The sequence below is a fragment of the Pantherophis guttatus genome, chromosome 3 (genome assembly GCF_059756535.1).
Source record: "Pantherophis guttatus breed Tessera chromosome 3, ASM5975653v1, whole genome shotgun sequence".
In the NCBI taxonomy this organism is placed as follows: domain Eukaryota; kingdom Metazoa; phylum Chordata; class Lepidosauria; order Squamata; family Colubridae; genus Pantherophis; species Pantherophis guttatus.
Window position 1 is genome coordinate 201,461,665 of NC_142065.1, and position 72,089 is coordinate 201,533,753.

At 42.3% G+C, this 72,089-nt stretch overlaps 1 protein-coding gene across 1 annotated transcript; it reads right to left on the reverse strand.

The window, feature by feature from the left end:
* Positions 1 to 29,437: 29,437 nt before the first annotated feature.
* Positions 29,438 to 46,433, reverse strand: LOC117668413 (kelch-like protein 26). The gene is made up of 5 exons (XM_034422294.3): positions 46,303 to 46,433; positions 42,919 to 43,056; positions 40,100 to 40,178; positions 36,382 to 36,609; positions 29,438 to 31,199 (listed from the first exon to the last, which is right to left on the reverse strand). The coding sequence occupies exons 2-5, from the start codon at positions 42,995 to 42,997 to the stop codon at positions 29,702 to 29,704; spliced, it is 1,884 nt and encodes a 627-aa protein (XP_034278185.2). The 5' UTR covers positions 42,998 to 43,056; positions 46,303 to 46,433; the 3' UTR covers positions 29,438 to 29,701.
* Positions 46,434 to 72,089: the final 25,656 nt, after the last annotated feature.

Sequence of the window (72,089 nt, forward strand, 5' to 3'; positions counted from 1 at the left end):
GGCTTCACTCTTTCTAATTTACTTTCAGTGGTTAATTACATCCAATTATTACACTGAGTAATAAATTACTACTTCCAATTATATTGCGGGTAGAGTCGAAACAGTTAGAAATGCAATTTGCACCATTGTTTATATCCTGGGCTTAAGTAATTTTACTTCCGAAATTATGTATGGTGTAGCTGGCGTTAAACAATGTTCAATGTCTTTAGAACACCCAAGTGTGACATTTTGGTTGAGGTTTTTTTTTCCCCCTTTTGCTTATGTTTTGAGGTATTGCGAGAGGAAATGAATGTAGCTTTATTTAAAGCAATGTTTTTCCAATTTGCTGTACCCAGGAATCCATTTGCCACTTTCTTTCCAAGGGAACTCTGTGGGATCTATTTAACTCTAAGTAATTTACTTTCAGAGTGGGAGGTCCTAAATTCATTACAGATACAGTTGTAGGAGGAGATAATTTTATGGGAAGGGGTCAGAGGTGGGATTCAGCCGGTTCACTCAGGTTCGGGTAAACTGGTAGCGGCGATCGCAGGTGAACCTGCCCACCCGTCCCGGCTCCAAATTGTGCAATTTCGGCAGGTTTTCAAGACCGGGCGCATGCACAGAAGGTGCGCGAGTGAGCAAAGCATGCATGGAAGGCCGGGCGCATATGTGAACAGCGCGCGCGGCAGTGGTGGGTTGCCCCCAATTCAGATCGGTAGTAAAACCTGCCAGAGGCCTTGCCCACCATCCCGGATGTTGTCATCAGCGATCTGCGCATGCGCAGAAGCAAGGCGCGCTCGTGAGCAAAGCGAGTGGTTGCAAACCGGTAGTAAAGGTAAGTAGAGCCCACCCTTGGCACACGGACAGGGCGAACTGGTAGTAAAGGTAAGTGAAACCCACCCCTGGGAGGGGTAATGGTAGAAAGGAGATTATTGTGAATGAAAACTAATCTGTCTTGCATATAAATATGGTATTTACAGGTAATGCTTGACTTACAAATAGTTCATTTAGTGACTGTTTGTAGTTATAATGGCACTGAAAAAAGTGACTTATGACCGTTTTTCAGACTCACAACCATTGCAGCATCCCCATGGTCACGAGATCAAAATTTGGATGCTTGGCAACTGGATCATATTTATGACGGTCGCAGTATCCCGAGGTCATGTGATCACCTCTTGCAACCTTCTGACAAGCCAAGTCAATGAGGAAGCCAGATTCACTTAACAACCGGGTTACTAACTTAACGACTGCAGTGATTCACTTAACAAGTGTGGCAAGATAGGTCGTAAAGTGGGGCAAAATTCACTTAGCAACTATCTCACTTAGCAACAGAAATTTTGGGCCCAATCAAGTTGAGGATGATGTTGAATTCAGGAGGATTAGAGTTGAAAAGTAGAGTACGTGTTTCCCAAATTCAATTTCCCAGGGGTGAAATCCAGCAGGTTCTGACAGGTTCTGGAGAACCAGTAGCAGAAATTTTCAGCAGTTCGGAGAACCTGGATAGCTCTGCAGACTAAGCACTGTACTCCAGCTGTCTGCAATTAAAGTAAGTTCGAATCTTGCCAGGCTCAAGGTTGACTCAGCCTTCCATCCTTTCTAAGATAGGTAAATTGAGGACCCAGTTTGTGGGGGCAATAAGCTGACTTTGTATAAAATATACAAAAGTATGAAGGCTATTGCTTAACACACTGTAAGCCGCCCTGAGTCTCCGGAGAAGGGCGGCATATAAATCAAATTAAAAAAACAAAAAACAAAACCAGCAAATACCACCTCTGGCTGGCCCCAGAGTGGGGTGGGAATGGAGATTTTGCAATATCCTTCCCCCAAGAGTGGGGAGGGAATGGGGATTTTGCAGTATCCTTCCCCCAGGAATGGGGAGGGAATGGGGATTTTGCAGTATCCCTCCCCTGGAGTGGGGTGGGAATGGAGATTTTGCAGTATCCTTCCCCTGCCATGCCCACCAAGCCACCCACCAAGCCACACCATGCCCACAAAGCCACACGCACAGAACCGGTAGCAAAAAAAATTGGATTTCACCACTGCAATTTCCCATCATTATCAAGTTGGATAAGAAGACAACATGCCTGAACCTTTGGAACTCCAATTAGCATAGACCAGTGTTTCTCAATCTTGCCAACTTTCATAAGCATGGACTTCACTTCAGTGCTGGCCGGGTAATTCTGACAGCTGAAGTCCACACATCTGTAGAGGTAGTCCTTGATTTACCACCATTCATTTAGTGACCAAAGTTACAATGGCTCTGAAAAAAAAGTGACTTACACCTGGTCCTTAGACTTACAACTATTGTATTGTCTCTGTGGTCACATGATCAGAATACAGGGGCTTGGTAACTGGCATGTATTTTCAATGGTTGTAGCATGCGGGGATCATATGATCACCATTTAATACCTTCCTAGCTGGTTTCCACCAGCTGGATTCGCTTAGCAACTGGACGAGTCACTTATCAATTGCAGTGATTTGCGTAACATCCATGGAAAAATGGTTGTAGAATTGGGGATTGCTCACTTAACAACTATCTTGATTAGCAACAGAACTTCGGGTCCCAATTATGGTCATATGTCAAGGTCATATGTAAACGGCTGCGGTTTAAGCAACAGGCAATTTAGGACAGTGGTGAAATCCAATTTTTTTTTACTACTGGTTCTGTGGGCGTGGCTTGGTGGGAGTGGTGTGGCTTGGTGGATGTGGCAGGGAAAAAATACTGCAAAATCTCCATTCCCACCCCACTCCAGGAAAAGGATATTGCAAGATCTCCATTCCCACCCCATTCCTGGGGGAAGGATATTGCAAAACCTCCACTCCCACCCCACTCTGGGGCCAGCCAGAGGTGGTATTTGCTGGTTCTCCGAACTACTCAAAATTTCCGCTACCGGTTCTCTGATCTGCTCAAAATTTCCACTACCGGTTCTCCAGAACCTGTCAGAACCTGCTGGATTTCATCTGATTTAGGATTAGATGTTGAATTGAGTTATGGCTCTATTGGGTGGCTAGCTTTACTTCTGGTCAGACAAGACTTCTTAATTAGAGGGCCTGCCTCAATTCCACAGCTCTTGACCGCCATAAAGACAAGATATACGACATTTCATTGGAGATTCTCTTAGAGAGATAATGCATTTTTCTGGTTTGGAGTGGTGCTGGCAAATTGGACTGCTTTTGTATCAGTGCTTTTGTGGCCAATAAATAAATAAATAAATAAATCTGCCCATAAGTGCAATTTTTTCTCTCACTCTCTGATGCTTCTTCTACATTTATTACCACTTCTGCAAAACAGGAGGTCACCAAGGATTGCTGGATAGGAGAGATTAGGGGGAGACTGGGAAAGTAATCAGAAGAATATTAGTCATAAAGAACCAGGAGATAAATGAGAGAAGATTCTTTTTGTAACTTACCTCATAAACAGCAGCTCATTCTAGGCTGCAAAATGCACGGGAAGAAGAAATCCTGATTGTTTTAAAATACTTTGCCTTAAACAAATTCATTAATAAATGAGGTCTGGAACTTCTTATCATAGTTTCAAAGATTATACATCATCCTCTAATCTTTGCATTAAAAAAACCCTCTCAGAAGTCGGTGCAATTCTTGATTTCTGGAGTCTGCCTCAACTTTGAGTAGCGTGATTCTGAGATGCTCCATATTGGGGTATCACTAACGTGATGCTCATAGCACCACTAGATGGCACCCCTGATTTCCACATGCTACGACTCACAAGATGCTAACTATTAAAGTTGAGACCTCATGAAATGGTTCAGTTCTCACATCCCTGTGTTTTCACATCATGGGAAGCTCCTGAAAGTTTGGAGATTTTAATTTATTTTTAAATTCTTGCAACATGACACAAAAATCGTACAATGCTGCCCACTCCAGCTCAAAATTCAGAGTCAGCACTGATTACCGGTTCCTCGGGGCTCCAATAACTTGTCTGAGCTAATTCCATTTTAGCAGTTCAAATCAATTGGACACACCAGAGGGAGAGAATATATTTTTTCTGAAGAGGGGTGTTGCATTTTTCTTCTCAGGCGCCATGTCAAATGTCAAGGATGAGTGCGGTCAAAATATTTCGTAGGCAGAAATAGTAGATTGGAATATTCAGGTTTTTGTTTTTTTTCCCTTCTCTTTTAGACTCTTTTCTTTATTTAGATTTGTTTCCCCTGGTTTTATTTATTAGATTTTTATCCCGTCTTTATTATGTTTGTTTGAACACACTTTATTCATTCATTCATTCATTCATTCATTCATTCATTCATTCATTCATTCATTCATTCATTCATTCAATTTATATGCCGCCCCTCTCCAAAGACCCAGGGCGGCTCACAATACACTCAAAAAATCACTATAAAAATACTTAAAAATTAAAAACATTAAAAATATTAAAACCCATTCATACCATTCATGGCCAGATCTCACAAGATCGCAACAGCGAGATTAACGGCCCCAGGCCTGCCGGAAAAGCCAGGTCTTCACCGCTTTTCGGAAGGCCAATAGGGTGGGGATGGTCCGGACCTCAGGAGGTAACTGGTTCCAGAGAGCTGGGGCAGCCACAGAGAAGGCCCTCCCCCGCGGGCCCACCAACCGGCATTGTTTAGCTGACAGGACCCGGAGAAGACCAACTCTGTGGGATCTTACCGGTTGCTGGGAGCTATGCGGTAGAAGGCGGTCTCGAAGATACCTTGGCCCTCAGCCATGTAGGGCTTTTTAATGTTTTTTTTCTTTCTAAAAGAGTGTTTTGGTGGTGCAGTGGCTGGAATACAGCATTGCAGCTAATTCTGCTGACTGCTAGCAATTCGATTCTGACCGGCTTAAGGTTGACTCAGCCTTCCATCCTTCCGAAGTGGATAAAATGAGGACCCAGATTTTTGGGGGCAATAGGCTGACTCTGTAAATCGCTTTAGAGAGGACTGTAAAAGCACTGTGAAGTCTAAGCGTTATTGCTATTGCTATTTCTGCCCCCCACCCAAAAAAAGAGATAGAGAGAGAGGGAGAGAGAGGGGGGGGGACAGAGACAGAGAGAGACAGAGACAGAGACAGAGAGGTTCTGGAGAACCGGTAGTGGAAATTTTTGAGTAGTTTAGAGACCTGGCAAATACCACCTCTGGCTGGCCCCAGAGTGGGGTGGGAATGGAGATTTTGCAGTATCCTTCCCCTGCCACACCCACCAAGCCACACCCACCAAGCCATGCCCACAGAACCGGTAGGGAAAAATTTTGGATTTCACCCCTGAGTAATTTCTTCCTAAGAACTTTTGAAATTATATTGAGGACACCATGAGAATAGAACAAGGCCATATATGGTGATGACGAGCGAAGCTTGCTTTCTTAACAGAATCTAGTAGAAAATAGGGTGTTAAAAACTTGTGGTTGTAATGTTGTTATCTTCTACTGTGCTAAAGAGAGTCGGAAGTTGATGCCTTTTTCTTTTCTTTTCCCTCGTTACACCATATTTTTTTCCCATTTCCCTCCCCCTCCTCCTAGCTTACTATTACTTTTTTGAATTTCTCTTTGTATTTTATATTTTGATAAACCAATAAAAAATTGCAAAAAGAAAAGAAAAGAAAAGACGGTGTTAAGCAATCAAATTACATCACACAAATCTACTTTCCCAGGGAAAATAAATAGCTGGCACAACCATAGAAAAATTTAGGCATAAAAGATGAAGACTCAAATACTTGGAGACAGTGTTGGGAAAGCAAGGCCACTAATGCCTAGTAAAGTAACACACCAACAGTAACATGTTCAAGTAACACAGCCGTTGTAGTAGCTCAATAAACTATACTCTTTGTAGGGATGACCTCATTAAACTCAAAATGCTGTATCCCAGGGGTATCAAACTCAATTTCATTGAGGGCCACATCAGGGTTGTGTTTGACCTTGGGGGGCTGGGGTGGGCACGGCCAGGGTGGGCATGGCCAACTTGACATCACTCATGTTGGGGGCACCTGTGGTGGCCCGAGTGCTTTGACAGCAAAAACAGGCTCCCAAGCTCCATTTTCAGCTGCGACCGCCATCTACAACCCTCTGCCAGTCAAAACGGATCTCGGGAGGATCGCATGCAGCAATCCTGAGCTCTGTTTTTACTGGCAGAGGCACTGAAGGCTGGTCCTTTGCTGTTTCCAGCACAGCCCCATGGTCAGATCTAAGCACCATTGTAGGCTGGATCTGGCCTCCGGGCCTTGAGTTCAACACCCCTGCTGTATCCTAATGAGGTGCACCGTCTAATTTGCACAGCGATGGCAACTCTTCCCTTTTAGATTTTTGCTTCAGCTGCCTCTGGTACCGAATCTAAATAATTTGTGCTTCAATGAAAGAGTGTGTCTGATCCCCATTACGAAGGAGCTTTAGGGAGAAATCTGTCTTACAAGAGCAATATATGCAGAGAACATGACCATAGAGTGAATATGGATCATACAATCCTTCCCTTCAGTGACAATAGTTGTTTTTGGGTGCCTAAATCCTGCTTTTGTTTTAAAACTTACAATGCATCCTTCTGCGTGTTTCTTCAAGCGCCAGGACTTCAGAGCACGGTTATCAAATGACAACAGTAAGAATTCCATGTCTTCTGGAGGCCTCAGAAGCCAGTTAAGAAACTCAAATAAAAGGGTGTCAGCCAAACTCCTAATGGTATTGCGTTAATCTTTGGTTGCTGTTTAGCAGTGATAGAAGGCAGCTATAGGGCAACAGTTGTGAGCTTCAGATGTCGTATCCAGGCACCCTGAACCTTCCAGCAAGATCCCATCTTAATCCAGAGCAGTGCTCAATTCTTCGCCTAAGCTATCTGTTTACCACCAGGTTGATAATATCCTGAGGACTGCTGAAAGATCAAACAGAAGATCCAATCAGGAACATTTCTGGATGTTTGCTCTCATTGGATAAACACTTTGGAACAAGAACCCAACATCTGGGGATTTCTCACTATTCAGCTGCAAGGCAGATCTCCTCGTAGAATAGGAGGGCATTTCAAAAATCAACCTTATCCAAACGGTCTGCCTATTATTGCAAATCAGTGTAAAATTCAAATGAATCCACGCTTATTCAGACTATTGAGAAGGCCTCCTGAGATTTGGTATTCTTGCTGGGGGAAACATGTTCTCAGAGCCATCCTTTATTTATAAAGCAGTACTGAATATTGTACTCACCAGGATGAAAAAATATTTAATTTAGCTTTTGGGTTGAGAGGGAAATAAGTGTGAGAACTTGTAAAAATGTTAGTTGATTATTAACCAGGTTTGAGATGAAAATGGTTTTTAGAAATATATGAGCAGGCCTTACGTCTAGTAAGTTTTCTAAGAATAAGAAGACTTATCGTGGACAATATCGCAAACATAGAAATATTTATTTTTATTTATTTTATTTATTTAGTTTGTCAAACATGTACGAGATAACAGGAATAAATATCAACATGAATATTATTATTATTATTATTATTATTATTATTATTATTATTATTATTATTATTATTATTTAAACTTTAGTGAGATTCACAGCCTTTGAGGTTGGTTAATAGCTCAGCAGCTCCAGTCCTAACCAAGGACCTAGGAACTGTTAAGGTATCGTCGGAGGATGTAAGCTGTTCCGAGTAAGGTGGTTTTTTGTAGAGTCAAAATGTTCAAGTCCGGTGAATTTAGAATTTCTAAATAGCGGGGTAGCCCTTTGGGTATTGCCCCAAGGGCTCCAGTTACAATTGGGACAACACACAATTTCTTTTTCCACAGTCGCTCAACTTCAATTTGCAAATCCCGGTACTTTGTGATTTTTTCTTGCTGCTTATCTTCAATCCGTGCATCGCCAGGTATTGCAATGTCAATGAACCATACTTTTTTCTTTTCAACTATTGTTATGTCAGGTGTGTTGTGGACCAAGTGCTTGTCAGTCTGAATCCTGAAGTCCCACAAGATCTTGAGTTTCTCATTCTCTAAAACTTTCTCAACCTGATGTTCCCAGTGGTTTTTGCTATACTCAAATTCAAACTTCTGGTACAATTTCCAGTGAATGATCTTAGCAACGTGGTCATGGCGTTGTAGGTAGTCAGTTTGTGAAATTTTGCTGCACCCACTGATCAGATGGTTGACTGTCTCATCTTTCTCATTACAGAGGCGGCATTTGCTTTTGGTGGTAACATGTTGAATTTTTGCCTTCATGCAGTTTGTGGCTAGGGCTTGTTCTTGAGCTGCCAAAATAAAACTTTCTGTTTCTTTTTTCAGTACGCCTGATCTTAACCAGTTCCAAGTTAGTTTCTGGTCAGCTTTGCCTTCAATACTTTTCAGGTATTGGCCATGCAGAGCTTTGCTTTTCCAATTTTCAGCTCGCTGCTCAATTACTTCTTTCTTATATTCTGCTTTTGTTTTAGTTGTCTTTAAAAGGCCTCCTTTATTTACTTCCTTAATCATTGGTTCTTCACTTTTCTGGATGTAATCATTCAAGCTGCGTTTTTCTTCTTCCACAGTCTGCTTTAGTTGTAGGAGTCCTCGACCACCCTCTGCTCTTGGTAAATATAATCGGTCAACATCACTTTTGGGGTGCAAGGCATGATTCATTGTCATAAGCTTCCTTGTTTTTCTGTCCAAGCTGTCTAACTCCATCTGGGTCCAGTTATTATTATCATTATCATCATCATTATTATTATTATTAACAAGAACAAGAACAACAACAACTTTATTGTCATTGTATGTGTATACACAGTATACCCATACAATGAAATTCACTTAACACCCAAAGACCAGGTCCAACACATATAACAATCCCCAAACACTCCCACCCACCACAATTCCCCATCCCTAACCACCCAAACATCCATACAACAGATCAAGTAATACAGGAAATGGGTACGAATAAATGGGGACAGTAGGACAGGGATGGTAGGCACATTGGTGCACTTATGCATGCCCCTTATAGACCTCTTAGGAATGGTCAACAGTAGACAGTTTAAGGTTAAAGTTATGGGAGGTTGAGGATGTAACAACAGAGTCAGATAGAGTATTCCAGGCATTGACCACTCTGTTGCTGAAGTCATATTTTCTGCAATCAAGTTTGGAGCAACACTTGGAAACTTTTTTTTTTTAAAAAAACCCAACATTTATTGTGGCAGATGCTCCTTTCAAACCTCTAAAATTTTCACCAAGTTAAAAGGACTTGAATGATCTAGGGATAGTAAACTCGCGGCCCGCGGGCTGGATGTGTCACACGCTGGCCACGCCCATGCCCGGTTTAGCGAAGGGGGAAAAAGTCGCGATACGTCACGTGAAGGCTCTATGACGATGGGAGTTTGACACCCCTGATCTAGGGTAGAAGATCTCTATGGTTTGAAGTTGAAGCAGATGCCTTAATCCATAAGTACCAATTTATTGACTTTTTTTTTAAATCAAATAATCAATCACCATTTTTCAATGTGTGTTTCTAAACAAATTCTAAACAATTTGTTTATTGCTGAAAAAGGTTTAGTACAAAAACATATGAGAATGTGTGGGAAATACCCAGATTGTAACAGGGGTTCAGGATAGAGAATGTATAACTTATATGTGTAGGTGTATAGAAAATGTGTCACCACCTATAGCATGGTTCATGCTAAAGGAAGGTAAATATATATATTTATATACCAAATATATTTTACTGATAAAGAAATAATAAATGCTCTCTCCCACATGTTGGAGTAGACCAGGTGTCTTGGTAAAACACTTAATATATTTATATATATATTTATATATTTTATATATATAAAGTATATATTTGAAGGTTAATTTAAATTGTGCTACATTTGTATATTATATTATATTCAAAATACTGAATACAGGAACTCCTAATTAAGCTATCACAATTAGGACTGACAACTCAGTTGTTCAGCGAAGCAGTTGCTAAGTGAAACCTCACAATTTTACAATTGTACTTCAGCTTTCCTTTGCTTTATAGACTTGTGATGGTGTAGGACAGGGGTATCAAACTTGTGTCATCATGGCGTCATTTTTCCCTTCGGTAAATGGGGTGGGCATGGCCAGCGCATGATGCATCTGGCCTGAGGCTGCGAGTTTGACACCTCTGGTGTAGGAGAAGGACTGGCAGAGTCAGGGTGAGGAATTAAAAGAGGGATCAGTTTAGAATCCATACCAGAGGTGAGTTGCAGCAGGTTCTGACCAGTTCTGGAGAACCGGTAGTGGAAATTTTGAATAGTTCGGAGAACCAGTAGTAAAAATTCTGACTGGCTCCAACCCCATCTATTCTCTGCTTCCCAAGTCCCAGCTGATCAGGAGGAAATGGGGATTTTGCAGTAACCTTCCGCTGGATTGGGGAGGGAATGGAGATTTTACAGTATCGTTCCCCTGCCACGTCCACCAAGCCACGCCCACCAAGCTATGCCATGCCATGCCATGCCCACCAAGCCACACCCACAGAACCGGTAGTAAATTTTTTTGAAACCCACCACTGATACATACATACATACCCACAAGATAGCCAAGTCCAAACGCCCTTGAATTCCGTTCACCCTTATCTAACTCTAGCCAGATGCTGACTGTTGGCTGAGAAGATTCCTATGCTAATGTCAGGCATGAAAGGTCAAAATGCATTCAAAATTCTTTCTCTGTCAAAATGCATTCAAAAGTTTATGGACAGCTGCCTATGGGTCAGTGGTGGGTTTCAAATTTTTTTACTACCGGTTCTGTGGGTGTGGCTTAGTGGGCGTAGCATGGCTTGGTGGGCGTGGCTTGGTGGGCATGGCAGGGGAAGGATACTGTAAAATCTCCATTCCCACCCCACTCCAGGGGAAGGATACTGTAAAATCCCCATTTCCTCCCGATCAGCTGGGACTTGGGAGGCAGAGAATAGATGGGGGTGGGGCCAGTCAGAATTTTTACTACCGGTTCTCTGAACTACTCAAAATTTCTGCTTCTGGTTCTCCAGAACTGGTCAGAACCTGCTGAAACCCACCTCTGCTATGGATCGATAGGTTTAACTCCAAATTTATACTAGAATGCTGAAAGCTATATTGTAGGAAGCAGTAATAACAGCTGCTGGCTATGCTATATCTATTATGCAATAACTAGCTGGCTATATTTTTCATGCAGGGAACTTAATAACAAATGAATGGGTTTCTATTTTTAATAAGGCTCACATTCATTTTAAAAATTAAAAGATTGTTCTGCACTTGCCATGCTAGTTACTATTTCATTAGCATGAAGAACTCTGAACATTTCCCCCCCTTAAAAATGGATGAAGAATCAGTCCCCAAGGCACCACTGATTTTCAGCAATTTTAATAAACTGTATTGCTTTTAACTTTCTGCACTGTCTGGAGTTTGTTTAAGGAAGAGTTGCTTCCAAATGGGGCCAGTATATAAACATCAGGATCAAGGAACCAGTATTCTCTGAATAGTTTGAACTACTGATCCCAGAATCCTTTGCTACTTGCCCTAGACCAGGGGTGTCAAACTCGATTTCATTGAGGGCCGCATCAGGGCTGTAGTTGACCTTAGGGGGGCCCGGGGGCATGGCCCACTGGGTGGGTGTGGCCAGCTTGAAGCCACTCCCCAAACTGCTGGCATGTTTCCTCTTTGCATTGGGTAGACCAGACCGATTCACATGGTCATTAGGCAAATCTGGCCTCCTGGAAAAGTCGCAAAATGGCGATCACATGACCCTGGGATGCTACAGCTCTTGTAAATTGTCTTGTCACTCTGTCAAGGATCTAGGAGTACTCACTTCAAAAGATCTAAGTCCCAAAGCTCACTGTAACATCATTATAAAGGCATTAAGAGTTGTCAATCTTATTTTACAAAGTTTTCTCTCTGGTAATGCTATACTTCAAACAAGGATATATAAAACCTTTGCCAGACCTATACTTGAATACTGTTCACCTGCCTGTAACCCTCATTGTATTTCAGACATCAATCCATTAGAGAGGGTCCAGAGATATTTTACTAGAAGAGTACTCAAATCTTCTGCTCGAAATAAAATTCCCTTTACCACCAGGCTTGAAATTTTAGATCTGGATAGCCTCGAACTACGCCGTCTACGTTCCGACCTATGCTTAGTTCATAAGATTATTTACCAAAACGTCCTACCTGTATATGTCTATTTTAATTTCAACCGTAATAACACAAGGGCTATCAATAGATTCAAACTCAATGTAATTCGATCAGGCAACTCAGCTTGGCTCGTCAGAGGCATTTAAAAGAAAAAAAGCCTCTGTTGATCAGGCAACTCAGCTTGGCTCATCAGAGGCATTTAAAAGAAAAAAAGCCTCTGTTGATCAGGCAACTCAGCTTGGCTCGTCAGAGGCATTTAAAAGAAAAAAAGCCTCTGTTGATCAGGCAACTCAGCTTGGATCGTCAGAGGCATTTAAAAGAAAAAAAAAGCCTCTGCCGATCAGGCAACTCAGCTTGGCTCGTCAGAGGCATTTAAAAGAAAAAAAGCCTCTGTTGATCAGGCAACTCAGCTTGGCTCGTCAGAGGCATTTAAAAGAAAAAAAGCCTCTGTTGATCAGGCAACTCAGCTTGGCTCGTCAGAGGCATTTAAAAGAAAAAAAGCCTCTGTTGATCAGGCAACTCAGCTTGGCTCGTCAGAGGCATTTAAAAGAAAAAAAGCCTCTGTTGATCAGGCAACTCAGCTTGGCTCGTCAGAGGCATTTAAAAGAAAAAAAGCCTCTGTTGATCAGGCAACTCAGCTTGGATCGTCAGAGGCATTTAAAAGAAAAAAAGCCTCTGTTGATCAGGCAACTCAGCTTGGATCGTCAGAGGCATTTAAAAGAAAAAAAAAGCCTCTGCCGATCAGGCAACTCAGCTGGGAGTGTCAGAGCCTTTTGAAAGCATTTTTTTACAACCTCTTTGCTGAAGAGGCTGTAGAAAAAATGGTTTTAAAAGTAAAAAAAAAAAAATTGGCCACGCCCACCCAATCACATTACCCCCCCTCCCCACCAAGCCATGCCCACAGAACCGGTAGTAACAAATTTTAGATTTCACCACTGCCTCATACCTTTTACCTTAAACGATCTACCATGGACCTTTCATGTTTCTTAAGAGGTCATAAGTGCATAAGCGTGCAAAGCACACCAGCGTGCCTCCCGTCCCTGTCCTACTGTCCCCATTTATATGTAATCATTCTATGTGTTTATGGCTATGTTTTGCCGATTTATGTCCTTTTATTTGTGCCAATTTTTTTCTCATGTGTCCGTGTTTATGTCTAAACTGTTACTTGTTTCCTTGTACGTGTTGACAAATAAATAAATAAATAAATAAATAAATAAATAAATAAATAAATAAATAAATACATACATACATACATACATACATACATACATACATACATACATACATACATACATACAGTAGATGCTGGTTGTCCAGAGCACAAATTCTGATCACGCAACTGCAGAGATGCTCCGATGGCTGTAAGTGATGTAACTATATTTTGAGGAAGGAAGAATTCTCCTTCAGAAAAGGCTTCAAATTTCTGGCAGCTTGACAGCCGATGACAACTGCTTCTAGGAGTCAAGTGCGGACTTTGGCAATGTCCTTGGCTTGGGGAAAGCTTTAAAGCCTGCGTGTAAAAGTAAAAACCTAGTTTTCTCTAAGCCAAATACTTTGCCTAGGACAAAGAACTGGTTGAGAATGAGAAATGATTTAAACAGAATTGCTTCAAGATAAACTGCTGTTACATAAAAGATAGTGAGCCAGAGAGTCTCTTGCTATCCTTATCACGCATCAGGGAACCTTGCAATAGCAGTATTTTTTTCAATTTGTTTTTGCAGACAGGCAATATTTCTGGAATTCAACTCCTGCCTTCTCAGTATTACACACTCAGTTTGTAGATTTACAACCAAGTTAGTTACTACGTTGGTCATAATAACTCAATCGTCTATCTTACTGCGGAGGTTTCCCTCGAAGTCAAGGAATCTAAGGAGCTACTATTCTGAGCATCCTACGTGCGACTTCAACTCCCAGAATTCTTAGCAATGCCCAAGCAAACTGAGGAATTCTGGGAGCTGAAGATTACAAACGCAGAGACTGCATGAGAAATATTCATCCCAAATTACTTTTCAGGGTGACCAGCAGGAGAAACGGACAGAGCTCCTAGCAGGACTGAACTATTGTTCTAATTTTAGGAGGTGGCGTTTGAGGATAAATTTACGACTTGCAAATGCACCCATCTTACTTTTCTTCACCTACAGAAAAAAGGTGCACAGAGAAAAGCAAAAAAAAAAAAAAAAGTGCACAGAGAAAATGGGGTCGACCTATTCTCTAAAGCACCTGAAGGCAGGACAAGAAGCAATGGATGGAAACTAATCAAGGAGAGAACCAGCCTAGAACTAAGGAGAAATTCCGGGACAATAAAAACAATTAATCAGTGGAATAGCTTGCTTCCAAGAATTGTGGATATTCCATCCTTGGAGGTTTTTAAGAAAAGATTGGATAGCCATTTTCCTGAATGATGTAGGGCAGTGATGGCGAATCTTTTCGGCACCGAGTGGCCAAACTGGAATGCGCGTGCATGTGCATCGGTGGGTTTCAAAATTTTTTATTACCGGTTCTGTGGGTGTGGCTTGGTGGGTGTGGCTTGGTGGGCGTGGCAGGGGAAGGATACTGTAAAATCTCCATTCCCTCCCCACTCCAGGGAAAGGTTGCTGCAAAATCCCCATTTCCTTCTGATCAGCTGAGGCAGAGAATAGATGCGGGCGGGGCCAGTCAGGATTTTTACTACCGGTTCTTCGAACCACTCAAAATTTCCGATACCAGTTCTCCAGAACTGGTCAGAACCTGCTGAAACCCACTTCTGATATGCATGCGTGTGCGTGCACTGGAGCATCGGAAACCTGAAGACTAACTGGCCAGCGCTTGCATGCCTGTTTTTTTGCTGTTTTGGGGCCTTTTCCCAGGCCTTTTTCCAGCCATTTTTTCTGGCCAAAAATGGCCTGAAAATGGCCCCCAAAAGGCCCGGAAATGACCCCAAAAGGCCCTGGTTTTTGGCCATTTTCAGGCCATTTTCCAGCGCTCCGGCACCTGCATAGACCAGGAGAGCAGCTGGCCATGATGTGTGTACCCACAGAGAGGGGCCCTGCGTGCCACCTCTGGCACCCGTGCCATAAGTTCGCCATCGTGGATGTAGGGTCTCCTACTGGGGCAAAGGATTGAACTAAAAGACCTCCAAAATCCCTTCCAATCTGTTATTCCAACTCTTTGCATCAGTTAGTACTCCATCGCTCTGCTATGAAGCTCAACAGATCATAATGTAAGGAGAGATGCCTGGAGATGGGTAGTGTACAAATAAATTGATTAATTAATTAAGGAGGATCCAGATAGATTAGATGAAAGACCAACTCATCCAGTCCTTTACATCACACATTGGCCAACCAGATCCATTCAATAAGCTTACGGGCTGGAACAGGGTACTAGATTTCTTGCATTGTAAATCCTTGGAGGTCAGCTTAATGGTCTGCTCCTGAGACAAGTAGCCATTGTTGATGCCATCTTCCAAGATGGATGAAGAATGTCTAAATCAGTGCCCATCACACATCTGATGGTGGTGTAGAAAGTTAGCACCCATTCCACTCCTAGAAGAAGGAAATATTTTGAGAAATATTAAAAAGGCAGAATGTTATATTTCCTCCCTAAAGGAGGATTGGAGAACATGCTCTTGGAGACAGAAAGCAGCCCCTACCTTTCTTAATAGCCCTCAGCAGATGTCAGCACTTAAGAGATAAAGAGCTTATTGAAAACTAGATAGCTGTATTCGTAAGCAAATACCCTCACTCAAGATCCAAACCAGGACAAAGCCATTAAGCCATAATAGGAATACCCAATACCATTTCAGACCACAAGCCTCTTCATTGCATCATCTCAGCAGCCCAAACTTCAACCGAACCTGGGAGCTCAGACAATCTACAGAGCCAGCTATGACCCCTACATAACCCCTACATGGCCCCATGGGAGCCTGACAACAGCCAATAGAATACATATAGCCTGACTAGGTGGCTCAGTGGCTAAGACACTGAGCTTGTCGATCAGAAAGGTAGGCAGTTGGGCGGTTCAAGTCCCCAGTATTGGTCTCCTGCGTGAGCAGGGGTTTGGATTTGATGACCTCCAAGGTCCCTTCCAACTCTGTTACGGTTACATGTTCTTGCACAGGAATAGGAAGCTCAAGTGCAAAGCCCAAGAGAAGGTATAAAACCCCCTCACTCTCAACTCCATTTTGTCAGCTGCCCAGAATCACATGTGGTTCTGCTTCATCATTAAACCACCTTTCCAATCAGCCTCCATGTTTCCAGTGTCTTTCTCCAGGCTTGGAACTGAACCAGATGGATATTTCTTCCAACAGTGGTAAACCCCACAGATTAACAGGTCATGATTATTTTCCATCAGCTGCAACAAAGAAAGATGATTCCAGGAAGTCTTTTGTTCTTCAGCGTTGTTACTAGCTTTGCTTCTGCAGAACCACAATAAATAAATAAATAAAAAAAATCACTTAGCCTCTTCAAGTTTTATTTCCCGGTTTGATCTGTCCATCTAAAACTAGGAACCATTCAATAGAAACCCACTCTTCCTTCGTTCTTGCTCTGCAGAAAAGCATAGCTAATCAATAGCTTAGAAATCTGTTTTTGTCCTTCAGATGTTTCTTAAAAATCTCCAATGTTTTCCCTTAATAGCTGTGTAGCATTAACTCCCCAGTCATCTTCAGAGGATCGGGAAGAACCTGCCAATAAAGGAAGATTTAGCTTTCCCGTAGGCAAAATTTAACCTTCCCCGCCCCCCTCCTTAACAGTTACACTTGAACACCGGGGCATCTTTTGGAAATCCAAAAAAAGCTCAGTCAAGCTGCCACTTGGATTAAGAAAGTAGTGCAGGTTGCATTTGCCAAGATGTCTCTTATTGGCAAGGCAAGGCAATCCAATCAATTCAATTTCTTTGTTGTTTTTCAGGATCCTGCCTCTCCCCATCAATGTTGTAACCCAGAGGTGTCAAACTTGATTTCATTGAGGGCCGGATCAGCATTGTGGTTGTCTTCTGGGGGCTGGGGAGGGGGAGGAGTGGCATGGCCAGGCTGGTCACAGCTGCCCGGGGGTGTGGCCTGCTTGACATCGCTCGCGTGGGTAATGTCTGTGGGGGCCGGGCGGGGTTGGGGAAGGAATCGTCTTTTTGTTTTGAGAACTGTTCACTTTTCTGTCGGACACCTGCATCAGTGGTTCTTGGGTCTCACAGTCTGTCTCTGGTGCATCTTCATTCTTGCTTCCTTTCTCTCCCCCCCTCCCAGTTTTTTGGCAAGTTGAATAACGATAAGACCTAATTGTTTCAAAAGTGGTTCAACCTTGACATAAGGACCTAAAAAAATGGTTCTTTGACCATGCCTGGGTCTCCAAACAGGAGTGGGCTGCTGGGGGTTCATAGGGGTTTGAGAGAATCTCTAGCTAAGATTCTGTGCAGTTCAGATAACCCCAAATCCCACTCCTGGCTGGCCCCGCCCACCCCTCCCCTCCCCTCCCCTCCCCTCCCAGGAGCCCCCACGCAGCCTCTTTTGGATGCAGGTAAGTGCAGGGTGCACACAGAGGGTGAAAAATGGGCCTACCAGAAGTTTGGGAAGGCCAGAAATGGGCTCATTTCTGGCCTCCAGATGGCCTCCGGAGCCTGGGGGGCAGTTTTCTCCCTCCCGGAGGCTCAAAGAAAGCCTCTGGACCCCAGGGACAGCAAAAAGCCCCACCACCACCGTGGTGCAGGAGGCCAACTAGACCACGCCCACCATGGCCACGCCCACCTAGTAACTTGGCAGAGAACCTGCCTCCAAGTACACAAAGGACCTGTTATATTTGGGGTTATATTTGGGGTTATTTTAAATTTTGTAATGTTTTTAATTGTTTTTACTTTCTTTTAATTCTGTGTGCCTCCCAGAGTCGCATGTTGAAATGGAAAGCCTTATAAACCAAAAATAAATACATAAATAAGCAAGCAAGCAAATATATCCCTTTATCACCTCCCGTCTGGACTATTGCAACACTCTCTACATGGGGCTCCCCTTGAGGAGCACCCGGAGGCTCCAACTGGCGCAGAGTGCGGCCGCGCGGGTGGTAATGGGAGCGACATGGCATTCCCATGTAACACCCCTCCTGCGCGAGCTGCACTGGCTCCCGGTGGTCTTCCGGGTGCGCTTCAAGGTTTTGGTTACCACCTTTAAAGCGCTCCATGGCTCAGGACCTGGGTACTTGCAGGACCGCCTACTACCACCAATAGCCTCCCACCGGCCGGTATGCTCTCATAGAGAGGGGCTCCTCCGGGTGCTGTTGGCCAAACAATGTCAAGTGGCGGCCCCCAGGGGGAGAGCCTTCTCTATGGGGGCACCTACTATCTGGAACGAGCTCCTCCCGGAGATACGGAGGATCCCGGATCTGCGCACCTTCCGCCGCGCTCTAAAGACCTTTTTATTTCACCAGGCGGGCCTGGCCTAACTTTCTCCCTCTTTTTAAACATTTTTAATATTTTTAAATATTTTTTAGTATTTTTAATATTCAAAGTTTAAATTTGTTTTAAATTGATTGGGGTTTTAAATTTGTCTGGGCCAAACTATTTAATTCGATTTTATCTCTGCTTTTTAAATTTTGTATGTATGCATTTTATTGTTGGCTGTTCACCGTCCTGAGTCCTTCGGGAGTAGGGCGGTATATAAATCAAATAAAAGTAAAAGTAAAGTAAAAGTATCACCTTCAACTTCCTTGGAGATTATCTTTTAAATCTAGAGGGTCAAAATATTTGGGAAAAAGGCACAAGTACATTTCAGATCAAATGAAAGTCAGGGTATGCATATTTCAAGCACCTTGATAGCATGCTTGTGTGAATATTTAATGAAGATATTCACGGGGTGATTTTTAAAATTGGTCTTCGTAGGGAATTAAATCTTACTAAACAACGGCAATAAAACAAAAAAAAATATTGAACACAGCAAGAGTGGGAGATCAAGAAAACCTTTGTAATGACTGAAAATCATGCTTGGGATTTTAAAAATAAGGTTAAAACATTATAAGTCTCCAAGCACCTGCAAGATGAGTGAAATTTAAAAAGCGAATGGAGAAAGATGGAGAAAATATTACCGTATTTTTTGGACTATAAGATGCACCAGAGTATAAGACGCACCTTAGTTTTTGGGGAGGAAAATAAGAAAAAAGCTGATTGGGGGTGGATCAGCCTCCCAGAATATCCCCAATCAGCTCTTCCCAGAGTTGAACTTTAGCAACAGGTTCGTTGGTTGCGAGCTCTCGGCCTTGCTTTTTCCCCCAGCCTCTCAAACCTCCATTTCAGAGGCTTTTTTTTCAGCCTCTCAAACGGAGGTTTCAGAGGCTTTTTTCAGCCTCTCAAACGGAGGTTTCAGAGGCTTTTTTCAGCCTCTCAAATGGAGGGTTCAGAGACTGGGCGGGGCTACATTCGGACTATAAGACACACCCAGATTTTCACCCTCTTTTTGGGGGTAAAAAGGTGTGTCTTATACTCCAAAAAGTATGGTATTTGGTACCACTTTCTTTTAAGGAGTTGGCTTATGTGTCTCTGGGACACGGCAGCAAGTGCCACTGTTTTCATTTGACTGGACGTAATTTTTAATGGTTGCCATGGTGAGATCCTTAACAGAATAATAAATTAAAGCCAGGAGCAATCTTTTTGGTATTCATCTGATTAAATTCCCACACAGTGAAATGATCTCTTACTGCTGCCGTCACATGAAAACCCATCAGACAGATGAGCAAAGGGTTAAATTGAAAGAAAGGTTCAATTTTGTGGCGAGTTAAAAGCTCTTTAACTCACTGCTTTCAATTAAGGTGCTTTGCCTACCAGCAGGTATCTCCATCAAGTTCTGTAGGGAATGTCAGTAAACCTATTGTTCAAAAGGCTGCATGGAGGGACCCTCATTGTTAGAATTTTAAATAATTACATAGCCATCCCAGCAAGGATAGCGAGGTTTTAAAAAAAAAACCGAAACACAGATCCAGGCAACTCTTTGTTTTAGGATTGTTGAGAGAGTTCTCAAAATTGACTTGATAGGAGTTTTCCCGTACATCTCTCAAAGTCACTATTGACCTCACCAATCAAACTAACTCACGACTTATTTAAAATACAGTCTGAGAGACAAGCTGCAACAGACAAGTTCAATCTGCCCTAAACCATAATTTGCAAAGATCAGATTTAGTGTTTTTTTTGTCCACCCAGCCACGTCTCTTTAAGGAAGAGAAGGAACTTTAAGTGGATCAGTCTGTGGTGGGAATGAGTGGTGGGTTGCCCCCGGTTCGGTCTGGTTCTTGCGAACTGGTAGTAAAACCGGGGGGAAGCTCCGCCCACCCACCTGGATGTCGTCATAGACGATCTGCGCATGTGCAGAAGCTTGGCGCATGTGCGATCCCATTGCGAACCAGTAGTAAAGGTAAGTAGAACCCACCCCTGGTGGGAATCCATAATCTTAGCATTTGAGGGTTTGGCAGGGTTCAGGTGATGCTCTAGCCAAGGATCGCCGAGGTTTGGTGAATCCCCAAATGACACCCCTGGCTGGCCATGCCCACCCCTCCCCTCCCAGGAGTCTCCACACACCCTGTTCAACATTCCAGGTAAGTACAGGGGCTGCGTGGAGGGTCTGGGAGGGCAAAAAATGGGCCTACTGGAGGTTCCAGAAGTCTGGAAACAGACTTGTTTCCGGTCTCCGGAGGGCCTCGGGACGCTGGGGGAAGCAGTTTTCGCTCTCCTGGAGGCTCGGAGAAAGCCTCCGGAGCCTGGGGAAGGGGAAAAATGCCACCCACCATGGTCCAGGCGTCTGACTAGGCCACACCTACCATGGCCATGCCCACCCAGCAATGGGGCAGCGAACCCATTGCTAAAGGATCCAAAGCCCACCCCTGTCAACACCTATTAAGTAAATCAAACTCTGGGTTACCTAGGACCTGTCATCTTTCTTTACCCCTTTATCTCCTAACAGGATTGACTAAGTTCAACCAAAGGACAAGCTTGCATCATCCCTGAACATAAGGACTGTTGTGGCTTTTGAAACAACTGTTCTGGTCCCCATATGAGAAGAGGAGGTTGACTCGTCACAAGCTTGTTTGGCTTCCTCTGCACAGAAGCGACTGGACGGCATTATTGTGCTCAACATACTTCTCAGGAGCCCACCCCAAGCAATCTCTTTGAAAACTCAAGGTTAAATTTGGACTCTCTTACTGTAGGCAATGCCCATTTTAGGACCATTACATTAGAAAATAACAAGTTGAAAGTGGATTATTAGATTGTTGCAATGTGTTTATGCCTTTGAAAATGTTGTCGCTCCGATCTTTCCATTCTCTCTTTAGCTGAAGTGGATTTCACATAATTTTACCACCGGTTTGCCGCACACTGAAAATGTGAGCATGTGCGTACACATGCTCGCTTTGCTCGCGCGTGTGCCTTCCGTGCATGTGCCTAGCCTGCCACTCATGCGCTTTGCTTACACGTGTGTCTTGCATGCATGTGCTTGGCTTAGAAAACATGGCTAAATAGGACGGCATACCACCGGGGCGGATGGGCGGATGGGTGGGGCGGGGCGGGGCGGGGCGGGGCGGGCCCACCCCACCCACAGGTCACCTGAATCTGTCCGAACCGGCTGAATACCACCACTGCTCTTTAGTATCCTAGCGACATTGGCTTTCTGTCAAAGGCTCCTAATAGCAATGTATTTGACGTTGATATGTGTACGGGTAGTCCTTGATTTACAACCACAACTGCCTGTCTGCCTGTCTGCCTGTCTGTCTGCCTGCCTGTCTGCTTCTCTCTCTCTCTCTCTCTCTCTCTCTCTCTCTCTCTCTCTCTCTCTCTCTCCTATTTCTTAACCACTCATCTTCCTCATACTTAACCTGAAAATAATTTTGCAAACTATTCTTCATTTTTGAAGGGTAGTGGCAGAGGTGGACTTCACATAATTTAACAACAGGTTCGCCCAGAATCGAATATGTGAGAGTGCGTGCATGCATGTTTGCTTTGCTCTCTCTTGCCTTGCGCACATGCACACTGCATCAAAAACACGGCAATTGTATAGGACAGGATAGTTTTGCTCTCGTGCACGCCTTGCGCACATGTGTGCTGCGTCAAAAACATGGCGATTGTATAAGACGGGATAGCGCTGGGGCAGGTGGACAGGCCCAGCCACTGGCCATAACTACCAGTTCGCCCGAACTGATCCGAACCGGCTGAATCCCACCCCTGGGTAGTGGTATTGCTCAGCTTCTATTCCCCACCTCTTTGTGCTGGGGAAGGATGCCAGGTTCAAGGCATTATGGGAGGTGCAAAATTGTGACCAGTTGGTAGCTGACTTCCACGGTGTTCTCCCTCAAGAAATGATGGAGAATGACTCTTTCCTCTGGAAAATATTTAGTAAAAGAGGATTTTCTGTTTCAAGCAGAATAACATTTTTTAAAAAAAATCCTGTCCCTTCAATTACTGCCCCTCTGCAATCAAAGACAGATAGTCTACTCTGTAGCAGAGAGACGAATAACTTTACAAAATATACCAGAGGCAACCAAAGTTTAGAGGACACGACAGCTACTTTGCAATCAACCTCCATGCCTTCAGAGGCAGAAGTAGCTTTTCCTTCATAACTGTATGATTGTAATTTGGTTCAGTTATGGGGGCAGCCTATATAAACAAACAATAAGCTCATTTAGTACCTGTGGCCTTTCCTTCTAAAAGAATATTGCGCACATTCACAAATGTCCCCTGTCTCTTAAAAAAAATATGCACGTACTGTTTTGCTTCTCATGCTCATTGATGGATGTTCCTATTTTCAAAGCTTATTCAATGGGCTTGTGACAAACACAATGAACAAACTATAAAGTTAAAAGTAAAAGTTTCCCCTGCCCAGTTGTGTCCAACTGTTTATCTCTGTTTCTTAGCAGAGGGAATCAGTGTTGTCCAAAGATGCTTCCATGGTCATATGGCTGGCATGACTATATGCCAAGGTGCACAGAATGCTGTTACCTTCCCACCAAAGTGATACCTATTTATCTACTCACATGTGCATGCTTTCAAGCGTTTTCGGTTGACAGGAGCTGGGGCAAGTAATGGAAGCTCACCCCATCTCACGTGCTTGGGTCTCGAATCTGAGTTATCAGTTTTTCTGCTGACAAGCTCAGCATCTTTAACCGTGACCCATCGTGCCCCTTGAAACAACTATAGTAATTAGAAAATTGTCAACCAGGCCGTCACAAAAAGCAAGCATAACCCCAATTTACTCTTGCACCTGTAACTTTTAGCTGGGTGAAACAGTACATCATAGGGCAAAACTCTCCAACAAAGGTACTTCAAATGAGTTAACTTATGGAAATGTGGGACCCCATTACTCTTAAGGGAATAAAATATGGGGAGGTTGTGTCTATTTCAGAACTACCAGGCTGCTGCTGCGGTCATAGAATCCTCATTTTCAATATTCCATGACAGTTTCCCAGCCATTTGTGCAATCCCTTGCTTCCCCCCCCATTCCTGCCAGCAGCAGGCAGTTACCTGCCTGCTTGGAAGGGAAAGGAAGGGGGAGGGAGGAACAGGGAGGAAGGAAAGAAGGAACATGACGGAATGAATGAATCAAGGGAGGAAACAAGGAAATAAGTGAGGAAGAGGAAGGGAGGAAGGAAACAAGGAAGAAGGAAGAGGGAGGAAGGAAAGAAAGAAAGGAGGGAAGGGAAGGAGGAAAGAAGGAAGGAAGGAAGGAAGGAGGAGAGGGACAGAGAGTGGAAGGAACAGGAAAGAAGGAAGAGAAAGGGAAGGAGGAAAAAGAAGGGATGGAGGGGAAGTAAGTAAATGAGGGAGGAAGGATGGAAGGAAGGAATAATGAAGGAAAGAATGAAGGGAGGAAAGGAAGGAAAGAAGAATGGAAAGGAAGGAGGAGAGGGACAGAGGGAGAAAGGAACAGGAAGGAAGGAAGGATGGATTTATGTCAGCTTCCCACAATAGAAATTCAATAGGGAAGTTGGTATGGCTGGCATGCCTACCCATTCTGTTTCTCTGTTTAGGTAAGGAAATATCTCTAAAATGATGAGCCAATGTGGCATGGGTTATTTAGTGTGAAATAAAGATGGCAATGTAATTCATTGGGTACTTGAGGCCTTTAAAATCTGAGCAGCTGTTCTGCATTCATACAGCAAGTTCAGCTACAACTCAGAAGGTGAGGGCAAAGCAAAAAGAAGACTTTGACATCTGGACATTTTCAACCAGCACTGTAAAGCAGCGTTTTTCAAACTTGGCAAGTTTAAGAAGTCTGGGCTTCAGTTCCAAGAGTTCACCAGCCAGCATGTGAAGATAACTTGGAGGAGAAGAGTATGAGCCATTAAAAGGGAAGAAGAATGACAATTCAGTCCTGCTAAAGAGGAAAGTGTGAGAAAGAAACTCAAAATAACTCTGCCTTGAGTCTCTTTATTATCCGATGGGACAGAGAGGAACCCTGATAGGCTTTCAAGATTCTGTTATTATACACTACAATAGGGCTCTACAAACTTGCAACTTTAAGGAACAAATGATTAAAATAAAAGAAAGACAATTTAGACAATTTAGGTAGAACTTCTTGGAGAGATGACCTAAGTAAGTAATGGAAGTGGTGCTTTGGACAGTAGTGACTCCAGTGTCCTGGGCATTTAAATATAGCCTGTTTGAAATGTTTAAGTAGATTCCTGAACATATTCACCAGTCCTACTTATTCATTCAACGATTCTATGAATACATGAATTTTAAATAGTGCTACTTCTTCACTCCAGATATTTCTAGTTGAATAGCTGAGGTTGTACCTGTATCAACTCCTGCCAACCTAGCAGTCTGAAAGCATGAAAATGTGAGTAGATTATGAAATAAGAAATAAATGTAATAATAAAACATATGACATGGTTTTTTAGAGGATAAATACCATTGTTAAATAAATATTAAATAAGAATAATAACACAATGAGATATAATAAATTGACAAATAATTTGTAAATTTTGGATATGGGATTAAGCACAAAAGAATTGTAACCGATCGACACACTTTTTGTAATTGTAATGGATGATGGTTGTTTTTATGTTTTGTTTGAAAAAAAAAATTCAAAAAAAAATGTGAGTAGATTAATGGGTACCACTTTAGTGGGAAGGTAACAGCGTTCCGTGCACTTTGGCATAGTCATGCTGGCCACATGACCACAGAAGTGTCTTCAGACAATGCTGGCTCCCTCAGCTAAGAAATGGAGATGACAACCTCCCGCTAAAGTTGGACCTGACTGGATAGGGGAAACCTTTACCTTACCTTACTTTACCTTTACCTGTATCAGAAGCTTTATGAGATGGCTAAATAATTTTCAAATAGGATTGGATGATTCATTTACTTATCAGGGTTGATTTACTGAATTCTTGCCTTGAGCAAAACTTGGACTAGTTGCCTTAAAACAGAGTTTTCAACTCCTCTAGTCTATGAACTTCATATTTCAGGATAGACCAATGAATCATTGAAAGTTGAAGTGGGTCACAAATCATGAGTTGACCTCTGACCATACATGAGTAAAGCCAACGGCACAATTTCTAAACTGTTTTGAGATGGGAAACAAGTGGAAATGGTAGTGCGGTACTAAAATGGACATATCACCCTTTAAAAACTCAATTTTCAAACTTTTTCTTAAAAAAAAATCAAGCTCCATGTATATCTGTGGCATGGCCCTATTGCCCTCAACTTCTCCAAACACGTTAAACGTGTCCCTTAGCTACAAAAAACACCGTCTACTTGTTCTTAAATTGCTGGCTCCCAGACCTGTGTTATGCTACCTCTTCATGGGTCAAGTGTTCATTTTAAAACCAATTATTATTATATTTTTACAACTGTAATACTTGTAGTACAACTGCAACTTAAAAAAAAATACAATATTCAGTTCATCTAAATTGGTCAGGTATTCGTGAACTGTTATACTAATATGAATTTATGCAGAGGAAAACAGATACGTCTAATTGGCTCTCTTGACCATTTGTGTCAGAGGTAGAGTGTCATTTATGATAATCCAACCCCTTGTTCATTTCATAAATTCCTGATCTATGTATCTAGGGATTCCTGTTTCTTTTGGAATGTAAGTCCAAACAATAACAATAAATTTAAAGATGTAAATTTGTGTGTCTGTGACATTTTTGCTGGCTTCTCTCGACCATGGTTAAATCAAAATTCTTGTATCAACTGAACTTTCTTTAAAAATACACTGGTACCAGAGGTGGTATTCAGCCGGTTCGTACCAGTCAGGCGAACTGGTAGCGGAGAGTGTGTCTGCCCCAGCTCTATGCCGTCCTAATTAAGCACGGTTTTGAGACTGGGCGTATGCGTAGAAGATGCATGTGTGAGCAAAGCGCACGTGTGGATGGCTGGGCACATGCGTGGAAGGTATGTGTGCACGCGGGGCAAACTGTTAGCAACAAAATGTGAAACCCACCGCTGACTGGCACATTGTTTGTTGGCTTTTTAAAATTTTTTTTACAAAGAGTATTTCTTGGGGATTTCTCGCTATCTTCTTCTAAAAATGAGACTATAGAGCCAATTAAAGGGTATTTTACAATCCTCTATTAAACTCCATCTGTGCTTTGTGGAAATAAATGTGAAATTGATTTCTTTTAATTGTTTTGGAAGCTTAGACTATTAGTCCCACTATCTAAACTGCTTTGCGTTTTACAAATTAGGTTCAAATAGAACAATGCTGACGTATCTTGAATTTTTTTTTTTCTTTATAGAAAGAGGAATTAAGTAGCAGGGAAATATCGCCGATCCCAGCTTGATATCTTTCTGATTTATATAATGGACACTGGAAGTTGTAGCCCAGATTTATCTTGAGGTTATTAAGTTGGAAAATTTTCAAAATTTACTCTAACTATAACTACACTTCTCCCTGGATGATACTGTGGAGGAGACCTTATTAGTCACACAAAATTGCTGTGGGATGAAGCTTATATTCTATATTCTACCTTAAGAGAAACCTATGGAGTTTCTTCCCCCAAGAGATTTGACTGGAGCTCACATTAGCATCACCAGGTGAAGACTGGTGCCAAAGGCTTTTTAATTGGCTTTTAATTGCATTTTGTAATGTATTGGGTTTTGAAGAACAGCTTTGCTGCTGCCTAGTTTATATGTTGTTTACGTTTTGGCTTTATTTGATTTTCCTGCACATGCTTTTATTCCAATGGTAGCTTTTAGGGTGTTGGAGTATAAGCAGAGACCTTGACTAAGGAGTAGCTTAATTTTCAAATAAATGAATTAAATTGATCAACCTATGTATAGTCAATTTCACACATGTTCTCTGGTTGTCACAGTCCACTTTTCAATAAATGTGTCAACTCTGAAATGAACCTGGCTGAAACCATCTTGTCCTGCCTCACAGTTGCATTGAAGCCTGAGAAAGAAGGGAGGGGGGAGTAGATAGCCTATTTTACAGTCAAAACAAAAAGTTTTCTTGTGGGAACCAAGGTCATCGTTCACAAGTGGCTGGTGAAGGAGGGGAGGAACCTGCCAGCCCTATTCATTGGACAATATGACTGATGACACTGGGGAGGGGAGAAGTATTAATCTTTTAATTAGGTGAAAACCGTGGGAACTTTCAGAGTTGGTTTTCACCGGCTGTGCTGATATGATGTATCCAATAAACATGTTCTTAGAGGAATCTACCTGCCCCAGAGTTCTGCTTTTGATGGATGTGTTACTCGGAACGCTGACATTATGACTTTGAATCAATCTATTTGTATTGAAAGTGTTGTGGCCCGCCAGCGGCCAGCAGAGCTGGCAGCAAATTCGGAGAGTGAGGATGTTGGGGAGGAACATGGGCCAGTCCTGGAGTCTGGGGAAGGCTCTGATGAGGGCTCTGCATCAGAGGCAGAGAGGGGGCCAGGGCTGGATGCCAGTTATCAGCTGCCTTCAAAGTCAGACATCAGTGAGGCAGGCGAACAGCTGGAGCCTGTTCGCAGTGTGCGCATGCACAGAGTTGCCAGAGGAAGGGAACAGCTAAGGAACAAGGGTCGACTTGGGAGTAAGGCCACAGGTGGATGATGAAGGGCCCCTCCCATAAGGAATAAAAGAGGAGCGAAAGGGGAGGGGTGTTTGCAGGAGAGACAATTAGTTCATTCCTGCATTCTTGCCAAGTATTGCGGCATCTGAAAGATATAGGCCTGGCCACTCTACAAGCCCGATAAAGGTTGGTAATTGTGAACTATCCTGAAAGACTGTGGGAGAGGAAAGACTTTGCTGAAGAGGAATTCACCGTAAATTAAATAAAAGGGGTTTATCGGGACGAGGACTTGGCTTCGTGCTGCTGGGGAAGCCTAGGTCAGAACAGAAAGTCTGTTCTTTTCTGAAAGAATTTTTGGAAATAAGTTCCCTTTTCTCAAAGTGAATAGGGAAGAAAGCAACTTTTCTATATAGTCTCCTCTCGTCTTGCCATTTAAGTGACAGGGACTGGCTAAGATTGCCAACAATAAACCTGGAGACCACAGTGTGTCTTAACCGAGACTAAGGAAGAAAGCAACATTATTCCTATGTTTTGAGTTCCATGCTGAGTTCAGCTAGAAGCTTCTTTGCTTGTGTGACTTAGCATGATTATGGCTTCACACTCAACCACAATGGCTACAAATCACAGTTAATGAGTTGGGAGCACTGGTGGGATTCAGCTGGTTTGGGCCTGTTTGGGTGAACCGGTAGTTAAATTGATGGCTGGCTCCGCCCTTCCCCTCCCCTTCAAGGAATCCCCATGAACCCCATTTTGGCTCCCAGGTAAGTGCAGGGAGGCCTCCTAGGCCCAAAATGAGGCGCGGGGTGTGTGTGCAGTGTGCCCGCTGTGACCCGTTTTTGCTCCCATGAGGGTTCAGAGGCCTCCTAGGCCCAAAATGGGGCACTGGTGTGTGTGTGTGCCCCTCTGTGGCCTGTTTTCATTCCCAGGAGGCTTCAGGGAGGCCTCCTAGGCGCAAAATAGGGCACGGGGTGTGTGTGGCATGTCCCTCCTGCAGTTTGTTTTTGCTCCCAGGGGGAGTGCAGGAGGTCAAGTGCTGCCTGTCACACCCCTTGGCCATGCCCACCCAGCCAGTCATTAGGGCAGAGAACCAGTTGTTAAATTATTTGAATCCCACCACTGGTTGGAAGGCATGTGGGCCCAGCCATTGTGGCTTATCCAAGAGACTCTAATTAAAATAAACTCTGTGTTCTAAGGTTTGAAGAACCCAACCAATAACTTTCATTCTCGTAATTAGAAAACCAGGGTTAGATATTTTCACCCTGATTTATATCATCTGAACATCTACGGGCAGCTTCTGCCTTCAAAATTAGCAAGCCAGATCTGAACTGTCTGGCTGGGAGCCACACATAAGCAGCATGGAATTATTCAGAGGGCGGTCAAAGTAAAATGTAATAAATAAATGGATGAATGAAATAATTTTCCAAGTGATCTCCAAGGATGGAGAAAATAGCAAAAAAACAAAACAAAAAAACCCCCAAAACCCCTAAAACATAGCCAGGGCTTTTTAATACAAGCCTAACAAAGATGTAACCATTTCATGTTGGAAAGGACGAATGAAGTGCTGATGGTATTGATTTTGTGATATGTCCATCCCAAGCAGACTCATTGTTTCAAGGGTAAGATCCATGAAGCCCATCAGCCCTGAGGGCAGAGATGTCCTACATTTGGAAGAGACTGTCTTCTTTTGTGTGAGCCTGTTGCTAAGAACCAGAGAAATAGGGGAGATTGGGGGGAGCCTTTTTAGCATTAACGTCAACCCCAACAGCAGTTCAGCCCACAGCCGTCATTGGTGTAAGAACCTGGCTGTCCTTTCTTGGCATTGTCCACCCCAGTTACAGTAGACCTGGCTGTTGTTGAAAGCAGAAGAATTCGGATGGGCTTTTTGGGCATTTTCAGGGTTGCGCAGTTGAACATCCTCACTTCTTTGGTGACGGGGATTTCTTCTGGGCATTGAGTCCAGCTTGTGTCCTCTGGTACCCAGCTGTAGCTTGCGTTATAGGAGTCGTTCTCATCTTTGCCCGCCAACAGGTAAATCTTACCTTGGAATTCCAATGCGCAAGCGAATGCCAAGGCGATGGGCAATTCCGGTATGTTGACTTCCCAATTGACTCTGCCATTCTCAGAGAGGTAAAAGCTACCTTTGGTACAGGAAGGAACCTCTTCGTTGCCCATTGCAGTGTGGGCTAGAACACTTCCCCTCTCCTCTGAGTATCCACCCAAAACATATATCCCATTTCCAATGGAGACAGCAGCTGCGCCGTAACAGGCAAACTCCAGGGGCACCTCGGTCCACCAATTGGCATTTGTGTCATAGATAAGAAGGCCCCGGTAACTCCAGGAAGCTTTCCCTCCTATTAGGTAGAGCTTATTCTTGAGCACTGCCGAAGCAGGGTACATCAAAGCGAGGGGAAGGTTAGCAATGGAAGTCCAAGAATTCTGCTCCACACAGAAGGCCTCAGCGGAAGTAAGAGGACCCAGGTCATTGCAGCCTCCAAGAGCGTAGAGTTTCTTGTTGCAGGCTAGGAAGGGATGCACAGCCCGGCTTGTGCTCATCGATGGAAGCTGCATCCATTGGCTAGTCAAGGAACTGTATTCATACAGAGAGTCAACAAATGTACAATTGTCCTTCTGACCACCAGACAGGTAAAGTTTGCATCCCACAGAAGCACATCCAGAGTAGCTCAGATATTTTACTGGCGGTAACTTCTCCCACTTTTCTGCTTGAGGATCAAAACAATGCAAATAGGATTCTGGGTTGTCTCCATCCTGGATCCTGTTTTCATTGACCTCTACGCACACAAAATAGTTGTCAAACATGCCTTTTCTGAGCCCACCGCTCTCTAGCAATCTCCCTGTCCCATCTAGTTCCTTCCACCGGAGGCGCACATGGCGATAATATTCTGCAATATCTGCCTGCACATCAACGAGCTCATCATGAGTGAGCAGTGGAAAGCGGACATGTCCAAGAAGCGTCTGAAACAATGGGAGACGTACGGAGGTTGCAGCTTCCACCCAACTGCGCACAGCCTGATAGATGACCAGTTCAGAGGTTATTTCCAAGTGGTCTGAGCAGATGAGATTGATCAGAGCACCAGAATCCAGATGCAGGAAAGGCTCTTGCTTTGTGAGGGTTCCAAAGTGTTGTTCAATGTAGCTTAGAGCTGCTTGGAGCAAGGGTGGATGATTGAACTCATAAGCCAAGCCATACAGGTTGAGGCAATTACCCATGGAAATATTCATCTCAAGAAACCTGAGAGAAAAGACAAGATAAATATAAAGTCAAACATTTTTACTAATGCCTCCATCTGTTTTATCTTTAGGTCGGGGTGAAATCCAGCCGGTTCGGAGAACTGACAAATACCACCTCTGGCTGGCCCCAGAGTGGGGTGGAAATGGAGATTTTGCAGTATCCTTCCCCTGCCACGCCCACCAAGCCACACGATGGCAACCCAGCCATGCCCACAGAACTGGTAGTAAAAAAAAATTGGATTGCACTACTGGTTTAGTAAAAACTCACTCTAAACCAGGGGTGTCAAACTTGTGGGGTCACATCATCACGTGACATATCTTGACTCCCCCCCGCTTTGCTAAAGCATGGGTGGGCATGGTCGGTGCTTGACACATCCAGTCCACGGCAGTGGTAGTATTTAGCTGGTTCTATCCGGTTTGGGCAAACTGGTAGCGGCGGCTGCGGAGGCTCCGTCCACCTGCCCGGATGTCATCACATCCTATTTTTGACGCTCTGCGTATGCGTGGAAGGTGCGTGCTCACATTTGTGAACCGATAGCAAAGGTAACTGAATACTGCTCCTGGCCCGTGGGCTGCGAGTTTGACACCCCTGCTCTAAATGCTTTCTATTTTGGGATGCCAGATAGTACCGGAAGTGTACAAATCATTCAAGATCTGATTCAAATTTTCGATCCAACGAGTCTGTACAAATCCGGGTTGTTAACGCAATTCAACTCAACAGTTTGTATTACGAACTAATACAAACTTGTACTAATTGTACAGAAATTTTTGAGTCAAATAAATTTTATCAGAATTGTCAGATCAGTTCAGAGGCACCAAACTTCATTGCCTATCCTAAAATGATTCTATGATTCAGGATGGTGATTTGATTTGAAGAGGTGATTAAATCCAGTCATGTGTTGTGGGATCCTTGGTTGTTAGAGATAAATAGGGTCACCTCTGAGCTTGGTTGTTTTCTTGCAGATGCTTTATTATCCAATTCAGTAAACAACAGCCTGATCAAGAACATTTCCACCAACACTGTCAGGGCAAGCCCCTTGTGTTCAAATAGAGAGAAAACCCCTCTTCCTTCTAGCACTGATGATGTTACCTAGTTGGGTAATCAAACATCCAAGTTCAGAGAACACCAAGGACCCGACAGTTCAACCCTGAGCTACTAATATTCTCTTCTTTTAATTAATCATTGTTGGTTTGGGTTGAAGTTGCAATGCAGCTTTGAAATCCCCTGTTCATCCTTAGATGAAGCCAAGAAATTAAAAGATGCTTGTTCCTGAGGAGGAAAGCTATGGCAAAGTTAGACAGCATACTCAAAAGCAGAGACTTCACCCTGCCAACAAAAGTGTGTATAGTCAAGGCTATGGTTTTCCCAGTTGCAATGTATGGCTGTGAAAGTTGGACCATAAGGAAGGCTGAGCGCCAAAGAATTGAGGCCTTTGAACTCTGGTGCTGGAGAAGACTCCTGCGAGTCCCTTGGACTTCAAGGTGATCAAACCGGTCAGTCCTAGAGGAGATCAACCTTGACTGCGCTTTGGAAGGCCAGATCCTGAAGATGAAACTCAAATACTTTGGCCGCCTAATGAGAAGGAAGGACTCCCTGGAGAAGAGCCTAATGCTGGGAAAGATTGAGGGCAAAAGAAGAAGGGGACGACAGAGAACGAGGTGGCTGGATGGAGTCACTGAAGCAGTAGGCATGAGCTTAAATGGTCTCCAGGGGATGGTAGAGGACAGGAAGGCCTCGAGGAACGTTGTCCATGGGTCACAATGGGTTGGACACGACTTCACAACTAACAACAACAAATCCTTAGTTGTCTTTTATACCAATCTTCTCTTCCATGGAATTCATGCCACCTTCTAACCTGATGTGGTTTGTTGTCCTGATAGTTTTGGACTGAAAGAGCAAATGTTGCTGAAGGTAGAAGAAGTCATAGGCTGGATTTTTCCTCTCCAGACATTTGAGGAAGCAGAAGGTTGCTAAGCATCTTTCTCAACATCCAACCCGTACATTTATAAATTTACCGGAACCCCTTCTTTGAAAAGAAAGCAACATTGATTAAGCGATAGCACTATCCTTGGCACAGTGAGAGGTTCATGTATGAAACAGCCCCAAGGAGCAGTGTTCTTTTGGGCGATCTATAATGACGTGTTTCCAAGAATATTGCAAAGTTCAACCCGTGAGTTCTCCAGAGCTGCATGAAGTCCCTGAAAGGTTACAGCCTGACGCCCCCCAACCCCCCCAGAACTCTCTGCAAAGTTGCCATCCAATTATATGTTTTAATGAGGCAGAAAGGGAAAATTATGAAAGGCACGGGGGGGGATACTCCTATTAATGCCATTTAATGGTTTTAATTTAAATAAAAAGTAAATTGCATTGTGTTTAATCTACATTTAGATGTAAATGTTAAGTATAAATCAAGTTTAGTTTTTGTCCCAGTTTTCTCATGTCAGTGTCCTGGCGCTGTGCCCTTTTGGGCACAGGGTATGCTTTGAAGAAAAAGTGGTTGGTTTCATATAACGCACTAATTTTTTCACTTCGGGTTAATCTAACCCACTGGGGTCCATACAACTTGCTATGCCTGAATAAGCTAACTTGATGAAGGTTCTGTATCATGGCTTGGTTCATATAGTAATAGCAATAGCGCTTAGACTTATATACCGCTTCACAGTGCTTTTTTCTCTAAGCGGTTTATAGAGTCAGCCTCTTGCCCCCAACAAACTGGGTCCTCATTTTACTGACCTTGGAAGGATGGAAGGCTGAGCCAACCTTGAGCCGGTCAGGATCGAACTGCTGGAGTGAACAGTGAGTTAGCCTGCAGTACTGCATTCTAACCACTGCGCCACCACGGCTCATATCACTTGCTAAGACAATGGTTGTTTTCCCACAACACACTGAAGTAGAAGAGACCCCCTGTTGTGGCCCGTCAGCGGCCTGTGCGGATTGTAGCTGATTCTGACAGTGAGGAGGCTGGTGTGGTGCTGTGCCAGCAGCCTGTGCAGTTGGCACCCGAGTCAGACAATGAGGAGGCTGGAGAAGATGTGGTGCCAAAGACGGGAATTCAGCCAGGGCCTTCAGAACCTCCAGAAGTTCCTTTAAGTGAAGAGGATGAAGAGGAGGAGCCACTTCTCGATGCACGGGCGCGCAGAGCTGCCAAAAGGCAGGAGTGGCTCCTCAGGAGGAGGTCTCCTCGAAAGTAAGGCTTGGGGCTAGTTGGCCACTCCCTTAGCCTATTTAAGGAGGAACGCCAACTGAAGCAATTTGTAGGGAACAACTTTAGTTCATTCTCCTTCGCGTCTGGATTCTCTGCAAATTGCTTCTGGGCTTTCTGCCAACCTTAATAAGATTGTGATTACTTTATCTTTGTTTTCTTATAGGCTGTTAAGAAAGTTTATTAACAGCCTTTGTTTGGAAAAGACTGAGTTATTTTAGTGAATTTAGGTTTTGTACAGACTTTGGGTGTGCTGTGTTCTTTGGGGTCCGTAGCTGGGGCAGAACACCCCCCCACCTTTTAGCTTAGTCTTCCATATTGTGCAAACATAACTCCTAAAAAGTTTTGCAGCCCAGATTTTAGGAAGGCAAGACACACGGATCCTTAGAGATTTGACTTTGATGTAGCTGGCAATGAAACGCTTATAGTAGCTGAACCTTTGGAAGTTCAGCTTTTGTTATACAAGATCGTCCTTGACTTATGACCACAATGGAGCTCAGCATTTCTGTTGCTAAACAAGACAATTGTTAAGTGAGTTTTGTCCCACTTTACGGCCTTTCTTGCCACAGGGATTAAGTGTATCTCTGTAGTTGTTAAATTTAGTAACGCGGTTGTTAAGTAAATCTGGCTTCCCTGTTGACTTTTGCTTGTCAGAAGGTCGCGAAAGGTGATCACATGACCCTGGAACACCGCAACCATCATAAATATGAGCCAGTTGCCATGCATACAAAATTTGATCATGTGACTATGGGGATGCTGCAACAGCCATAAGAGTGAAAAATGGTAATGTCACTTTTCAGTGTCGTCGTAACTTCGGTCACGAAACAAATGGTTGTAAGTCGAGGATTAGCTGTATTGTGTATCTGACGGTATGGAGGACCTGCTAATTCAGAATGGGTTTCGAGCTGCTAGACTGAGAAGCTGGACAGTTTTCTGAAGAAGCTGCCAGGTCCTTCGTGATTAGTGAAGAGCAGAAGAGGTAGCGTGATGGGTAGGAAATACTTCAGTTGCCAGAATTAACCCCATTCCTTTCTCCTTAGGACATATTGCTAAAAAGACAATGAGAATTGTGTTTGGAAAAAGAATGACTTCCAAATTTAGCTGGATCCTGACTAAAGAACTAAGGAGAAATTTCCTAACAGTGAAAACAATTAACCACTGGAACGGGCTTGCCTTCAGAAGTTGTGGGTGCTTCATCACTGGAGGCCTTTTATGAAGAAACTGGACAGCCACTTGTCTGAAATGGTATAGATAGGGTCTCCTGCCTGAGCAGGGGATTGGACTAGAAGACCTCCAAGGTCCCTTACGACTCTGTTATTCTGTTATAACACTTCCTCTTGGGACGCTGCTATAGGGCATTGAATGCAAAACAACTAGACACAAGCAGGGGTGGGCTGCTGGGAGTTCAGGAGAACCTCTAGCTAAGATTCTGTGCAGTTCAGAGAACCCCCAAATCCCACTCCTGGATGGCCCTGCCTGCCCCTGCCCTCCCCTCCCCGGAGTCCCCATGGGGCCTGTAAGTGCAGGGCGCGTGCGGAGGCTCAGGGAGGGTGAAAAACGGGCCTACTGGAAGTTCGGGAAGGCCGGAAACAGGCCCGTTTCTGGCCTCCAGAGGGCCTCCAGAGCCTGGGGAGGCTGTTTTCGCCCTCCCGGAGGCTCAAAGAAATCCAACAGAACCCGGGGAGGGCAAAAACGCCCTCCCCACCATGGTGCAGGAGGCCGACTAGGCCATGCCACCATGGCCATACCCATCCAGTAACTGGGCAGAGAACCCCTTGCTAAAATTTTTGAAGCCCACCCCTGGCTACAAGGGCATTTTTTCCCTCATGCCATCATTATGCTGAACGCCTAATTCTCACAGTACTGTCTAATGGTTATGTGCATTTATCCATGAACTATGGCGGTAGTGTTATCATTTATCCTTCTTATTATCTTCTTGGAACTTGGTTCCTTCCAACTCTGTTATTCTGTAAACATTACCTTCCAACTGTTTCTTTCAATGGGAGGATCTGAAGCTTGCTAGCTGCCGTGAAAAGATCGTGAGCTGTCTCGGCTGAGAGGGACAATTCTTCTGTGTAGAGATAATCCAGCAAGCTGTGGAGTGTGGAGGCCGTCATGTCTTCAAGTAAGATCTCCCCATTTTGAGACTCGCTGCTGCCACTGGTGAAAAGATCTCGAAAATAAGGGCTAACAGATGCCAGCAGCATCCTGCAGGGAGAGAGAAAAAAAAAGGTTGATAAACATAGGATGGCTTTGGACATTGATATTCATTTGCAGATAGAGAACTCCAGGAATTGAAGTCCATACATTTTCAAGTTGCCAGAATTAAGAAACATTATTCTGAGATAATTCCACAATAATAAGATATCTGCAGATATCTTCTCCTCACATCCTGGACCTAAATGTTCCAATATTTGAGGGGCTGCCACAAAGAAGAGGGGGTTAACCTATTTTCCAAAGCACCTGAAGGCAAGACAAGAAGCAATGGATGGAAACTAAGCAAGGAGAGAAGCAACCTAGAACTAAGGAGAAATTTCCTGAAAATTAGAACAATTAATCAATGGAACGACTTGCTTCCAGAAGTTGTAGGTGCTCCATTACTGGAGGCTTTTAAGAAGAGACCGGACAGCCACTTGCCTGGAATAGTATAGGGTCTCCTGCATGAACAGGAGGTTGGACTAAAAGATCTCCAAAATCCATTCTGTTATTCTGTTCCATTAATAACAACTTATTTGCTTATGGTTATTTACTATTGCCTAATATGGGTTTTCTATCGAAGCAACCTGGTCTACCCAAATATGGGAAGGAGCATACTGCTTCCTTTTCGCCTTTCAGCCCCAATCCAGGAGCCCTCAGTCAGTCGCTTTCATGACAAACTATTTTGTGTAAAATTTATATTTACTGACAAAGAAATAAAGGGAGACTAATATAGATCTATTTCAAGCTATTTAGCTCTTATCAGCTAGCCATACCCTTCTGGGATTCGAACCTGGGCTTGCTTGCATATTAGGCAGATGTATTAACCTCTAAGCCACAAATAGATCTATATTAGTCTCCTTTTATTTCTTTGTCAGTAAATATAAATTTAACACAAAATAGTTTATCATGAAAGCGACTGCCTGAGGGCCCCCGGATTGGGGCTGAAAGGCAAAAAGGAAGCGGTATGCTCCTTCCCATATTTGGGTAGACCACGTTGCTTTGATAGAAAACCCATTTAATCTCCCCTGGTACAAGCTGACAAAGCGAGGAGAACCTGTGGTTTAGAGGTTAATACATCTGCCTAATATGCAAGCAAGCCCAGGTTCAAATCCCAGAAGGGTATGGCTAGCTGATGAGAGCTAAATAGCTTGAAATAGATCTATATTTCTTTGTCAGTAAATATAAATTTAACACTATATATATATATATAATATTTAATAATTTAGTAAATATATTTACTAAATTATTTACTATTGTGGTGGCTCAGTGGCTAAGATGCTGAGCTTGTTGATTGAAAGGTCAGCAGTTCAGCGGTTCAAATCCCTAGTGATGAGTAACAGGATGAGCTCCCGTTACTTGTCCCAGCTTCTGCCCAGTTCTAAAGCACGTAAAAAATGCAAGTAGAAAAATAGGGACCACCTTTGGTGGGAAGGTAACAGGGTTCTATGCACCTTTGGCATTTAGTCATGCCGGCCACATGACCACGGAGACGTCTTTGGACAGCACTGGCTCTTTGGCTTTGAAACGGAGATGAGCACCGCCCCCTAGAGTCAGGAACAACTAGCACATATGCGTGAAGGGAACCTTTACCTTTACCTTTAAAGACTAAATAATAACATGGGCTATCAACTTAAAAACAAACCTGAAGATGAACCATTCCAACTCAGTTATTCTGTTATAACTCTTCCCCTTGGGACGCAGCTATAGGGCATTGTAGGCAAAACAACTAGACACAAGGACATTTTTCCCCTCATGCCATCGCTATGCTGAACACCTAATTCTCACGGTACTGTCTAATGTTTATGTTCCTTTATCCATGAAGTATGGCGGTAATATTATTTATCCTTATTATCTTCTTTACTTGCTCCCTCTGATTGGTATATTATTATCTCTTATTCATTAAACATTAAACTCGGTCAACTGATCATTTTAAAATGTGTCACAAATACCATGGACTGGTGCTAATGGTTGATACAGGTTGCTGCCAGCGTCCTAGGTATCAACCAAGTATCATCTTAAAATATATGATGTTCCGAGTAGTGCAGTTTTTTGCAATTCCGCTGGTATTATTGCAGGAAGCTGCAATTTCTTGATGTGTTTTGTAAAATTCTTGGACATGGTACCAAGTGCCCCAATGACAATGGGTATCATTGTTACATGTTTCATCCATAGCCGTATAGTTTCGATGGCCAGGTCGCGATATTTCATGATTTTTTCCAGTTCTTTTTCTTCGATGCTGTCATCTCTTGGTACCGCGATGTCAATAAATTGTACGTTTCGGTTTTCGACAACTGTGATATCTGGCGTGTTGTGTTCCAAGTGACCATCATGCTCGGTTGTCTCTGTATTCGAAAGTCTCACAAGATCTTCACTTTCTCATTTTCTATAACTTTTTCCACTTTATGTTCCCATGACTTTTTGGATACAGGTAAGTTGTATTTTTTACATAATGACCAGTAGATTAATTTAGCAACTCAGTCGTGTCTAGCTTTGTAATCAGTTTGTGCAATTTTGCTGCATTCACATATTAAATGTGAAACAGTTTTGACTTCATTGTTGCAAAGTTGGCAGTTTGGATTGTCGGTGGATTTTTGTATCTTTGCTTTCATGGCATTAGTTTGTAGTGCTTATTCTTGAGCCAGTATTAAACCTTCTGTTTCTTTCTTGATGGTTCCCATCTTAAGCTATGCCCATGTAAAGTTGTCATCACATTTTCCTTCAATGTTTTTCAAGTGCTGTCCATGCAAAGCTTTGGTTTTCCATCTATTTAATCTGTCATCCAGCTGTTTTTCCTTATATTCTGCCTTTGTTTCTGTTGTTTTTATAATGTTCTCTGTTTTCACAGCCTGCAGCAATTTTTCTGTATATTATTATTATTGGTTAATCTTTAGTGAGATTCACAGCCTTTGAGGCTGGTTAATAGCTCAGCAGCTCCAGTCCTAACCAAGGACTTAGGAACTGTTAAAGTATCATCAGAGGATGTAAGCTGTTCCGAGTAAGGTGGTTTTTTGTAGAGTCAAAATGTTCAAGTCCGGCAAATTTAGAATTTCTAAATAGTGGGGTAGCCCTTTGGGTATTGCTCCAAGGGCTCCAATTACAATCGGGACAACACACGATTTCTTTTTCCACAGTCGCTCAACTTCAATTTGCAAATCCCGGTACTTTGTGATTTTTTTCTCGCTGCTTAGCTGCTTATTATTATTATTATTATTATTATTATTATTATTATTATTATTATTTTGCTTTGCATATACATTGAAAGCTTCTGCACCAAACACAAATGCTTTGTGTGTCTAATCACATTTGGCCAAATAAAGCATTCATTCATTCATTCATTCATTCATTCATTCATTCATTCATTCATTCGTATTAACCATGCTAGATTAATAATTTTACTCAGTGAAAAAGCAGTTTGGAATAGCTGGTTTTTGCCAATGTGTTGTAGTTCAAAAATATCTGTATAGGTAGAGGGAGCTGTAGGGATATAGAGATGACTTACCTGTGGCAAGGAAAGTTCTTTCCTTCAACCCCCAAAGTGACATCGCAAAGTTGTTGGGATTGGTATAGCTGTTTCAAACCTAGCAAAACAAATAAGTACACAAAGACATGTGCGTGGAAGTACACATACATGCAAAAGTAGAAAGCACAAAACTTCTTAACCTGGTTATGTATAGATTGATCCAGATGTGGATGCAACTTATGTTCTGACTTTCGGTCATTTATATGATGCCCAGGTGGCCAATAAGACAGTAAAAACTGTAGTGCAATGCGAAGGGTAAAAAAAGCATAATTGCAACAGAAACAAAATCAGATACAGGTAGTCCTCAATTTATGACTATAACTGAACCCAACATTTCTGTTGCTAAGGGAGAGAGTTGTTACATGAGTTTTGCCCCATTATATGACCTCCCTTGCCACAGGTGTTAAGTGAATCACTGCAATTGTTAAATTAGCAACACAGTAAGTGAACCTGTCTTCTCCATTGACTTTGCTTGTCAGAAGAAGACAAAAAGGGATCGCATGACCCTGGGACTGTCATAAATGTGAGTCGGTTGCCAAGCGTCTGAATTTTGATCACAATGACCACGGGGATGTTGCAATGGTCGTGAAAAATGGTTGTAAGTGTTGTGGCCTGTCAGCGGCCTGTGCATCTAGTAGCTGATTCCGACAGCGAGGAGGCTGGTGTGGTGCTGGGCCAGCAGCCTGTGCAGCTGGCGCTCGAGTTGGACAGTGAGGAGGCTGGAGAAGATGTGGTGCCAGAGGCCGGGATTCAGCCAGGGCCTTCAGAACCTCCAGAAGCTCCCTTAAGTGAAGAGAATGAAGAGGAGGAGCCTCTTCTCGATGCACGGGCGCGCAGAGCTGCCAAAAGGCAGGAGTGGCTCTTCAGGAGGAGGTCTCCTCGAGAGTAAGGCTTGGGGCTAATTGGCCACTCCCTTAGCCTATTTAAGGAGGAACGCCGACTGAAGCAATTTGCAGGGAACAACTTCGTTCACGTATCTTCGTGTCTTGTCTTGCTTATCTTATCAGCTTCCTGCAAATTGCTTCTGGGCATTCTGCCAACCACAGTGAGCTTTCAGTATTATTCTTTGAATTCTTGGTGGCTATTAATGCAGTTAATTAACAGCCATTGTTGTAAAAAACTAGTTTATTTAGTAAACTAAGGTTTGAACGGACTTTGTGTGTGCTGCGTTCTTTGGCGTCCGTAGCTGGGGCAAAACAGTAAGTCACTCTTTTCAGTACCATTTTAATTTTGAACAACAAACTGTTGTAAGTCACAGATCACCTGTATATAGCTTTCATACACAGAGGTCAAAATCAATTTATATAGCAAAAACCTGCTAATGAAATTACATAATTTGCCCAGAGTCGCTTTGGATAGTGAGATAGGTGGAATATAAATTCAATCAATCAATCGATCAATTAATCCTAGACCGACTTGGTTATATGTCCTTTCCTATGTATATAGCAATAGCAATAGCAGCTAGATTTATATACAGTGCTTTCCAGCCCTCTCTAAGTGGTTTACAGAGTCAGCATATTGCTCCCAACAATCTGAGTTCTCATTTTACCCACCTCAGAGGGATGGAAGGCTGAGTCAACCTTGAGCCTGGTAAGATTTGATCTGCCGAACTGCTGGCAGGTGGTGGTGATCAGCAGAAGTAGCCTGCAGTACTGCACTCTAATAACTGCAACATCGTGGCTCAGTATCTATGCAACATAGATACTCTTGGGATGCAAAGCCAAACAATTGTAGATTGGTTAGGTTAATTACCAGGACCACTTCTACTGAATTTTTCTAGAGCATCATGTGTCAATAAATGTCACTCTATTGTTGAGAGGTTCTTACATTTCTCTCTGTTTTATTAAACAGAGGGATTTATTAAAGTTCTTCATCATCATCCCAAGTCATTTGTTCAAGTTGGTCTCTTGCATGCCTTTCTAATATTGGAAAGTAATAATTGTGCCTTCCTTTAATTTTCATTCATCCATATTCAATCTCCCCTAGTTTATTTTTTAACAATTCCTCATGGGGCTTGAAGCTATTCAAGAGCTTCAAATTAGAGGGCTTCAAATATACAGGATTTAAGAGCTTCAGATATGCAGGACCAACTTCCACAATCTTTGGTTAGCATCAGAGGTGCTATTCAGCAGGTTCTGACAGGTTCTGGAGAACTGGTAGCGGAAATTTTGAGTAGTTCGGAGAACCACCAAATACTCTGGCTGGCCCAGTGGTGGGATTCAAATAATTTAACAACCAGTTCTCTGCCCTAATGACCAACTGGGTAGGTGTGGCTCGGTGGTTATATGACCATGTGGGCATGGCCAACTCAACGTCACTCACGTCGATAGGCGTGTCACCTTAGCTGTTACAATGTAATAAGGGTTAACCAGAGAGGCAGTTTCTGTAAACAGGGTAATAAAGATTAGGCTAGAAACAACACCAGAATGTTTCCTTCCTGCCTTCCTTACAGGATTAGCCCTGTAAAGTGGAAAAAAGCAAAATGAGATTTTTTCGAACAACTGGTTCTCCGAACTGCTTAGAAAGTTAACATCCGGTTCTCCCAAATAGGTGTGAACTGGCTGAATCCCACCACTGGGCTGGCCCAAAGTGGGGTGGGAATGGAGATTTTGCAATATCCTTCCCCCAGGAGTGGGGAGGGAATGGAGATTATACAGTATCCTTCCCCTGCCACACCCCACCAAGCCACACCACACTCACCAAGCAACACCCACAGAACCAGTAGTAAAAAAAATTGAATTCCACCACTGGTTAGCATGCTGTCAGAGAAGGCTGTTCTAGATGATCTCCAAACTTACCTTGACATAAATAGGTTTCATGAGACTGAAGTGGTTTTTCTGTCCCATCTTCTTCATCGCTGTCTCTCAGGGAATCCATTTTCTCAGCCTCCCAAGAAGGCTCAGGAACCAGCCAAAGAATTCATCATGTTCCTTTATCTGGGGATTGATCAGAATGAGGCCCAGAGGTGGTTATTCAGCAGGTTGTGACCAGTTCTGGAGAACTGGTAGTGGAAATTTTGAGTAATTCGGAGAACTAGTAAATGCTCTGACTGGCCCTGCCCCCATCTATTCTCTGCCTCCTGAGTCCCAACTGATTGGGAGGAAATGGGGATTTTGCAGTATCCTTCTCCTGGAGTGGGGTGGGAATGAAGATTTTACAGTATCCTTCTCCTGCCATCCCCACCAAGCCAAGCCACACCCACCAAGCCACGCTCACAGAACTGGTAGTAAAATTTTTTTGAATCCTACCACTGATGAGTACTTAAACAATCCTTTATTTCGAGCCAGGAATAAATCCTGGTAAGAACTGGGCACCTATTTCTCCCATTTTTGTACTATCCCATCTTCTGAGATTTAGAAGCTTTAGCATCACATCAAACAATTATGCCCAAAATGGAGAATTCAGACTCACGTCCTATGACGGAAGGCCTGAAACCTATGGTGAATCTGGAGTTCTCCATATATTCATGTTTGGAATTTCTGCTTTAGAATTAAACAATAATTCTGATGATGAAAATGCCAATGAGAAATTTATAGATTTGAATATTTATGATTCAAGATCCTGATGGATCTTGACAGACTTGAAAACTGGGCCCTATCTAACAAAATAAAATTCAATGTAGAGAAAAGTAAAGTCCTACACTTAGGCAAGAAAAACCATAAGTACACATATAAACTGGGTGAAACCAGGCTTAATAGCAGTGAGTGTGAGGGGGATCTTGGAGTCTTAGTGGACAACCAGCTAAATATAAGTCAGCAGTGTGCAGTGGCAGCTAAAAAAGCCAATGCAATCCTAAATTGCATTAACAGAGGGATATAATCAAGATGAAGTGAGGCATTAATACCACTCTATAAAGCCTTAGTAAGACCACACCCAGAGTACTGCATCCAGTTTTGATCTCCACACTATAAAAAAGATGTTGAGACTCTAGAAAGAGTGCAGAGAAGAGCAACCAGAATGATTAAGGGACTGGAGACTAAAACATATGAAGAACAGTTACAGGAACTGGGCATGGCTAGTCTAGTAAAGAGAAGGACCAGGGGAGACATGATAGCAGTGTTCCAATATTTGAGGGGCTGCCACAGAAAGGAGGCGTTCAAGCTATTTGGCACCCGAAAGCCCGACAAGGAATAATGGATGGAAACTGATCAAGGAGAGATTCAACCTAGAAATGAGGAGGAACTTTCTGACAGTGAGAACAATCAACCAATGGAACAGAAGTTGCCTTCGGAAGTTGTGGGAGCTTCATCACTTGAGACTTTCAAGAAGAGATTGGACTGCCATGTGTCAGAAATGGTGTAGGGTCTCCTGCTTAGGCGGGGGGTTGGACTAGATGACCCATAAGGTCCCTTCCAACTCTGTTAATCTGCTGTCTGATTTACGAAATTCAGAACTCCAACAGGCTTAAAACACATTTCTTCTTGCTCTTTCTATGTTGCCAAGCCTTACCCCTTTATTCAATTCCAAAGCCCCCAAATGTGCTTTCCATGCAAAGTCTCCATGCTTTCCCCCCCGTAGTGGGAGGAAAATAAATAAGAACCAGCCGATACACTGCTAGCTGAATTGCAGCAGATCAATAAAGATTGATTTTGACTCACAGTTACTTAACACCAGCAAGACAGAAAAGTTTTTCCCTTCTTCCGAAGCTGCTGAAATGAAGAAAATAGGGGACAAGGGGATACCAAAAGTATGGTATGTGGCAGTGATGGGTTGTTCCCGGTTCGCACCGGTTCACAAGAACCGGTAGTAAAAATTTGTAGTAGTTCGGAGAACTGGTAATAACATTGGCTGGCCACGCCCCCGAACTGGTCCCCGGTCCGGTCGCTGTTCACTTACCCCGCCCACCTCATCAGAGGCTTTTTGTTTTTTACTTTTAAAAACATTTTTTCTACAACCTCTTCGGCCGAAAAAATGCTTTTAAAAGTAAAAAAAAAAAAAAGCCTCTGATGATCGCACGGCTCAGCTGGGATTGTCAGAGGCTTCTAAAAGCATTTTTTTCTGCAACCTCTTTGGCCGAAGAGGTTGTAGGGGGAAAAAAATGCCTTTAAAAGCCTCTGGCGATCCCAGCTGAGTTGCCTGATCGTCAGAGGCTTTTAGAAGCATTTTTTTCTGCAATCTCTTAAAATTGTACAAAAATGCTTTTAAAATTAAAAAAAAAATTTTGGTCACACTGACCCGGTCACATTACCCCCACCAAGCCACGCCCACAAAACAAGCCACGCCCACAGAACCAGTAGTAAAAAAATTTTAGAACCCACCCCTGATATGTGGCTTTTCTATTGTGCGATACAACAGTGGCTTCTCTGACTGAGCTTACATTGTGAGGTTGTTGTTCCCTGAGGTTGGTTGTTTACTTGCGGATGTTTCATTACCAAACTAGGTAACATTATCAGTGCTAGAATGATGTTAACTAGTTGGGTAATCAAATCATCATCATCTTCTTTTAGTGACCCCATAATCCCTTGTGGGGTGGAGTCTGGGCAACTGAATGGAGCAAGCAGAGTGTTTTAATGGCCAGATGCCCTTCCTGTTGCCAATGTGGAGTTTTGTTCAGCAAATACATTCTCATTGTGCCCAGAGAAATATCCCACCTCTACCTAGGATCGAACTCACAGTCTCCTGATTGTGAGGCAAGAACTCCACCTCTAGGCTCCACCTAGCTCCACCTATAGGCCACCGCGCCACTCTTAGTTGGGTAATCAAATGCCTGTCAGCAAACAACTAAGCTTGGAGAATCTCAAAGGTGTTTTTTTCCAAAGGATAGCTGAACTTTTTCAGATTTTTTTCTTGAAAACATTTTGGTTCTCATCCAAGAAGCTTCATCCAGTTCCTCCTGGATGAGAAGTGAAACATTTTCAGGAAAAAACAAAAAAAAAAACCCAAGACAGCCAGATTACCTTTTGAAAAAAATATCTTTGGCATGGATGATTGAGACTCTCCATAGACATCAAGCTCAGAGAACACCGAGGACCTCACGGTCCAGCCCAGAGCTACAAATATTCTCTTATTTGAGCTTACGCTCACAGCCATACTTGGTTCCTAATCCTAACCATGTAAAGTCACCCCTTTGCAACATTCTTCTGCATCTGGGTTGCTGTGGATGTGATTGATAATGAAAACAACAACAACAACAACAACAAGGCCCAGTTCCCACAAGTTTCATGCCTGCCTGAACTGCTAACCTGTATCTCAGAGACAGGGCCTCAATCCTTTCTCTAGACTTGCATAGTAGGGAGATCGAAGGAAAGAGAAGATTGAGAATGGTTGCTGTCACTCTTAATTCCAACTGTTCCAACTGCCAATGGATGTTCTTAAGGGGGCAGGCTATATTTTGTAGACAATTGGAGAAGTTTAGAAGCGGTTGAGTCTGGCCTGGAGGCCGTTCTCTCTGATAGATCCTCCTCAGGTTATCCAAGTAGCTTATTCAGGGAATACTTTACTTACTTTTTACTTTTATTTGATTCGTATACCGCCCTACTCCTGAAGGACTCAGGGCGGTGAACAGCCAACAATAAAATACATAGATACAAAATTTAAAAAGCAGAAATAAAATCGAATTAAATAGTTTGGCCCAGACAGATTAAAACCCCAGTCAATTTAAAACAAATTTAAACTTTGAGGATTAAAAATATTAAACATATTAAAATATTAAAATTATTTAAAAAAGAGGGAGAAAGTTAGGCCAGGCCTGCTGGTGAAATAAAAAGGTCTTTAGAGCGTGGCGGAAGGTGCGCAGATCCGGGATCCTCCGTATCTCCGGGGGGAGCTCGTTCCAGATAGTAGGTGCCCCCACAGAGAAGGCTCTCCCCCTGGGGGCCTTCAGTCGATATTGTTTGGCCGACGGCACCCGGAGGAGCCCCTCTCTATGAGAGCGTACCGGCCGGTGGGATGCTATTGGTGGTAGTAGGCGATCCCGCAAGTACCCAGGTCCTGAGCCATGGAGCGCTTTAAAGGTGAATACATGATTCACCTTTAAAGCGCTCCATGATACAATACGTGAATACATGATTCATTAGCAGTAACCTGTACAGGATCAAGGTAGAATCTGCTTCTAGTGTTGTGCAGAAAATATATTTTTGCTTATAGCTTGTACTGCTTGTCATTCAATTTGATGAAAGAGAATTTTGGGGGGAAAGGCTCATGATTGCACTAATTCAGTTGTGGTCAAGATACACACAGAGACACACAGATACACACACACACACACACACACACACACACACACACACACACACACACACAGATCCTAGCAACAAGAAAGTTAGAAAGTTACAAGTTAGAAGGACACACTAGAAGAATTCTAGCGAAGGCACGAAGATATATAAACTTTGGTAATAGTAAAAGGGACGTAAAAGGTAAGGGACATGGTGGCTCAGTGGCTAAGACACTGAGCTTGTTGATCGAAAGGTCGGCAGTTCAGCGGTTCGAATCCCTAGTGCCGTGTAACGGGAGGAGCTCCCGTTACTTGTCCTAGCTTTTGCCAACCTAGCAGTTCGAAAGCACGTAAAAAATGCAAGTAGAAAAATAGGGACCACCTTTGGTGGGAAGGTAACAGCGTTCTGTGCACCTTCGGCATTTAGTCATGCCAGCCACATGACCACGGAGACGTCTTTGGACATTGCTGGCTCTTCGGCTTTGAAACGGAGATGAGCACCACCCCCTAGAGTCGGGAACGACTAGCATATATGTGCGAGGGGAACCTTTACCTTTTTAATAGTAAAAGACAAACTTCTTTTGATAAGAGAGCTTATTAACAAACATGTGATTTATGAAGAAGGAGGAAGGATGGATAAATCCAGTTCAATCCAATATGGGAGAATCCAGTCAAAAGAAATATGAGTTAGGGAACCAATGTGTGATTCTTAGGGCGTTAACTTACTTAATCATAACTGTATAAAATTTGTGTTTGTGCATTGTTCAAGGTCTCAGCTCCCTTAGATGCCGAGACCCTTTTGCTGAAGTGCTCCAATAAAAGAAGCTAAACATGCCATTCCTTGTGTATGGCGATCTTTATTGGCTTTGGGGTCTGGCTAGGAGCTATTTTGGCCACCACAACAGAGAGAGATAGACAGATAAATAGATACCCTATTTATTTATTAAACGAATTTATATAACAGTCCAACTCACACGTAGGTGACTCCGGGTGGCTTACAACGTTTAAAAACTTTAAACGATCCACCGTATAATACCATATAATAAAACCATTATAAAAAACTCCTCCATGTCATCCCCCATCTACTTCATTAGCTTCATTTCCATTCGTGGTCCCCAGTTCCACTGACAAAGCGATGCTTGTAGAGCCTTTCAGGAAAGCAGCAGGTTGGGGGGGGGGGCAACAATATCTCAGGAGGAATGATTTTCCATAAGGGGCCACCCTTGAGAAGGTCCTTTTTCATGGTCCTACCAGATGACAATTCATAATTGATGGGACATGTAACATACCTTGCCTTCCAGTCCTGGTGTGCTAGGTTGATGTAATAGGGCAGTGGTGAGATCCAAATTTTTTTACTACCGGTTCTGTGGGCGTGGCTTGGTGGGCGTGGTGTGGCTTGGTGGGCGTGGCTTGGTGGGCGTGGCAGGGGAAGGATACTGCAAAATCTCCATTTCCACCCCAATTCCAGGGGAAAGATACTGCAAAATCCCCATTCCCACCCCACTCTGGGACCAGCCAGAGGTGGCATTTGCCAGTTTTCCGAACTACTCAAAATTTCTGCTACCAGTTCTCCAGAATCTGTCATAACCTGCTGGATTTCACCCCTGTAATAGGGGTGAGGTGGTCTACCTATTCTATCTTCTTACCTAGAGAACCTATCTACCTACCTACCTACCCATCTCTCTACCTATCTTGTATTCTGCCTCCTATCTACCTATCTAGAGAGCCTATTTCCCTATCCATCCATCCATCCACCCACCCACCCATCCATCCATCCATCCACCCGCCCATCCACCCACCCACCCATTTATCCACAAGGGTTTTTCCCAGTGGTGGGATTCAGCCAGTTCTCACCACTTCGGGAGAACCGGTTGTTAACTTTCTGAGCAGTTTGGCAAACTGGTTGTTGGAAGAAATCATTAGGACATAGAACCGGTTGTTAAGTTACTTGAATCCCACCACTGTTTTTTCCTCTTCCTATTGACAGATTTAAGGAGGTGGAAAATACACACATTCTGTTACAATCTAATCTGCTATAATTTACATTAATCTGTGCAATATTCTTCTCTTTATTCCGGCATGCACATAAACTACCTAACTCTAGATTTCTTAGCTTTTCTTTCTAACAGAAAGCAGCTTCCAGTGAATTTCAGAAGGGGCTTCCTTTTCATGGCCAAAATTTCAGAATTTCAAATCATGCTGTGTCACAAGATGAATGATGAATAAATCAATAAGTAATGATGATATTTATACAGCTAGCACTTTCACGAAATGATTAAATCTGACTCCTGTGCTAGATAAGTCATTATTATTAGACCTGCATTAGAAATAGATGGAATATATCTAAACCCCTGAAACTGTTAATAAATCTTTGAGCTTGATACTTAATTCATTTTCTTCTTCTTACCCTAAAGTGGGATAAATGCTAATTCTGGTCCTTAGTTTTTCATGTGCCCATTCATAAGCACTTTATATTCCTTTTCTGTGTTTAATGTCCTTATTTCAAACAATCTAAAAATCTATATTTAGATATATTTTTGCACTTACATTTTGAGCACTGCTCTTTGCAAGGCAAGTGTTTCAAAAGCCCATTTCTTTCAATGGAGGCAAATCAAAATATTTTTTTTCAGAAAAAATATGCATTTTAATATTATTATATAGGTAGTCCTCGACTTATGACCACCATAGACTCTGGAATTTCTGCTGAAAGTGATGGCGGTCATTAGTCAAGACACCCATATGACTATATCAGATTTTAGAACAATTTTGTGACAGTTGTTACACAAATACATATATTCCTATGGATGTTTTTTTTTTTGCTTGAAATTGGCCCCAAAGATGGGAAACTAGCAAAAAAAATTGCTCCCACTGTAAATTGTGGTCATGTGACCATGGAACACTGCAACCAGCCATAAACGTGAGTCAGTTGCCAAGTGGCCAAAATGTCCTATGACCATGGGATGTCTTTCATGCCCCCATTGGAGCCTGAATCCGCGGAGGAGGATGAGCTGGAGCTGGGGCTGATGGAGGGGACGGCCTCTTTGACTTCGGAGAAATGTAGGTAGGAGCAGGATGAGGCAGCCCCGGGCCCCTTGGGCTTGAGATGGCTTGCCAGCAGGGAGAAACAGGGGCAGGATGACTGAGAGAGGGCAGGCAGTGGAGAAGAAGAGCGATGGAGCTCAGGCGATGAGCAAGGACCACCCCCTCCTGATCCTCGAGCACGGAGAGTGGAGAGAGGGCGAGAACAGCACAGACTGACCCGACAACTCAGGAGGAGAGCACTCCGCCCCTCTTCACAAGGCACACCTGGGGACTGAAACTTAAGGAGACAATGTGGGGGGAGGGGCATTCAACACTGAATTCATGGAGTTTTGTGTGTCATTGCCCATGTTTGGAGTTTCCTGGACTTCTTGCCTTATTTCTTGCTTCCTGGACTAATTGCCTTGTTCCTTTGCTTCCTAGACTTATTGACTTGCTCTGCTGGACTTCTGGCTTTGAAGCAGTTGTGCTAACAGTGTTTTGCTGGACTACTTGCAGCCAGAGGCTGCTGGAGGTGTGTGTGTGTGAGAGAGAGAGACAGAGAGCGCTTTGCTCCGGGACTTGCCATAAATGTGGGAGCGTTTGGGGGAAAGTTGGAGCAATATTTTATTTTATTTATTTTATTCAATAAAGGGACATTTTGTACTATCAGCTGACTGTGTTGCCTCCCTGCCTTGCCCTGGGTCATCACAATGTGCGTGCAGCCATTGGTACTCCAGAAATGAGTTGTAAGTCACTTTTGGTGATGGTGGTGGGGTCCATCGTAACTTTGCATGGTTGCTAATGCAACCAATCATTAAGTGAGGGCTACTCTATGCATTTTGATGTAGCATAGACTTTGAAGAGGTGTGACCTCAAACACACACAACAAATCAATGGTGTAAACCAGGAGATGCAGATCACAGTTCATTTAAAATATAAATTGACACAATCCCTCAACTGGGTCTAATTAGGACTAAATTCACAGCTCCTTGCAGATGTGAACCACTTCTTTGTCCCTCTTTTGTACATTGCTCCAATAGTGTAGAAACACGGGGAGAACCTCAGGGAGCAACCAAGCCTGCCCTATCCAGAAACCCAAACTTGGAAAGTAACATAATTTTTCTGATAGCCCCCGCAGTGGAATAGAACTCTTTGGATAATGGGCACCAAGAAGCTGTTGTAATAATACATTTGCCAATTAATTTGTGAACCAGCTGTTAAGCAGTCTTCCTAAACAGTGAACACATGAACAAGCCAGCTTGACTCCTGGTGACTACACAAACCCGTCAAGTTTGCTCAGCAACAGGGTTACTGCTTTATTCTGGGTGGATTTTCCACCTTGCCATTTTTTTAAAAAAATTTGATTTATATGCCGCCCTTCTCCAGAGACTCAGGGCGGCTTACAATGCGCTAAGCAATAGCCTTCATTCTTTTGTATATTTATACAAAGTCAGCTTATTGCCCCCACAAACTGGGTCCTCATTTTACCTACCTTAGAAAGGATGGAAGGCTGAGTCAACCTTGAGCCTTGGCGAGATTTGAACCTGCAGTAATTGCAGGCATCTGGTCTTAGTAACCAGCTTAATAACAGGGTGCCTTAGACCACTGTACTACCAAGGCTCTTCATTTAGCTTGCAGCCCTGGGATTTTGCTAATAATTTCTCATTCAATATTAACCTGGTTGAAATCTGATTACCTTTTTTTTTTTTTTTTTTTTTTTTTGAGATGAGTTAAGAGCAGCTAAGTGCTGCTATGGGTTAATCTAAAATGTGATTCATTTTATTCTCTACCCAAGGCAGGTTCCCATTAAACCAGAATGAGCTCTGATTTTTAATGCAAGGTTCTAAAATGAAGTGCCTATTTTGCTAGGGTGCAAAATTGTGTTTTATTTACTCTTGATGTCATATTTTGGTGAATTCACTGGAGAAAGCAATTATGGTTGAAAGTTAAAAGGAAACCAGGGCACCAAAGAACACGGTGGCTGAATGCCCTCAAAGCTGACATTAACCAGAGCACAGAACAACTCAAAGAAGTAGTTCAAGATTGGAAGATGTAGAGAGACCTGGTCCATAGACTCGTCAAGAGTTGGTCATAACTGAATCGATAACATCAGAATAACAGCGTTGGAAGGGACTTTGGAGGTATTCTAATCCAACCTCCTACTCAAGCAGGAGACCTCATACCATTCCAGAGAAATGGCTGTCTAGTCTCTTCTTAAAAATCCCCAGTGATGAAGCACCCACAACTTCTGGAGGCAAGCCATTCCACTGGCTAATTGTTCTAACTCTCAGGAAATTTCTCCTTAGTTCAAAGTTGCTTCTCTTCTTGATTAGTTTCCATCCATTGTTTCTTGTCTTGCCTTCTGGTGCTTTGAAAAACAAGTTGACCCCTCCCTCTTCCTTGTGGCAGCCCCTCAAATATTGGAACACTGCTAACATGTCGTCCCTAGTCCTTCATCAGATATGATTGAATGGATATCATCATCATCATCATCATCATCATCATCATCATCATCATCATCATCGTCAAAGGTTTTGAGATCTCCACAGTAACAATAAATAAACAATAGAACTGCCTTACATGTGTAGCAGAGGTGGGTTTCAGCAGGTTCCGACCAGTTCTGGAGAACCGGTAGCGGAAATTTTGAGTAGTTCAGAGAACCGGTAGTAAAAATTCTGACTGGCCCCACCCCCATCTATTCTCTGCTTCTCAAATCCCAGCTGATCGGGAGGAAATGAGGATTTTGCAGTAACCTTCCCCTGGATTGGGGAGGGAATGGAGATTTTACAGTATCCTTCCCCTGCCACGCCCACCAAGCCACACCCACCAAACCATGCCATGCCCACCAAGCCACACCCGCAGAACCGGTAGTACAAATTTTTGAAACCCACCACTGATGTGTAGATCTGCAGATGTGTATGTGGGCATTAGTGTGTAAGTGATGGTAACCTTTTCACCTTTTCATTTACAAGCCAGCTGCAAGAAGATGCCAATAACATTTAATCTTCTTTTTCAGTTGGTCTGCTACAGGTCTCAACTTTCGTTTTAATTTGAAACAGGCTTCCAAATAGCTACCTGACATAAAATAACAATTTGTCTTCTGTTCGGTTAATAACTAGCACTGCTGACGGAACAGAATTGACCCTCTGTTATCTCCAAGCTGTATTTTCCCCATCACCTGCTACCAAATATGTTCAAATTCTGTGAATGGATTAGTGCCTGTGTTTGTCTGGGCAAGGCAAATGCTCACTTTCTGCATTACAAGCCCTTTTCTCATTCTATATAGTGGACTGCACCTGAAAAAAAAAAGTGGCATTATTCCTATGGCCTTAGCATTTGGCATGCAGAAATAAAGCAGATGGAGGTTTTGTGTCACAGAGTTATTAAGGTGAAGAAAAGCCTCACTAACTACATTTCTTAGCACAAGACAGCTGTGCTCCTAAAGTTAACTGAGCAAGTCCGGAAGAAAAGATCTGTCTGAACTGTATATTGGGCCTGGGAATGATAAAATATGGAGGTCAGTGCCAGCAGCTTTATATTGGGTTTCATTTTTGTTTTTCTGCAGAACTGATAAGTTTAGAAAATGGATCAAAAGAAGCCTATTTATCTTAATTGCCACTAACGTGCTCCACAGTTTCCCTCTCATTTCAGAAACAGGTTTAGAGAAGGACAATAAGGATAACCAGGGAGGTAGCCTGTCAAGAAAAATGGAAGGTCTGGGAATGTTTAATCTTCAAAGAGGAAGACTTTTCAAATAGTAATGGAAGATTTCACAGGGAGGAGAGCCAAAGCCTGTCATTTACCTACTCAAAGTGCAGGGTATGAAATAATGGATTTAAACTAGCAGGCAAGCAGATTTTAGTTGGATGTTAGCAACACCTTCCTGCTGGAAAGAATAGCTCATGGTGGAACTATTGACTCAAAATGTCTATGGAGATTCTCCAGTCATCCAAGTCATGGTTGTCCCAAAAGTACTTTTTTAAGAGGCAACTGGACTTCCTGTGGTTTTTTTCTCCCATTTCTTTCTTTCTTTTTCTTTTTTAAAGTTTTATTAATTTTCTATTGTTTACATTTTGTTAGTGCTTAATAATCATTATGTTGTCTGGGTTATTTTATTTGCTTAGCAGTACAGATTACATTCTTAATCTCCCACCTCCCTTTTTTTCTCCCAACCACTGGTAGAATAAGTTCCATGTTTGATAATATTCTGTAACTTCTTTCTGTTTAATCTTCAATGTGAGCCTGTTCCAGTGGTGGGATTCAAGTAATTTAACAACCAGTTCTCGGCCCTAATGATTTCTTCCAACAACCAGTTCACCAAACTGCTCAGAAAGTTAACAACCGGTTCTCCCGAAGTGGTGCGAACCGGCTGAATCCCATCACTGGCTTGCTCATTTCTGAATAATCCAGTATCTTCCTAATTATCTCTTTGTCTTATGGTATGTCTTCATTTTTCCAATATTGTGCAAATATAATCCTCAGTGTTATTAATAGATGCAATATTAAATATATATTTTGCTAATGCAATTTTTCTGGTACTATGTCTAATAGAAAAAGTTCAGGTTTAAAATCTACATGTTTTCCCTTCCTTTCCTTTCTCATTCAAGAAGCTTCCTTAGCTCTGGATGAGAAGTGAAATGTCTTCAAAGAAAAACCAAAAAGTCCAGTTAACTCTTGGAAAAGCACCTTTGGGACATTGACTCGAAGATGTGCTGGCTATCCCATCCCTGGATGAGTTGAAACAAAGGCTGGTCCCTGGATCTATCAGGGATGGCTTGACTTTAGATTCCTGCACTGAGTAGTTGGTTGAAACTAATAGACCCCTCTAAAATCTTCATACTATGAATTAGTGAGTCAAAAGCAGATTCTAAGAGAGGCACAAATGACTACAGGTAGTCCTTACTTACAACCATTCATTTAGTTACAACGGCTCTGAAAAAGTTATTTATTACTGTTTTCCACACTTATGACCATTCCAGTATCCCCATCAGTGCTGGGTTGCTCCCAGTTCGCACCGGTTCATAAGAACCGGTAGTAAAAATTTGTAGTAGTTCGGAGAACCAGTAATAACATTGGCTGGCCACGCCCCTGAACCGGTCCCTGGCCCAGTCGCTGCTCGCTTACCCCGCCCACCTCATCAGAGGATTTTTTTTTTACTTTGAAAAGCATTTTTTCTACAACCTCTTCGGCTGAAGAGGTTGTAGGGAAAAAAATGCCTTTAAAAGCCTCTGGTGATCCTAGCTGAGTTGCCTGATTGTCAGAGGCTTCTAAAAGCATTTTTTCTGCATCCTCTTAAGGTTGTAAAAAAAAAATGCTTTTAAAAGTTAAAAAAAAAAAAGTTGGCCACGCCCACCCAGTTACATTAGCCCCCCCCTCCCCACCAAGCCATGCCCACAAAATAAGCCACGCCCACAGAACCGGTAGTAAAATTTTTTAGAACCCACTCCTGATCCCCATGGTCACATGATAAAAATGTGGATGCTTGGCAACTGGCTCTTATTGGTTGCTTGTCCTGGGAACATGTGATTCCCTTTGTGACCTTCTGACAGGCAAAATCAATGGGGAAGCCAGAATTTGCTTTACAACTGTGATACTAACTTAACAACTGCAGCAATTCACTTAATAACTGTGGCAAGAAAGGTTGTAAAATAGGGCAAAATTCACTGGACAACTGTCTCACTTAGCAGTATAAATTTTGGGCTCAATTGTGGTGAGGACTGCCTCTCCGCTCAAATTATTCTACTTTGGACACATTTATGTGAAGATCTAGAACAAGGTCTTGTGGTGTAAGGTGCACTGGAGAAGGAATGGCTGGGGGAAATCTGAGCAAGAGGATGTGGTTTCCCAGAGAGGGGTCCAAGCAAGAAATGTGCAATCCTGAACTGGATGGAGAAGGGAGCAAGAGGTTCAAGGTAGCTCACCCTAGAGCCTCTCAAGGTATATCTATTAGGTTAGTAGGTTATAGCCTTAGTCTGGCTCCTTCTATGTAGGAGAAGGGAAGGGAGAGCCTGGGGGTGGAGTCAAGAGAGTAATCAGCCTAAAGTTGTTAGGTTCCCACAAATGGTCTAAGTCCAACTCTTCTTGAATTCTGTTGACTCTTATCTAGTGCCAATTTAGTATTGACTGTTAGTTGACTAGATTCTTGGATATAGGAGTGAACAATAAATTAGCTTAAAGGTAAAGGTAAAGATTCCCCTCGCACATATGTGCTAGTTATTCCTGACCCTAGGGTGTGTGTGTGCTCATCTCCGTTTCAAAGCCGAAGAGCCAGTGCTGTCTGAAGACATCTCCGTGGTCATGTGGCCGGCATGACTTAACACCAAAGGCGCACGGAACGCTGTTACCTTCCCACCAAAGGTGGTCCCTATTTTTCTACTTGCATTTTTTATGTGCTTTCGAACTGCTAGGCTGGCAGAAGCTGGGACAAGTAACATGAGCTCACCCCGTTACATGGCACTAGGGATTCGAACTGCTGAACTGCCGACCTTTCAATCAATAAGCTCAGCGTCTTAGCCACTGAGCCACCGCATCCCTAATTAGCTTAGCTGGAGCTTAATGTATGCTCCTGCTTCTTTGTGCTCAGTAGTGTATTAAGTATAAGCAACTAAAGAATTGGACTTCATTGGATTTCATAGTGTTGTTTTTGGGTTTAGGCCTGACAGGTCCAATGATGGGAAAGGTGGACAGAAAGAGAAGAGGACAACCAACACCAAAGCAGATGGACTCAGTCACGGTGATGGTAAGTGCATCACTGGAAGAGCTGAAATACCAGGTTATGGATAGCTCTTTATGGACAACATCTATGTGGTCATTTGGAATGAAAAATGACCGGGTGAGACATATTTCTAGAGCAGGATGGGCAGAATTAAATAGTGCCAAATATGCTATATTCCTTCCTAAAACCTCTTTGCTGCGAACAACATCATTTTCATTCCATTCAATCCTCCAGCTTTTTAAATAGTAAACTAGAATAAAGCTTGATTGGGACATCAAAGAGATAAATTAAATGATAATTCACGAATGAAGGCAAATTAAATGATAATTGTTTGGATGTTGTTACCTTTGCTGCGAATATGAAGAGTTATTCAACAGAAGGAGAACGTAAATTGGGCCAAAGCACTGGATGATGGAAATCAGTTTTATTTTGAATCGTAAAATGTTTCTTTCCAATTTTATTTTCGTAAAACGGTATTTTCCTAATCTGTTGTTTTGTTTTTCAGAAATGCCTCAGTCGTAAAGTCATTGTGGAATATTCTAAAAAGTGAGAAAGCAGAAGCTCCCATTCACGTATTGAATCTATTACATTTCTATCTACTATCTTTCAGGGCTCAAGGAATGTACATGATTATAGATAGACCTTGACTCAAGGGTGAAATCCAGCAGGTTCTGACAGGTTCTGGAGAACCAGTAGCGGAAATTTTGAGCAGTTTGGAGAACCGGCAGTGGAAATTTTGAGTAGTTCGGAGAACCGGCAAATACCACCTCTGGCTGGCCCCAGAGCAGAGTGGGAATGGGGCTTTTGCAGTATCCTTCCCCCAGGAGTGGGGAGGGAATGGGGATTTTGCAGCATCCTTCCCCCTGGAGTGGGATGGGAATGGAGAATTTGCAGTATCCTTCCCCTGCCACGCCCACCAAGCCACACCCACAGAACCGGTAGTAAAAAAAATTGGATTTCACAACTACCTTGACTTATGACTGTTTGCTTAGTGACCATTATAACAGATTTCCCTAGGGCTACTTATGACCTGGATTCAAAATTCTGACAGCCAACCACCACCATCCCCCACTCCCATAGTCATGTGATTGCATTTTGGGTACTCAGCAACCAGCTCACATTTATAGCCATTTGCAGCATTTTGTGAACATCTGACTTCAATTAAGGATTTTTTTTTTTGCCAGAAACTGGTGTTTAATTCTGATTTCCAGAAAAAAAAAAAACGCTCATTGCAGAAAATTTATTCTCTCTCTCTCTCTCTCTTTCTCTCTCTCTCTCTCTCCCCCCCCCATGTGCTCAACTGCCCAGGATCTCAAACCATGTGGTCCTCCTGTCCACCATTAAACCATCTTTCCAAGCAGTCTCCATGTTTCCAGTGTCTTTCTCCCCACTTGGAACTGAACCCAGATGGACATGTCTTCCAACCACATGTTCAGTTTTAATATAGGTTGTGTTAGCAAGGTACTTATAAAATTAATTTGAATAAACCCAAGAGTGTCAGTAATCATCTTCCAGGCTTCACCTTTTCCCAATGAAACAACTTATCCCTGGACAAAAAAAATGAAAGTCCCCTTGAACCACCTTCAGAGCATGCTTCCAACTTCCTTTTCAAAGGACGGTCTAAAAGTCTTAGTGAGAAACGTCACACCAGTTTACTCCTGGGGCCGATTTGCATTTTGGATTGAGCCATAATATCACTTCCAGCCAAGCCATCTGCTGGGGAGTTTATTATCCCATGTAAAGCAAACTCTTCCCATTAGATCCAGAGTAAGAATGATAAAGTAGACCTATCCTTCGTCTGGTGTTTCCAGTATAGATTGATGTCGGCTGAGTAGCTGAGCAGATGTTAGATTTTTTGTTATGTTTTACCCCCTTCTGAAAATACACAACATTCTTTGATGATTGAACAGATATCCCCTCTCTTTTCTGCTCCATGTTTGCCAGGAGCCTTAGTAAAATTAATGTTCTGGGAGAACTCACATCCCATTTTATTTCATTCCATGTACCGTTTTGTACCATGTCCCCAGCTGATAGATGCTAGGTCATTCCATTGTTATCACAGTAGAGAAATAGAATATATCGCTTATACATAGAGAAGTGTGGAGGAAAATGTATGATAGGAAATGGGGAGGTTTCAGCAGAATTGTGGTGTATTTATTTTAAATTGCTTTCTGAACGCCTGTTTGACAAAAATATCCAAAGCAAGAGAATAATAAATGAATCAGCAAGCCTGTAAACACTAAAGCAATGTAATCTCTCTCTCTCTCTCTCTCTCTCTCTCTCTCTCTCTCATTTTCTCTCTGTTTCTCGATCTCTCTTTCTCTCTGTGTGTGTTTCTCTCTCTGTGTGTTTCTCTCTCTCTCTCTCTCTCTCTCTGTCTTTGTCTCTCTCTCTCTCCAGCAGTTCATAAACCTAAGAAGCATTAAAAGCATAATAGGCAGAGAATTTCATTTATGAGTCAAAGAAAATGCTTGAAAAATGTTTTAACTTAGTGTTAACCAAGGGGCTTCTTAAATTAATTTGGAGCAGGAGTTTCAATGGTAAAGATTCAGAAGGACACTTATCTTAGTAGACCTATATCTATCTTCGGAGGGTGGAAACATCACAAAGCCCAAATGAGCCCAGTCTAAAATTGCCTTTCAAGTGAGGCCAGAAGATCTTCTCATCAGGAAGTTCGAGCAATTTGCCATGCTTCCATAATTCATGTTCTCCTAAATACATCTCCTGATGTATTTATAACATAAAATTTCAGTATTCATCTCCAAATTATTCCAGTCTGTCCCTGCACTCATTTTTGATATAAAAACTGATATTATTCTAGTGATAAAGATGCTGGCTTAGAAACCAAGAGACTGTGAGTTCTGGTCCCTCCTTCAGCATGAAAGCTGGCTGGGTGACTTTGGGCCAATCACCAGGAGATGGTGAGTTCTAGTCCATTTTAGGCATGAAAATTGGCTGGGTGAATTTAGGCCAATCATTCTCTCTAAGCCCAATTCACCTCATAGGATTGTTGTTCTAGGGCAGGGGTGTCAAACTTGTGGCCCGTGGGCCAGATGTGTCACATGCTGGCCACGCCCATGCCTGGTTTAGTGAAGGGAAAAAAAGTCATGATACGTCACATGATGATGCTGTGACGATGAGAGTTTGACACCTAGGGAAAATAAGAGGAGGAAGAAGTATTAGGCATGTTCACTGTCTTTAATTATTTATAAAAATAATAAAGGTGGGACATGACATGAATGAATGAATGAATGAATGAATGAATGAATGAATGAATGAATGAATGAATAAATAAAATTGTTGTTCCCATGTTGATATATTCTATTGCATCAGTTATGGAAGACTTCTGGCATTCATGCTTAACTGTTGTGTTGTCCCCAATTCGGGTCTGAGCCTGGTGCCAAGGCCAATGAAGGATGCCAGACATGAAGAGCAAGTTTTGATTGCTTTATATTAGGGTACCCCAAAGAAAAGGGCTCCTGGCCAGAATGCCAAGAGAACCAAGAACAAAGGATTAAGAAAGCTTTATACAAATTCACTAAAGAAGAAGGTGGGACAAGGCAGGATAATAAGAAATATCATCTAATAAACATTTTAGTAATAATTCTACAATTTGTTCTATTGGTCTCTAGCTGTCCCTATTCCTAAGCCTTGGCTAATGAATGCCCCAGGAGTTATCTAATACACATTTTATTTGCTGCAGGCCATCTCTATTCCTAACTTTTAGCTGAGCTCTGCAAGTTGCCTAACTCTTTGTTACTTTTATCAGCTTTCAAACTACCCAGAATTGTTACAAGCATTACACGTGCATATTTCTTGTGAATAAGCAGTCTTTGCTCTTGCCAGACAGACTCCACAATTACAGGCTTCCTGGTTTACTTTCAAGTGTGTGTCATGACCTGGCTTTATTTTAGCAGACAGCCCATCAATCTCTGGTCAGTGGCCTTATCAAAAGACTTTTTTTAAGTGGATAGAGAGAAGGAACAGATTGGGTGGAACATGCCACAGCCATGTGGAGCCAGGGCTTGGGATGTTTTAATAATAAATAAACTTAATTTTAGAGTATGCATTACAGTTCCTGAACAGTTTCCATCACAAAAGGACGGGGAATCTGTGCTGTTGATATTTGGAGAGTTTGGGAGCTGCAAAACACAGGTTGGAGAGGACATCTATAGCCCTGGGATTTCATTTTATACTCTCAAATCCCACGGTGAATATCCCTGTGAAATAAAAACAAACATGAACTCATTCTTGAAGCTTGGCCTCTGTATTTCATCCGCAAATGAATCCTACTGAGTTCAGTAGGATTTAAACCCAAGCAAAATAAAAGTACGTGTAATTTTGACTGAGTTTCTGGCTGAGTTTCTATATATTTTTGAATCACACTGAACTCAGGGAAGATCAGTATACAGATATAACCTTAGCTTTCCTCCTGCTACCAGAAAAACAAAGAGCTTGTTTAGATGCAAGTATAAAGTTTGATCTGGCATAAATTTCCCCACTTTGGCTTGCTAATAATTTCAATCCATCTGGCCACGGTACGTTACGTACAGCAAAGACTGACTTCCAAATATTGAGCCAGTCCAAATGTGTCAGAGGAACTGCTGGCAATAGCAGGCCTGAGGGACTTGTGCATCATTTAAGCACAGTCTCCGGTTGCAAACAGAATTTTGAACAGCTCGACAAAAAGGAGCCTTCCAAATATTTGAGGATTTTCAATTCTCACCATCCCACTTTGCGTGCCATTTTGGTAACAATCGGTGCAAGCTCTGCACTAACATCTGGGGATCTACAGTACTCATTTTCTATTCATACTGTGGGAAGCTACAACCCTCCTGGAAGAATGTGATATTTTGAGAAATATTAAAAAAGCCAGAATATTATATTTCCCTAAAGGAGAAACATGTTTTTAAAGGCAGAAAGCAGCCCCCAAGTCTTTCTTAATAGTCCCGGCAGGACTGGGCCAGCCTATCTACAAGACAAAAGACTTTCGGCTCCAGGGTGATGGGATTAAGACATAACCCTCCAGGACATAATAGGATTAATCTATCTAGCAGCAGAGCTCACCACATGGCACAATCTCCTAAGGACATTGCATCACCCAGCAAACTTCAACCAAGCCTGGGAGCTCAGACAAACATGACCCCATAGGAATCTGCAAACAGCCAAAAGAATACATGTTCTTGCACAGGAACAGGAAGTTCAAGTTCAAAGCCCAAGAGAAGATATAACCCCCCCCTCTCAACTCCATGTGGTCAGTTGGACCAGAGAACCATGTGCTTGGTGGTTCCGCTTCATCATTAAACCATCTTTCCAATCAGCCTCCATGTTTCCACTGTCTTCCTCCCGGCTTGGAACTGAACCAGATGGATATTTCTTCCAACAATACCTTAATGTAACTTTCTGATGAATTCGTATAACTCAGCTCTCTACTTTTTGCTAGTACAGGTAGTCCTCAACTTAGAACAGTTCATTTAGTGACCATTCAAAGTTACAACGGCACTGAAAAAGTGACTTATGACCATTTTTCACACTTATGACCGTTGCAGCATCCCCACGGTCACATGATCAAAATTCGACTGCTTGACTCTGACTCATATTTATGAGGATTACCGTGTCCCGAGGTCATGTGATCCCCTTTTGTGACCTTCTGACAAGCAAATTCAACGAGGAAGCCAGATTCACTTAATAACTGGTTTAATAATTTAACAACTGCAATGTTTTACTTAATGACTGTGGGAAGAAAAGTCGTAAAATGAGGCAAAACTTACTTAAATGTTTCGCTTAGCAACATAAATGGTGGACTCAGTGGTGGTCGTAAATTGAGGATTACTTGTATTGACAGTATTTGTAGACCTATTCAAAAATCATTTATGGGCTGAAGGTGAAGATTCATTGCTGACAGTGAACTCTAGATGTGATTCAGTGGTAAAACCACCAATTACTCGCCTAGGAACCAGGAGACAGTGAGTTCTAGTTCCACCTTAGGTATGAAATCTGTCTGAGTGACTTTGGGCCAATTGCCAGGTGACTATGAATTACAGTCCCACTTTTAGGCATGAAAGCTGGTTCAGCCAGTCACTCTCTTTCAGCCCAACTCAACTTACAGGGTTATTGTGAGGAAAACTGGAGGCAGATGAAGTATTATGTATAGCTCACCTTGAGTTATTTATAAATTCTGTGAAGTGAATTGGGCTGAGTCAGAGTGATTGACCCAAAGTCATCCAACCAGCTTTCATGCCAAAGGTGGGACTAGAACTCACCTTCTCCTAGTGACTGGCCCAAAGCCATTCAGCTGGTTTTCATCCCTAAGGCAGGACTAGAACTCACAGTCTCCTGGTTTCTAGGCCAGCACCTTAACCACTACACTAAGCAGGCTCTGGTTAATAATTAATTATTATTCAATTATTATTAATGAGTTCTCCTTCACCTCTAAGCAACCATGACTGAGGGATTATTATCTGCAGCAAAAATCTGCACTCAAGTTTCACATGTTCTAATCTGATATATTAACAACGTATGTGGCTTCCCCAAGGCATATGACAAACCCAAAGAAGACACAGTAATAGTAAATCCAATGAAATTACCTCACGTCACATTTTAGACTTCCTGAGCAATGTATCATTTTGGCATTAAAGATGACTCGGTTGCGGTAAAAGAGGATGTGGGATATTAGCCTATGCCGGCACAGCTGAGACTTTAATCAGATTTAATTAACACAACTGCCCTCACCCAATTTGTGAACTATTTGGTCTATCTTGTCAGCAGAACCTGGCAATCAGTACTTGAGTTGAACAAGTAACTTAATCATTGGTTCTCCATCTGCTAATACAGTAACATGACAGATGTTCTAACTTAAGGAATGATTGCCAAATTGAGTAAATCAAATTAATTCTGCTATTCCCAGGTTCTTTTGGGGGCAAGAATGACAGAATGTATAAGGAAGTGTTTCTCAACTTTGGCAACTTGAAGATGAATGGACTTCAATTCCCAGAATTCCCCAGCCAGCTATGCTGGCTGGGGAATTCTGGGAATTGAAGTCCATAATCTTCAAGCTGCAAGTTTGAAAAACACTGGTATAGGGTAAAAGAGAGAGAACTTCTCATATTCTTCAACCAGTTCTCATTCTTCTATGCTAATTATTATAGATACATATAATTTACATTTTATATTTCCCTGCAATGTTCATATGTAACAATATTGACACACTATTATACATAGGAGCTGTGGCGGCATAGTGGTTAGAATGCAGTATTGCAGGCTAACTCTGCCCACAGCCGGGAGTTCAATCTTGACGGGCTCAACATTGACTCTGTCTTCCATCCTTCTGAGGTGGGAAAAATGAAAACCCAGGTTGTTAGGGGCAATATGCTGATACTGTAAACTGCTCAGAGAGTGCTGTAAGGCACTGTGGGGCGATGGGTAGGTCTAAGGGCTATTGCTGTTTTTATATTGTTTACTATTCTTATGTGTGTAAGACATATGTGTGTACTATTCTTATGTGTTTCCTCTAAAAGTAGTATTTTTATGAACTGGGCCACTGCGCTGTAAAATTTGGGGAAGTGAGAATGCCAAAGAATAGATGAATTTTAGGTAATTTTGATTCAAAAGGACATTAGAGAGGAAAATTAAAATATGATTAAGAAAAGTACCTCCTATCCAGAATGCATCATAATATAATGTTTATATCTGCTGTTCTATAATATGTCCAAATTAACTCAGGCAGGAAGGTAGATATAAACTGAAACCCATCTGCATCCTTTAAAAAATATTTTTAAAGGATTATATCAAACTCATAAAAATAATACAAAAACCTAATTTAGAAATATGTTTTTGAAAAAGGATCTATCTATCTATCTATCTATCTATCTATCTATCTATCTATCTATCTATCTATCTATCATTTATCTACCCACCTACCCATCCATCATCTGCCTGCCTGCCTGCCTATCTATCTATCTATCTATCTATCTATCTATCTATCTATCTATCCACCTACCCACCCATCATCTGTCTGTCTGTCTGTCTGTCTGTCTGTCTGTCTATCTGTCTATCTATCTATCTATCTATCTATCTATCTATCTATCTATCTATCTATCTATCTATCTATCCCCCAAAATAAAATAAGATAAAATAAATACATAAAAAGAAAAAATAGAATAAGAAATTTCTCCCTTCTTCCACAGCAGGTATAATAAACATTATCAATTTATGACTGACTCTTAAGGTATAACTAAATATTTCTTTATTCCATAGCTCACTCTCTTTTCTATTAACCCATCTCTGAATCTTCATCATTTCTCCTTATTAATCTGCAAAAGGCCAAAAAGGGTTAAGCAACAACTTAAGCATTTATATCTGCATTTCCATTTAAATAAATTTCCCCTATTCCCTCTCTTCAAATAATCAAAATCCAATCCCAATTAACAATCAAGCATTGTTGAAAACTGCCTTAGAAATCAATCCATTCCATCCATTTGGACATTAGCAATAATAACTATAATCATCCAGAGTCAAAAACAAAACCATTATACATCACCAGAAATAACATTCTATTATTCTAACCATAATCAAATAAAACATGTTTCTTCTTCCTTCTTTTAACTCCTACAAATCTATATACTGAGCGCCAGTTTTGTATAGTGGCTAGGTGATGGGGTGGAAACCATGAGGTTATAAGGTTCAATCTTCCCTTACGTATAGAAGTACATGTTAAAAAGGGGTGGGGCTTCCATCACATAGTCACAGCTACCATCTTGATTTTTCTGCCCCATACTGGCACTTTTTAAGACTGTTATGTGTTCTCGCTTTCTGATGCGAATAAATCCAGCTAACTACTTGGCATTACAGGAAATCCTCAATTTACGACCATTCGTTCAGTGACCATTCAATGTGACAATGCCACTGAAAAAAAGTGACTTACGACCATTTTTCACACTTATGACCCTTGCAGCATCCCCATGGTCATGTGATCAAAATTCAGAGGCTTGGCAGCTTGCTCATATTTATGACAGTTGCAGTGTCCCGGGGTCTTACAATTAATTCCCTTTTGTGACCTTTTGACTAGTGAAGTCAATAGGGAAGCCAGATTCGCTTACCTTAAATGTTACAAACTTAAAAACTGCAGTGATTCACTTAACAACTGTGGCAAGAAAGGTTGCAAAATGGGGCAGAACTCCCTTAACGGCTGTCTCACTTAGCAACAGAAACTTTGAGCTCCATTGTAGTCGAAAGTCAAGGATTACCCATAATTCTACCATTTTAAAATAGCCACATACTTTTCCTCTTTCATTTTTCCATATATGCATACAGTAGATGCAGATGGTTTTGAAATCCGCCCTGTACAGGTTGCTACTACTGCTACATTTGTGTTGAAAGGGTTAATTGGTGACATCACCATTCCCGAAGGGATCACCAAGGGGGCTCCTTTCATTTCCTTGGTATTTTTCCACTGAAGTGGTACCTAATTATCTACTTGCATTTGCATGATTTCAAACTGTTAGGTGAGCAGGTGTCATGCCCCCATCGGAGCCTGAATCTGTGGAGGAGATCGAGGGGGCAGCTCCGTTGGCTTGGAAGGAAAATGGGGAGGAGCAGGCTGAGTTAGGCCAGAGCCTTTCAGGATTGGGATGGCTTGTAGGCAGGGTGGAGGGCGGGGGCAGGATGAGAGGCTAAGCAGTGAACATGAGAGACAATGCTCAGGCGATGAGCAAGGACCACCTCCTCCTGATCCTCAAGCATGGAGAGTAGAGAGAAGGCGCAGACTGACCTGACTACTCGGGAGGAGAGTTCCCTGCCCCTCTTCACAAGGCACACCTGGGGACTGAGACTTAAGGAGACACTGTGAGGAGGGGCATTTTTCAGGAACAAACGCTGAATTCCTGGAGTGTTGAGTGACGATGTTTGAACTTTCCTGGATTCCTTGCATTCTTTCTGGATTTCTTGCTTTGCAGCTGCGGTGCTCGCAACTTTGGGCTGGACTATATGCAGCCAGGGGCTGCTGGAGGTGTGTCCGTGTGTCATCATTTTGCTCTGGGGCTTGTCAGAAACATGGGAGCGTTTGGGGGAAATTTGGAGCAATAAAGGGGCGGTTTGAACTGCCAGATGCCTGTTTTTCCTCTGTGCCATGCCCCAGAACATCACAGCAGGAGCTGGGACAAGTTGACAGGAGCTCAATCAGTCACATGGCTCGCCCTCTCGGATTTAGAACGGGGAACTGGTCTCCTGATTCAGCATCCTAACACCAGGAGCCACCATGGGTCCTATCTTGTACAGGTTGATAGTTGTTGTTAGGATATGGTTTGAGCCTAACAAGTTGTCCAGGCAATATTTGTGTTCTGTGACTTTAATATGAATATGTATTGTGTGACTTTAAAGTTTTCCTGCTGATTCATTGTAATGCTGAGTCATGCTGTAATTAGTTGTGAATGTATTTAAAAAAGGTACTGTAACGTATTCAGTTGATGATAAGCTACCATTATGTGTGGAGTTGCAACCATTGTGCTATCATCGGTTGGATGGATCTGCTACCATCGTGGTTTGTGAACCAGAGTGAGTTCGTTATTCTAACCAACTACTGTTTGTCTGGTAAGAAGAATTGTTGTATCACTGGACTGATTTAACTGGCAAAGACTTGGATTGATTTAAAGACTATGAGATTGTTTTTTCACTATAAAGTAAACTTTTGATAAACCAGTTTGCATATCTCTTATTCATTTCTCTCAGCAACGTTTCTCTGTGCTCTACACTCTGCTGGTTGGTAACATAACAACAATATCCTTAACAGTTGTCCTAATACAGCAAGGAATCTTCATTCATAGGATGTAAAATCTTGGAGGTAATTTTTTCCCTACCTATGGAAAAAGGAAGATTATACTAAGGAACAATATTTTAACATAGCAAGCAAGTATTTGATGCAGATATTTTTGTGTGTTCAAATAGTTTATGCTTTATGGTTTATGCTGTTTCTTCCCCACCCACCCCCAACCCCTCATAACAATTCCAAACAGAATTCAGTGCGATTCTGAATGATTGTTTTGAGGCATAATATATCTTCTTCTTTAAAAAAAAAACAGCCCCATTGGAATGTGTATTTATTGAAAAGACAGAACAATTTAGAAGAAAAATATGTTTCTCATTGAAAGCTAATGTACTGGGGAAGACATGCAGACGGAATGAAAGAGTGTAGGGGAGAGAGAGTCAAAGGCTTTCGCACAACTTCACAGCGAGTAAACTGCTTCAATTTTAGCCTTGTTTGATCCTTCTGAAATCTTAATCCTTTTCAAATACTTCTTCTGTGAGGCACTTTGTTGGGGGAACCATGTTCAGTTCTCCCAAAATAATGTATTTCACTTACGAGAAAGATAGAAAGATATAGAGCTAGGGAGATAGAGACAGACAGACAGATAGACAGGCAGGCAGGCAGACAGACTCAGACTCATAGATCGATCGATCGATCGATCGATAGATAGATAGATGATAGATAAGCATAGAATGGTAGCGAAATACAGGTAGTCCTTGACTTAGGATCATAATTGACCACAAAATTTTCTATTGTAAAGTGAGATATTTAGTTTTGCCACATTTTATGACCTTTCTTGCCTCAGGCAAGAAAGTGAATCACTACAATTGCTAAGTTTGTAACCTGGCTGTTACATGAATCTGGCTTCCCCATTGATTTTGCTCTTCTGCCGCTGTAACTTTGAATGGTCACTAAATGAACTGTTGTAAGTTGAGGACTACTTGTAGATATCTGGGGCACCACTATTAATGCTACTAGGGAAAACTGCGGGAACTACAGTATGTACCTATCTACAATATATGCTAGGAGGTTTTTTAAACCTCTAAATTTAATTAAATGCCATTTTGATACATTAAAAAAATTTGCATCAAAAGTTGATCTATCCATCCTTCCCCCCCCCAAAAGAATGGAATATATTCTATATGTATGTATATATGTGTGCATTTTTAAGAATGTGTTATAAGCATTTATACAGAAATGCATAGCAAATTTGTATTTTAAAAACAAAATTTCTGTTCAAGTGTTAGCCCAAAAGCATAAAATTGGGGAGCTTCATGTGGTAAGAACTGTCAATGAAGAACATGGACAACATTTGTGAAAATTTCTTCTATCACATTGTCACAAAATGCTGCATTTTAAAATCTTTCAGTGATATTTACTGCCCCCATTTCTGCTTTTTGAGGATTATAATTTATTAAAGTGTTGTTAATGTAATTTGTCAGACTTATGTTTATTTATCTACCACACAGCAATCAAGAACCTCCCTTCAACCATAAAAGGCAGTAAAAACAAAATGGAGCCAAAGATCCATTGTAAGCTATTTGGATATAAAATTCTGCTAAAACACTACAGAAAAAGCTTTCCTGTGCAATTTAGTTTCCTGTTTGTAATCCTCTGAAACAAAATTTCTCAACCTTGGCAACTTTAAGCTGGGTGGACTGCAATTCCCAGAATTCCTCAGCCAGTTGGCTGGGGAATTCTGGGAATTGAAGTCCATCCAGCTTAAAGTTGTCAAGATTGAGAAACACTGCCTAAAAGAAGTCTTTTTAAACTGGTATTTCATAAGAAAATGTCTTTAGAACTTTATAGATACACATATAAACCAGTGGTGGGATTCAGCTGGTTCTGTCCGGTTCGCACGAACTGGTAGTGATGACTGCAGGAGGCTCTGCCCACCCACCTGGACATAATGCGCAACTAAGCGTGTGCTCACATTTGCGAACTGGTAGGAAAGGTAAGTGAATCCCACCTCTGACACACACACACACAAACACACATGAAGTTTAAAAGAACAATATAAGAGAACAACAATGAAGCAGTAAACAGCACCTCACTCAAGGAACTACCAAGTTAGACAAACAATAAACAACAGCCTAATGAAGGAACCATCAAGAATACTTCCACCAACACTGTCAGAGCAAGCCACTAGTATCTAAACAGAGAGCAAACTCCATTCTGTATAGAGATTCTCAATCATCCAGGTCATGGTTGTCCCAAAAGTGCTTTTCCAAAAGGCAATTGGACTTTCTTGGTTTTTTTTTTTTTTTTCCTTGAAAATGTTCCACTTCTCATCCAGAACTGGAGAAGCTTCTTGGATAAGAAGTGAAATGTTTTCAAGGAAAAAAAAATCCAAGAAAGTCCAGTTGCCTTTTGGAAAAACACCTATGGGACAAACTCCACTCCTTTCTAGCATTGATGATGCTAGCTGGGTAATGAAATGTCTGCAAGAAAATTACCAAGCGAGAGGCGGGTTTCAGCAGGTTCTGACCAGTTCTGGAGAACCGGTAGCAGAAATTTTGAGTGTTCGGAGAACCGGTAAATACCACCTCTGACTGGCCCCGCCCCCATCTATTCTCTGCCTCCCGAGTCTCAGCTGATCGGGAGGAAATGGGGATTTTTGTAGTATCCTGCCATGCCCACAAAGCCACGCCCATTCAGTCGTGCCACACCCATCCAGCCACGCCCACTGAACTGGTAGTAAAAATTTTTGAATCCCACCACAGTACCAAGCCCAGAGAGCACCAAGAACTCCACATAACCCAACTAAGTAACATCATTAGTGATCCCAGATAGGATTTCAAAAAAATATCCATTTTTGAAATCCTCCCTAGAGTTGTTGGGAAGTAGAACTGGGATATTTTGCTTTAAAAAGAAGAGTTTTAACACTAGTTAAGGCATCCTGCTCTACTATCCTGATACTACCCTAAAAACTAATGTGGGAAAAGTACAGAGAGGCAGATTTGGCTAAATTTAGGAGATTTCTTTTAAATGCAGAAGTTTACTAAATGTTAGGGGAAGAAAAGAAATGAAGGGAAAAAAGAGGGAAAGAGTATATCCACACAGTAATAATATAAAAGTAATAGAATCATTAGTTTAATGGCCACGAAATTGGAGTGTATGGGTTTTAATGTTTTCTTTTAAATTTTTGTATGGGATATTGTTCGCATTGTTTTATTCTCTGTTGTTAGCCGCCCAGAGTCCCTCGGGAGTTGGGCGGCATAAAAATGTGACTAATAAAAATAAAATAAAAATAAAATATTAAATCTAGACCATACGCAGAAAGGTGTTGTTGTTCCATCTTCTCACTTTTCAAAGATAAAGGCATTTTAAAAATAAAGAACACATATTTTGAATCCATTCCTTAATATCAGCAGTATATAGCAGATTTCTTTCTATTTTTGGAAAATAATTCTCTCTGCTGAGCCCCAGGCTTAATTATAAAGCCAGCCAAGAAAACAAGCCAACAGATGATCGAAGAAATCAATCCAGAGTTCTCACTCAAGGAACAAATGACCAGCCTCAAATTATGTAAAGTCCAAGCTTTCTGGAGAAAGCTCAAATGCCAGTCCCAAAGGTGCTTTTCCAAGAGGCAACTGGATTTTCTTTGTTCTTCCTTGAAGGCGTTTCGCTTCTCATCCAAAAAGCTTCTTCAGTTCTGCACTTCTTGGATGGACAACGAAACATACAGATTACAGATTAACAGAGTTGGAAGGGACCTTGTAGGTCATCTAGTCCAACTCCCTCACTCATGCAGGAGACCCTACATCATTTCTGACAGATGGCAGTCCAGTCTCTTCTTGAAAGCTTCCAGTGATGAAGCTCCCACAACTTCTGAAGGCAACTTCTGTTCCATTGGTTGATTGCTTTCACTGTCAGAAAATTTCTCCTTATTCCCAGGTTAAATCTCTTCTTGTTCAGTTTCCATCCATTATTCCTTGTCTGGCCTACAGGTGCTTTGGAAAATAGCTTGACCCCTTTCTCTCTGTGGCAACTCCTCAAATATTGAAACATTGCTATCATGTCTCCCCTAGTCCTTCTTGTCACTAGACTAGCCATGCCCAGTTCCTGCAATTGTTCATTGTATGTTTTAGCCTCCAGTCCCCTAATCATCTTTGTTGCTCTTCTCTGCACTTTTTCTCGAGTCTCAACATCTTTTTTATAGTTTGGTGACCAAAGTTGGATGCAGTACTCTAGGGGTGGTCTTACTAAGGCTTTAAAGAGTGGTATTAGTACCTCACTTGATCTTGACATCTTCAAAGAAAAACAGAGAAAGTCCAGT

Excerpts from the sequence above, each read along its gene's own strand:
- LOC117668413 (XM_034422294.3), bottom strand. The coding sequence starts at position 42,997 with ATGGATTCCCTGAGAGACAGCGATGAAGAAGATGGGACAGAAAAACCA. Across the intron at positions 40,179-42,918 it reads TGAAACCTATTTATGTCAAG|GTTTGAAACAGCTATACCAA; the intron begins GTAAGTTTGGAG and ends TTGTTTTGCTAG. Across the intron at positions 36,610-40,099 it reads AAGAACTTTCCTTGCCACAG|GATGCTGCTGGCATCTGTTA; the intron begins GTAAGTCATCTC and ends CTCTCCCTGCAG.